Here is a 72089-nt window from a genome sequence, read left to right as displayed (position 1 = left end):
TTTATGTGTGCACCGCGTATGATCATGTTGCAATTCGCACATTTATATGTGCATTCTACACAAAATTCGTGAATTACATGACTTGGCCAACCATAGATCAATGGTTTAGTAAATGTGGTGACTGGGATAATCTGTATCCCACAGGTGGTGCAATAGATGGTGCATCGCACGAATTATTACGATCAATGGATAAGCTACAAGAACAATTCTATTCTTGATACTGTCACTCTTCCACGCTATCAACACACAAGTTTTTGTGAATTCAGATGGCGACCTTTATTTATATCTAACACTTGGGATTTCGTGCAATTCCCACTGAAGAGTTACTACGTATGACCACCTTTACGTTTAACCCTGCTTCCACACCATGTACCAACACTTAGTAGTATATCTTGAAAAAAAATCGCTTCTTGGTCGTTGGTTGAAAATTTAACACTACAATAAAGTATATAAATGAAGAAACTTGTTATTTTTTGTTCGTTTGTTTGTTTGTTTTTATTGGGTCTTTATATAAATTATGGTTACATTGTATCCATTTTTAATGTGTTGATGGTTGATAGAAATACTATCACTAGCATATACATGAACAAAAACCGATGTATTACAGTTTTATTGATCTTTTTATCATTTATGTTTTGAGAAAATCCCCAATTTATTCCGTATTACGAAGTCCGTTTACGAAGTCCGTTTAAGATAGAAATGTCTATTATGCTCTTTTCAAAGTTTTACTCTGTGTTCTCAGTGCTCTGTCTTGGACAGCTTATGTTTGTATACATTTCCACTTATTTTGGTGTTAATTTTATTCATTCATCCCTATTTTAATTGATAACATTTTTTATATGTTAAATGGAAAAAAATCGTACATTTGTGAAAAAGATTTAAAAGTTATTTGAGATTGAATATATATGTCTTTACTAAATATTTAATTATTTCAAATGACAAACACTTTAGAAACAAAATAAACAATCATTATATTTAATTATCTTCAAAACCTATTCATTTTTTGTTAAGGTGACAACAGACACTTTCCGTGGTACTCACATAAATGTCATTTAAACAAAGTTATTTTAGTAATAATTGTTATTCATTTAATCTTTGTGCATTAAATGTCGTTGATCATCATAAAAAATAACATATTTGAAAAAAATGCCTTTGTAAATGATTGATTTTGAATAAAAATCCTAAAATTTTAAATCGTCATATCAAAGTCATTTTTTATTTTTTTGTCATCAAACTTTTGGAAAATAACCATACTTATATTATCTGGGGAACAGTGTCTCAAATTTTTTCTATCTTTTCTCAAAAAAATATTACGTAACGTCAAACATTTTATGCGACTTTTTTCACCATACATATTACGTAATTAAAGATAATTAAGTCGCTGATTGAGCAAACAAAAATCCCTGACACGGTTCCCTTCGTAAATGAATTTCCTTTTATGTGCTTTAAACCGCATGTTAATTGCTTTATTATTAAAAAAGTTATGCCGATTCAAAGTTAGTCCGACCCGCATCAAACGAAGTGTCATAAATCGGCTGTTCTCTCTCGGACCCCTACGTTTCACGCTAAATAATTGCATAATACACAAATATCGCACCAGAGAGTGTCACAAGTTGCGGTAACATACCCTAACAACATTTTATGACCGAGTGACATCTGACCAATTAAAAAGCTGCTGATTAATATCAGTTTATAGCCGAAATTTCTTCAATTCTTAACGTGATTTACTGTCCGTCTGGTATCTGTCGCACATGTCACGTGACTATCGGTAAAATTTGAGGCACTCAGTGGGGGGAAATGGAACGCATTTGCGCACCGCTAGAGGGGTATTTAATTGTTTCCTTTTTGAAGTTTATTATTATTATCATCAGCATTATTATTGTATTATACCAGTGTCACTCTGCCTGTGTATTCGTGTATGAAATTCCGTTAAAATATAAAATAAAATAACAAAAAACTGAGCTTCTGACAGTCTTTTAAAGTCCATATGGTAGATGTACAAATAAGAACGGGATATTATATATTTTTTCCACCAAATTGATAATGCTTCACATATTTTTAATAGAAATAAAAGGTATTACTCGATCATTATGATCTGGCCTTCTTGACTTCTATTATGAATATCATCTATGCACGGCCACGGATTTATATTACATAATATAATGTAATATAAATCCGTGGCACGGCATAGAGATCCAGTTTCTACCTGGATAGACAATAAATTTCATACTTTGTCCCAGATTTATTAGTACTGTGTCCGATATACTGGCGAACAATTTATTTTCACTGAGAATATATTTTAAATATCTTCTTCTAAAAAACCCAAAGAGCTAGAGCTTAGATATTTGGCATGAAGCATCTTCTAGTGAGTGTCTACCAAGTTTGTTCAAATAAAAGCCCTGGGGTCAAAATTGGCCCCGCCCCAGGTGGTCATTGATTTTTCCTATATGCAAATAGTAAAAACTTAAAAAATCTTCTTTTAAAGAACCCAAAGAGCTAGAGCTAAGATATGTAGCATGAAACATCCTCTAATGGGTGTCTACTAAGTTTGTTCAAATAAAAGCCCTGGGGTCAAAATTTGCCTGCCCCAGGGGGTCATTGATTTTCCCTATATGCATATAGTAAAAACTTAAAAAAATCTTCTTTTAAAGAACCCAAAGAGCTAGAGCTAAGATATTTAGCATGAAACATGTTTTAATGGATGTCTACCAAGTTTGTTCAAATAAGAGCCCTGCGGTCAAAATTGGCCCCGCCCCGGGGGTCATTGATTTTCCTTATATGTGTATAGCAAAAAATCTTCTTTGAAAAAAACCAAATAGCTAGAGTTTAGATACTAAGCATGAAACATCTTCTAGTGAGCGCTACCAAGTTTGTTGTGATAAAAGCCCTGGGGTCAAAATTGGCCCCGCCCCGGGGGTCATTCATTTTCCTTATATGTGTATAACAAAAACTTAAAAAAATCTTCTATGAAAAAACTCAAATAGCTAGAGTTTAGATAGTAAGCACAAAGCATCTTCTAGTGAGTGTCTACAAAGTTTGTTCAAATAAAAGCCCTGGGGTCAAAATTGGCCACGCCCCGGGGGACATTGATTTTCCTTATATGTGTATAGCAAAAACTTAAAAATCTTCTTTGAAAAAACCCAAATAGCTAGAGTTTAGATATTAAGCATGAAACATTTTCTAGTAAGTGTCTAAAAAGATTGTTCAAATAAAAGCCCTTGCGTCAAAACTGGCCCTGACCCAGGTGTGTCATTGTTTTTAACTATATGTGTAAAGAAAAAACTTGACCAGCTGGACCTTAGATGTTTAGCATGAAACATCTTCTAATGGGTGTCTACCAAGTTTGTTCAAATAAAAGCCTTGGGGTTTAAACTGGCCCCGCTCCGGGGTCCTATATACAGGTGAGCGACTTCAGGGACATCATGGCCCTCTTGTTTTGAATTTGTACCCACTTTATATTACAAAAGCAGCGCAACATTTCACAATGGATCAGAACACATATTTTGCAAAAACACACACAATAAATGGTAGAAAATTATCTTTCAACTTGTTATATATGCAACATATTACATGTATATAATTTATATCTGACCAGTTGGTATTTCCAATATTATCATTGTTCTATTTTTAGAACATTAACTACATGTATGTACTAGAACTTTCTTAACTGTTGTAGAAAACTCATGCATTATATTTAGATAGAAACTTCTGGAATGTTCTTTATTGTTGAAGTTGCTAGATTATGATTACTTTAGAACATAATAGACTTTTCTGGAATTTTCTTAGTTAATATATATAAAGTGACATTTTTCATTACTTTTACCTTTTAAGTAAAAATCAGTTATCTTTTAAGTCATCAGTTACCTTTTAAGTCATCAATATATTTGGAGTATTATTCAACTTGGATATTAAGTGAATTATTGGAGCTTGGATTTTGAAATAAATTATTCTTGTGGATTTTATTGTGGGAATTTATTCTAAAGTGTTCTTGGATTTAACTTGGATTTAACTGTGCTATTCAAAAGGGATCATTCCAGGATCAGATAAGACATTTTAATTTTACATTTTTATTTGGATTTCAGGTATTTGTACACATAATTTGTTATTTTGATTTTCTTTATTAATTTTTCTGTAATAAATTTGTTATTGTTATAAGTTTGTTGCTGGCTTTTCTTTCTCGTTACGCCTGGCTCGTAACAAACTTTTTTTGCTTAAAGAATTCATACAAATTGTTCTTCTCAGTCATCCCTTATGATTTTTAGCTTTATGTTTAAATTGAAATTGAAGAAGTCTTAATAATACAACTGTTCAATTAATTGCTCATCCAATCATTCATTGGTGTATATACTGTAAATCTTGTTTTCTATTATAATTGTTATTTGTTCTAGTTTATATAGTTGTTTTTGCATTGTTTTATTTTTTCTATAGCATTCACTTTTCTGTGTTTAATTGCTCATGTTCATAGTTCACTGCTCATTGATTAATGTTATTATGCTTGTAAAATGCCAGATCTCTAAATTGTCGTCTTTCAATCATTATTTAACATTATCATACAGTCAGGTGTACCTTGTATGAATTCTTAATACTAAAAGGAGCTTGCAACTGTGACGTTTTAACCTATGCATAATATTAAAGTACTGTGATATTTGTAGGGACTTTTAAGTAAGTTTTCATATAGACAAGCAAAAGTAAAACTGATCAATAGAATTTCATTTAACTTTACATGATTTTATGATCTCAACCATTATGTTGTAGTCAGAGTTAAACTACCGTATGTTTTCCTGATGCTCTGTCTTTCACAGCTTTTGTTTGTATATTTTATCACCAATAAAACATGTTTATTTCCTTCATTTATCGTTTGGTTTCAGTACATTCCTAATTGCTGTAACATTTAATTGACCAATTCATGTATAATTCTAACACTCCTCACTATACAATGAGAAGAAATAACTGCCAATTAACACTGGTTACAGGCTTCATTAATATTGGGCTGTTATTTTTCTCTCCCTCATTAAGATAGTTTACAAAGCCTTATAAGACAATATCAACGCATTTTATTGACATACTCCATTTTTACTTTGATTTCGTTTTCATATGCTGCTAAAATAACATTCCTGAACACTATTAACACCCCTTGACCCATATCAATTTGTGATGTGTAAATATGAGAAATCAGCACCAATTCGTAGGAGGCGCAATAGTGTAATTCTAAGTATTCAACTCACAAAGGCCCCAGGATGATATATTTTAGAATGACATGGGTAAAGTCAGAATAATGATGAATCAAGCACACTGCTATCAAGTGAACACCTGGAAAACACTGTCAATTATGACATAAATCATTACATAACATGCAAGATATCAAGACTGATTGATTCATTAAATTGCAATTACTCAGCCGGTAATGCCAATATGTTCTTTTTCAATAGAAAATGGTTCTGTAAAAGTATAATAAAACAAAAAGGCATTGACTGTTATATCTTTTAGTTTTACCTCAATAGCCATAATGTCTCCCCAGTTGCATGTCCGTCGCATTCAGTGCTTTCAGCACTTTGATTCATACAGGAAGTATTAAAAAGACGGGTATTTCAATCGTTATCTTTAAAGTCTGGCCTATAATATGATAGATGATCATTTGGTTGTTCACAGCTGTACGCTAAGGAAGGTAACAGTTATAAGGTAATCGACTTTTTTACAACAGAAGTGTGCGGAAAACTCGAGAATTTCTAGAATCCGCGACATTTCATACAATTTCGACATAGAATCTCGCGGCTTTATAAGTTACCCGCGACATATATAATTTTATATTGTTCCATTCCACAAGTCGTCCACTGTAATTGTCTTATAAAGCTCATTACATTTTTATTACGTTATTTAAGTCGATCCTATTCAAAACAATAATAATCGTTTGTCATTTATTTCATAATCACCGCCACAATTGTTATATTTTGATTTCCCTTGCATCAGGCTTTGGTTTGGATAAATGAAAGTATGTTTCTTAATTGTATTTTTCATTGGTTTAAGGCTCGATCATTTGGTGCACTACGTACATTTTTGAAGCTAGGTTAACAGTCTGGATCTCGGTATGCAGTTATATTATATTTTGTCAAAGCACAACTGCCACGACGGAAATTGACTTATTAAACTGAAGGACACATGTTTTGAGGTTAATCCTTTAGCGCTCGTATGTTTTATTTGCAAAACCTTTGATTAAAACGGTTAATTGCTCGTCTTTCACCGTTCATTTATTCCGACTGCTGTCCACAAAGGTACATATTATTGACAAATCTTTCGATACGATTGCAATTGATTGATTGGGTCAATAACACCAGTAGCAGAAAAGGGAAATAGATAAATATTACCTGTAGTTAAGTATGCTACTTGGTACCAAGAAGATGTTGCTTTAACAACAATAGAGACTGAAAATAGCCAAAGTATTATGTTAGATAGTTTTGCAAGAGTAGGTTTTCCATTTCTTTGTTAGAGGTATTCAGTATACCTATCAACTCATGGAGGCAATGTGTTAACTTGTGTACCTTAAACGAGTATTTTTTCCCCTTCCAATCCAAAATGCAACGGTCTTTGCGAGAATATAAAGGGTATTTTAAAAAGCATGCTAATGAAAATGTGCCAAGGAAGACCAAAGATATATTTGGTTGATATTGATTGAGTTGTATTGTGTAATTTTGTCTTGTAAAGATTTTTTAGAAAATTTATTGTCTTGTTGGATCATAAGTTATGTAGAGCTCGGGATCTCCAGGTGTCTATTTTTTATTTCTTAAAAAAGACGTATACGTGAATAAGATATTTTGTATAAATGGTAAGCAAATGGTGTGGGTTTGTTTGGTGTGAATATATTGAACAGAGACAATTGTTGTTATGGTATATATATGGATTGGACAAAAAACACTAAAAAAAGATAATGTTAACTAGACTATTTCAGTTATTTAAGTCGGCCGATGCTGCTCTGCCTCCATATTTTGAGAATTGGTTATAGATTTATTACCAAACCCTTCCTTATATTATAAAACGCCTTGTGCCGTGTGGCGGCTGTAAAAAGTCTCCCCGTACATTTAATCAATGATGTTATATTTTCGATCCTTGAAGATTATTCAGCACGACATTATTGGTGTGTACATTTTAGATGGTATTTTTAGTTTCTTGTTTATGGCCTTTTTTAACTTGGGTGGTTCCAGTATTCCTACTTGATTACTGTATAATCACCCTTAGGATATGTTGCCTGCTTTTTAAATCTGTCTTTTGACGTCTTGTCTGTGATATGCAGGCTTCATAACCTCTGATCCCCTTTCAAAATTCCATTTTATTTAGTTCCGCCCATTGTTTTCTCGTTTAGGGCACACGTATTCTTTTACTTGGGGACCATACGCTGCTTTTTATGGAATGACACTACTGTGTCACATTGAAGGTTCCATGATAACCGCCGTATGAACACATCTGCGGATGTTTCTAAATTCAAAATTCAACATTCTTGTGTTTAAATGTTGAATTCTGCTTAAGCCGGTGCTAGGGGGCGTGGACGATAACTTGCACTTTCCAGTACCGTCCATGAACAGGCTCAATCAAACCGAGCCTGCAACATTTTACAATTTTGCCGTGTTGGGTTTTCTTTAGGGATTCTGTTTTCTCTATTTTATTGTCACATCTGTGTTATTTGTGCCGTGTGGCGGCTGTAAAAAGTCTCCCCGTACATTTAATCAATGATGTTATATTTTCGATCCTTGAAGATCATTCAGCACGACATTATTGGTGTGTACATTTTAGATGGTATTTTTAGTTTCTTGTTTATGGCCTTTTTTAACTTGGGTTGGTTCCAGTATTTCCTACTTGATTACTGTATAATCACCCTTAGGATATGTTGCCTGCTTTTTAAATCTGTCTTTTGACGTCTTGTCTGTGATATGCAGGCTTCATAACCTCTGATCCCCTTTCAAAATTCCATTTTATTTAGTTCCGCCCATTGTTTTTCTCGTTTAGGGCACACGTATTCTTTTACTTGGGGACCATACGCTGCTTTTTATGGAATGACACTACTGTGTCACATTGAAGGTTCCATGATAACCGCCGTATGAACACATCTGCGGATGTTTCTAAATTCAAAATTCACCATTCTTGTGTTTAAATGTTGAATTCTGCTTAAGCCGGTGCTAGGGGGCGTGGACGATAACTTGCACTTTCCAGTACCGTCCATGAACAGGCTCAATCAAACCGAGCCTGCAACATTTTACAAGTTTGCCGTGTTGGGTTTTCTTTAGGGATTCTGTTTTCTCTATTTTATTGTCACATCTGTGTTATTTGTGCCGTGTGGCGGCTTTAAAAAGTCTCCCCGTACATTTAATCAATGATGTTATATTTTCGATCCTTGAAGATCATTCAGCACGACATTATTGGTGTGTACATTTTAGATGGTATTTTTAGTTTCTTGTTTATGGCCTTTTTTAACTTGGGTGGTTCCAGTATTCCTACTTGATTACTGTATAATCACCCTTAGGATATGTTGCCTGCTTTTTAAATCTGTCTTTTGACGTCTTGTCTGTGATATGCAGGCTTCATAACCTCTGATCCCCTTTCAAAATTCCATTTTATTTAGTTCCGCCCATTGTTTTCTCGTTTAGGGCACACGTATTCTTTTACTTGGGGACCATACGCTGCTTTTTATGGAATGACACTACTGTGTCACATTGAAGGTTCCATGATAACCGCCGTATGAACACATCTGCGGATGTTTCTAAATTCAAAATTCAACATTCTTGTGTTTAAATGTTGAATTCTGCTTAAGCCGGTGCCACGGGGCGTGGACGATAACTTGCACTTTCCAGTACCGTCCATGAACAGGCTCAATCAAACCGAGCCTGCAACATTTTACAATTTTGCCGTGTTGGGTTTTCTTTAGGGATTCTGTTTTCTCTATTTTACAACACATTACAGCAAATTCAATTTTTCACATATAAGATGCTCTAAATTTATTATCAAAATATCATGTATATAAAATACATATCTGACCTTTCTTTAGAATTACAAAATTATTGTTTTCTGAGACATAATATGTCGTATTTGTTTTATTACCTAATTGATTCTATAAATTAACAACAGTTAAATTGAACTGCTGCGCCTGCGCAGTGATAAAAACTGTTGCCCGGGAACTTTTTTAACTGTTTTCTGCAACAGAAGGTAGTTACAAATTCAGAAAGATGTCATTTGGAGCAACATTTTATAATGGATCGTTTTAATAAACCTTTCATAATCAAGGGCTTGAAATTGTTTTAGATAACAACATATTTTCATTTAATTTTTTATTTTATAAACATGCTCAAGGTACAGCAATGGGTGCAAAAGTTGCACGAACATATGCTTCTTTAGAAATTGGCTATCTTGATAGAAACAATTAAAAATATTACAGTCCATAGTTTTGCTTACTATATAAGTGACTTTTGGGGAAGATACCTGGATGACTGCTTCATATTCTTGTTTAAATCTACTTAAGATATATATCTGTTTGAAATGACATTGAATTCGTTACATAAAGATATTAAATTTAAAATGCAAATTAGTAACACAGTACTCCCTTTCCTAGATACCATGCTAAGAAAGCAAAGCACATTCATCTCTACAGACACTGATTCTTTACAATATTTAGAGTATAAAATCCTAAGTCATCCTAAGCATATTTTCTGTAATACTGATGTATCAGCTAGGTTATCAAAAGAGCTTTATTTCATTGATAATGTAAATTAATATATCTTTCAGATTGGCATGACAATGGCAACAACAAAAACAACAACAACAACAACAACAACAAAACAAACACGTTTACGAATCGTCCAATGGAAAAATAAGCCCCTCAGCGAAGTCAGTGGAATTGGGGGAACATATGAGAAAACACTGAAAGATAAAGGCTTTACCGCTGTATGAACAATTAGTTATATATAATACATAGCATCAAATTTATATGTACACACATGTTTTCAGTAACGGTGACCGTGTCTTTGACTACAGGGGGTCTATAAGCAATAACATCCATGGTCTTGCCATTAGCTTTGTAAATACTAAATTTGATTGCAATATCTCATTCTAACTCTTTGTCCGGAAACCATTGTTCTATTGTCAGTAACGGTCGAAAGGCAATACCAACCGGGGTTTCCAACTTTCCACATAAGGTTGCTATACAGCATGATGGATTACAATAACTCATTCCAAATTCTAGTGACAGGCTGACTCCTATATACCACCTAACTTCGTTTGGAGGGAATAAAAAAGTTTTATGCTTAGTTTATTGAAAAGAATTTAGGTTTAAATGTCTGAATGTTTCAATGTCAGCTGCATTTAAATAGTCACCACCCATACTCCTTGTTCCATCTGACGTCACAATTGTCTACTTTGAAAAGTTGATGAAAATAGAATCAAAGTAAACGTGTCTAAAATCGACTGGTAAAAACTGTACTCATGAGATGAAAATTGCTCTGCAATATGTTTTATGAAACAAATACTGTAATTAACGGTATAAAATTAGAAAATTTTCTGTTCTTCAGGCTTCCCAACTGTATGTACATTTCCTTGACATGAAACGAAATGAGGATAAGTAATCGTATATTTTAAATTTATATATCAGGTTGACTTGACAACAAAAAAGGCACGATTGTTTATGAACGAGCCGATGGGAAATAAGCCCTTCACAGCGGTCGGTGGCATTGGACCTAATTCTGCGCGATGTCTTACCAATCAAGGCTTTACCAATGTAGGTACAATTGGTTATACCATATGAAATTATATATTTATAAAATACCATGTTACAAGTATATATATTTATTATATGTTAAACAAAATTTTGAAAAACCAAACCCTGATTTAATTATTAATTATTTTCCAACCCGGTTCCTTATTAATCAATGCAAAAATGATGTCGCATATAACGTCCGCGTTAGATTTTGTTAAAATTCTTGTGCAAAATAAAAATTTTTTTTCTGTTCTTTTATTTTTTAATAAACTTTTAAAACAATGTCCAAAATCAAACCCCATCGTATATGAAAAAGGTTTTAAATCTGATGTTATTGTAAGAATTTTCCTCCTTTTGAAAACTTCCTTTAAAAAGTTATTTCCAAAACCAACCCCTTTTTTATTTTTGGGATCCAATATGTTTTTTATAATTAATCAAAACAAAGTAATAAAGTTCTTAAACTCTTGCATCAATACTGCCAAAATTATCTCCCCTTGAATTTTCCTTAATAAATGTTTTTACGACAAAAATTTTTAGTAACCTTGACCTTGACCCCAGGGAGTCCAAAAGCATCAACAATTTGGGTTTTAACATGAGCTTCCTATATACGGTATACGCCTCTTCAAGTTTAAGTTCTGATATTTTTTTCGCCATTCCAGGTCTTAAAATATTCTGCCGATGCCATTTGCCAGCGACGAGTACGCTTCAATGGGAAGTGAGAAGCTGTTTAGTTTAGCCAATGTAGTTGTATTTACATGTATACGAGTATCAAATCAATCGAATCCAATTTATTTATATATAAACATATAACAAAAAACAAAACCTATGTATAGCTTTTGACCGACATACATTTCACATTATATTTAAGCACCCTACAGACGCATGGTAACCGCTTTTAGATCATTAGTGTTTATATTATTTATTTGAACACGGCAATCATATGAAATTACATTAAATAACAAATGTTTATCGAAAATATTAATTCCTTTTGCATTATTTTCATTTGACCGCATGTCTGTCAGATACTAAGCTTTTAACAACATATACAACACTATCAAAATGCATAAAACTTTATTTACCTGTCAATTATTGTTTGGTTTTATTAACCTGTGCTATGTTGTATATGATCTAAAAGTGGTTACTATGCGTCTGTAGGGTGCATATATATAATGTGAAATGTATGTCGGTCATAATTCACCGAAAATGATATACATGTAGTATATAACTCAAGAACAAAGAGAAAGAAATATGATTATATTCGAATAACCTGGCAACAAATGCAACCGAGAACTGAAATAGAGCAATGAATACATAGATGAACATCCAAATTGTATTTTCCCTTTTTACTATAATGACCGATTATAGGCTGAAATTATAAAGATCGCCTTTGTTCACCAGAAGCACAGCATATATATACACTTCAGATGCGCCTTGATTTAACATATCTTGTGTAGTATTTAAGTATGACCATGATGTCATTATCGTATTTCAGCAAATGCTGGTAAAATATTTGGCAAATTGGCAAAAAAGGAAAAGCAGAAAGAGAGATAACTGTCTTTCGTCATGATATGTGTAATCTTATTTGATTAAAATAAAGTCCACACAGGTATTTAATTACCTAATTTCAAAAGAAATATGAATGATAAAAAAGGAGATATAAAGTAATATGTGTATTGTAGATAATTCTATATGTAAATATCACTTTTATTATAATTATTTACGTATTTAAGCTTTGCTTACAGGTCTCATATAATTCTGTATAGAATGGCATATGTACTTTTACCAGTTTTATGCATTTTGATAGTGTTGTATATGTTGTTAAAAGCTTAGTATCTGACAGACATGCGGTCAAATGAAAATAATGCAAAAGGAATTAATATTTTCGATAAACATTTGTTATCTAATGTAATTTCATATGATTGCTATGTTCAAATAAATAATATAAATACTAATGATCTAAAAGTGGTTACCATGCGTCTGTAGGGTGCTTAAATATAATGTGAAATGTATGTCGGTCAAAAGCTATACATAGGTTATGTTTTTTGTGATATGTTTATATATAAATAAATTGGATTCGATTTGATTTGATATTCATATACATGTAAATACAACTACATTGGCTAAACTAAACAGCTTCTCACTTCCCATTGAAGCGTGCTCGTCGCTGGTAAATGGCATCGGCAGAATATTTTAAGACCTGGAATGGCGATAAAAAATATCAGAACTTAAACTTGAAGAGTCGTTTTTCATTTGTTTTCAAACTTTTACAACATTAAAATTTCAGGACGCTAGACCGCTGGGCCGCCAACTTCACAAAAATGATAGAATAAAAAAATCTCTCAAAGTGATTTTTTTCTTTTTATATGCCTTTAAATATCAAGAATAGTCTTAAGATCATCATTATGTCCCGTTTTTATCATATTTATAACATTTCTACAACTGTAAAATTTCGAACTGCCAGGTCGCTAGAGAAAAAAACAACCTTTCTAAATGTGATATTTTTTCTTTTATATAACTGTTAAATGGTAATATATGTCTTTAAAAGTTAATTAAGAGTCGTTTTTCAATTCTTCAAAACTTAGACAACATTAAAATTTTAGGCCGCTGGGCCGCCAGGCCGCCAACTTCACAAAAAATTATCAAATTCAAAGTGATTTTTTTCTTTTTATATATCCTTTAAGTAAAAAGAATTGTCTTAAGCACTTCAATAAATGCCGTTTTATTGTTGAAATAACATTTCTACAGCATTAAAAAAAATTTTGGCCGCCAGGCCGCCAACTTCACAAAAAATGATAGAATAAAAAAATCTCTCAAAGTGATTTTTTATTTGAATATACTTTTAAATATCAAGTATAATCTTAAGAACTTCATAAAGTCTCGTTTTTATCATATTTATAACATTTCAAACTGCCAGGTCGCCAGAGAGAAAAAAACTTTCTAAATGTGATGTTTTTCTTTTATATAACTGTTAAATGATAAGATATGTCTTTAAAAGTTAATTAAGAGTCGTTTTTCAATTCTTTTCCAAAACTTAGACAACATTAAAATTTTAGGCCGAAAGGCCGCTGGGCCACCAGCCCGCCAACTTCACAAAAATGATAGAATAAAAAAATCTCTCAAAGTGATTTTCTTTTTATATATCCTTTACATAACTTAAAATAACAAGGATTGTCCTTAGAACATCATTAATTGCCGTTTTTATTGTTTTTATAACATTACAACAGCCAACTTCACGCCGCCAGGCCGCTGGGCCGCTAACTTCACGCCGCAAGGCCGCTGGACCGCTAGACCGCCAACTTCACACATCTTACAATATGATTAAATGGTAATAGACCATACAAATATTAAGAGGATATTTTTTCGTTTGAGTGGAATATATTTTAACGAAACATGATAAAATGCCACATATTTTCACGAGCCGGGACGGCGAGTGAAAATATGTGGCATTTTATCATGTTTCGTGAAAATATATATACCATATTTCACGAAAAACGAAAAAATAACCTTTTTATTTAATTTCATTATCAAAGAAAAATGGTTACGAACCCCCTTGCTTGCTACGCAACTGCAATTGTACAGCGCGCAGTAATATAATCATTGTCTTGTTTTGCACGCGATATTTAGCGCTACATTGTGACGTCACGTAAACAACTCTAAAAACGTCTGTACAACGTTAATGACTGAATTAAAGATATTGGTGTTCGGATTAATTTTCTTAGTTAGACCATTTTCTATCATTCTAGATAGTTTTCAAAACAAATTTCAGCAAAAAGTTGTTTTGTATTTATCAGATTTTTAAAACAAAATGGCAAAAGAAGTCCCTTAAAATATATATGAGTTTTGACTCCGCCCACTTTCATATTTATATTTCATATTTATTTTTAAAAAATATGAAATATATTTGACTGATATAGCACCATATTTCATGGGTAAAATTAAATAATACAAACTATTAAATAAAAATCAAAGGTTAAACATTCAAATATATTGCAAACTGTTATATTATTTAGTGTCCAGCTTTATTTGTCATCCAATGAAAACGCTGTATTTCTTAAAAATTATGTGTGTTAATTTTCATAGAAGAAAAAAGTCGATACTATATTGAAATCCGTTCATAGTCGCCTTCTATTTTTCATAGTGCTTCATAGTACCGCGTAGTGACGTAATCAAGGGCCAAATAAAGCTTGACACTAAATATGTTAGTGTTCATCCTTAGCTGTTCTACAGAAATTAGAAACATTTTCCTGTCGCTATCGCTCCCGTCGAAGTTTCTTATTTCTGTAGAACAGCACGGATGAACACTAACATATACATAAAAATCAAAGGGTAAACATTCATTAATCTTAATTAACATTAATAATTCAGAGTGTCAACAATGTCACTTATTTTATTGTTAGTCAAAGTTAGTTCGACATTTTAGAAAAAAAAAGTGTGGGGTTATGTCCTTTCTATAAATTTGAAGGTGCTATTGAAGGGTTTTGTACACTCTATACAGTTTAGGTGTGGGGTTTTGACGTGTGGTGTTTTGTCCATCTTCCTTATTGATTTTTGTGGTATGCAGAGATTATGATGTGTATTGTCAAATTTAAATACAATAAACAATATGGTGTCAACACCATGTCTACGTCGATTACCTCAACGCATGTTTTTATCACATTTTCTCAATAGTCTGAAATATTTTTTACGAACATCCGGATCCGAAAATCGGCTCCGCACACCAAATCGTGATCCGAACGTTCGGATATCCGGACTCCGAATGGCATCCCTTTTTTAAGGTTTAAATGTCTGAAAATTATACCGCCTTTACATCTTGTTCCACCTGACGTCAAAATTGTCTACTATCAAAGTAAACGTGTCTAAAACTCGACTTATCGATCCCTGCCAAAAACTGTACTCATGACATGCAAAACGCACTGCAATATGTGTAATAAAACGAAATACTGTAATTTACGGTTAAAATTATGTTTCTAAAAAATTATGTTCTTCAGGCTGCCCAACTGTATGTGCATTTCTTAGACATGGAACGTGATAAGGAGAAGTTCAAGAACTGGTTCTTTCAAGTAACTGGAGCAAAAGCAAATTGGCAGGACCAATGTTATGATTCGTTGAATGGATATTACCAAAACTTTCATCAGTGACAAACAACATATTTTTTCAATTTTGATATAATTGCATATTTATAAGTTTTATGTAAGTCGGTTTTATATTACTATTTTCATTATATCCCTTTTGATGTAACGCAATAAAGATGTCACAAAAAGTCTAATATTACATTTTATTAAGTGCCATTTTGTCATCCTGCTACTGTCTTGTAGTAAAAAAAATTGAATGACGGTTTTTATTTGTTTGGGTCGTCAGACTCTTATGCTGTTAATTGCAAATGCCGAAAATAGTCCGCTTTTTTGAAGCGGTTACTTCCCTTTATATGTACACTAACGCCGAAAAATTCAGGGGAGATCACTGCGTAAAGATAGTCAAATGACAGGCGCATTAATTTTCAAACAAAATGATTCCCGAATGGTCGAAGATTTCTAATATTGTTTTATTCTTCATAGATATTCATGCTTATAGTAAGCTCAATGATTATTTACATCTGTGTTAAACAATAGTTAGCGTCGTTACAAACCCTTATTTAGAATAATATGGTTTTCTCCAGGCCGTTTACATATAACTTCACCGTGGCCGAGGGGTTTGCGCGCTTGCTTAGGAAGCGAGAGGTCTGGAGTTCAAAACACAGTTGAGGCAACTCTTTTTTTTCAAATTGTTTAAGTCAAATAAACATTGGATTGAATATCAGTGTTGCAATTAGTCTTATAGCCAATTTACTATTAAAACGCTGAAAAGCATTGGTGGCACTAAACAAAAACAAATTGGTTTATAATCTCACAACCTTCACCTTTCTGACATTCTGAGACTCAAACAAATTCAGCACCTGATGTGCTTTGATATGTTTTAGTAGTTGACATTTCATAAATGAAAATAATGCGTAGATCTAAGAGAATTAAAAAAAACGCATAAGAAAATATGGTTATCTGATTAAGAAAGAAAAGTTATTAAGCACAGAAATTGTTTGGTAAATACACAGGTAAATATGCACCACATGTTTGCTGTATGTTTGGTACCCCATATGTTTTCCATATGTAAAACATATGTGTTCCATGTGTTTTGAAAAACATGTGTTTAAGAACATGTGTTTTTTATATGTAGAATTAACATGTGTAAACAGGACCATATGAAAAACATGTGTCAACAAACATATGTTAAACTTATGGTTATCACATGTTTTTCATATGAATAAGTTTTCATATGTTAAATATATGTGAACTTTCATGTGTTTTTCATATGAAAAAATTATGATCATATATTCTGCAAGATTTACACTTTGAACAGTCTTAATTAGATTCTACATGATTGTACATAAATTCTTAAAAGATTCTTGGTTCATGCATCTATGTACAACTTGTAAATGTAGTAAATCTATGGGGAAAAAGTTGCCTTCACTTCCAATACTTCTTATCATGTTGAAAATAAAAAACCTTTATAAAAAAGATGAATAAATTATAAATTTCCTTTTTTGGGGGGTGGGGGGGTATAGCTGATTATATTTTGAATTAACGGAAGAACTGTAAGGGGAGAAACAGTTTATGGGTGAATAGTCAGGTTGATGAACTGGTTAGGGGGAGAAAGGTCTGCCATTCATTTTTATTCGTGATGTTTGTTCTCCCTTTGAATATGTTAGTGTTTTATTTAGTGAAATTTTAACAATCAAGAACCTAAAACGAAGTGACCGTAGGGAGTGACTTTGTTAAAATGTTCACTCAATAACTTCTAACTTATACTTAGTGTTTAAAGATCCTGTATGTTGAATACTTAACTGAAATTATATGTATGTATATAATTATGCTTATAAAACAATTTTCAAACATCAAAGATGTACTGCAAATATGTGTACATATATGTAATCATTAAAATATATGCATTCATTTCTTATTGAAAAATTTGACTTAGACTTTTTAGAAAATAAACTTTTTAATACCTCCCCTTATTTACATGAAATGTTAAATTCGGTAATATCTTTATAAATAATGCTTTTTGGAACTTACAAAATTGATAAATCTTAATTTGAGCATCATATTTATGATAGAAAACCAAAACAAATTGTGTTACAGGATCTTTATGATTAATCAATTTTGTTACTTCCAAAAAGCATTATTTTTAAAGAAAATATTACCGAATTTTACCTCATGTAAATAAAGGGAGGTAATAAAAAGTTTATTTTCTATAAAATCTAAGTCAAAATTTTCAATAAGAAATGAATGCACATATTTTAATGATTACATATAATATGTATAATGAGCATAATTATATACATATACATGTATATAATTTCACTTAAACGTGGTGTTAAACACTGAACACTTGTTTTAAATTCTTATGAATTATCAAGTTTAAACAAACCAAACTCTGGAACACAATTTAACATTTGTAATGAAAACCATAAGTCAATAGCATAAATGTAACATACAATGCCCTTTTCTTGAAAAAACACTGTTTTCTACCATATAAAGAACATATGTTATTCACGTGTACCCATACAAAAACATGTGTCTGCACCATATGTAAAACATACGGGGTACTTTTCTTGGAGAAACCATATGTTTCTACCATATGTAAAATGTGTGTCACATACGTTCAACATGTCGTGCATATTTACCTTTGTATAAAAGAAATATAACAGCAAAATTTTCTTAGTTTCTAGTATGTTTACCTTTCTATCCTGTTTGGGAAATGGAAAAAAATCATCTACCTATGATTAAATAACATTGTATAAATGTACATGTTTTGTATGAAAATAAAATGACAATGACCTGAAATTATGGAGGAAAGATTTCAATGGCATGCAGTTCCGTATTCATAAATCGGGCCTTGTGGAAATGTGAGTTTACCATAACCTTAACCGTATTAATTGATAAATATAGCTTTCATAGAAATCTACAAACTGGTGCTTCGTGCCAAATTTTTAAGCTTTTGGCTTTTCATTTTCAAACAATAAGTCTTAAATATGTTTTCCTATATAAGTTTTTATAAATTCAAGTGACCCCTGGGCGGGTGAATATTGACCCCAGGGGCATGATTAAGTTAGTTTTGTTAACACCTTTTATAGCCTTTGGTCTTTTTTATTTATTTTTTTTCCTTATGATTTTAATGCATAAAGTATTCATGACAAGAGGTTCAACAATTTATTGAACATCAACATCAATATTAAAATAAAGAAGCTGTTTCCCTGAGTTGATGACGATTTTGTCAAACTTGGTATCAATGTTATGTTTTCAATGTTATAATGAGATGTCTCCTTAATGATAAAGAAGTTCTACAAAAATGTTATGTAATAACTTCTGAAAAGGATTTTTTTCTAATGTTATATTAAAAAAGGTCTGGCTTAAAGCTACATGCCTCCAGATGAGTCAAATATTTCAATAAAATCAAACTTGAGGAAAATGTACTAACATGTAAGGAAAAGTAAAAAGTTTCAAGATTCAAGTAATATTTTACATATTATGTGCCGTTAGTGACTGATTTTTCAGTATGAACAACTATATTTCTACTGCGTTAGTAACGCAGCAAAGGCTATTTATGCATATTTTGACCACAGTTTGGATAATTTACGTGGCTTGAAAGTGCCATTGATAATGTGTAAATTGCTTCCTTTTGGTTACTGTACAATATTACACATTCAAATACATTTTCAAAATTTTCATGAAAATTACCTTGAATCTGGAGGCATGCTGCTTTAAATAACGTTTTATATTGTTGGTAAGATATTACTATTGAATTACTTTTTTTTAAATATTTGTAGAATCTTAATTCTTTTTAAATATGTATATCTCAGTATAGTGTATGTATATGCATAAATGTTTTGTATTATCAAAAAAATCTCAAAAATAAAAAAAGAATAAAAAAAATGTTTTGCAGTGTTCATATTCAAACAAGTCTATATAAAATATTATATAAATTTAGTGTCTCCCTGGACTGTCATTATATTGACCAAAGGGTCATGATTAAAATGCTTTATCAGTTTTGCGCAGGTCAATATGGTAATGTTTCATGCCAAATATGTAGGCTCATGGCATTGTAGTTTCACACAATAAGACTCAAATAAGTTTTCTTATAGAAGTCTATATAATATGTGACCCTCGGTGTTGGGCCAATTTTGATCTAACTGGGCATGATTTATATCATTTTTGTAGAGGTCAACAAGGCAAATATTTCAACTCTAGGCATTGAAGTTTTATCAAATAATTTGATATGTGTTCTCCATATAATAATAAATGTGTTCTTCTATATTCACTCAGTGGCCCCAGGGCCGGGTCAATATTGACCCAAGAGACATGATTAATACCAAACATTTTGTGGTCCACAAAGTGATGTTACATGTCCAATATCTAATCTCTGGCCATTGTATTTTCACACAATAAGTCTTAAACTTGTTTTCCTGCATAAGTCTATATAGGTAAAGTGACACCTGGGGCTATACCAATATTGAACCAAGATGCATGATTTTGTAAAGGTCAAGAAGCCAATGTTATGTGCTAAATATCTTAGCTCTAGACATTTTATTTTCACGCAACGAAGCTTAAATGTGTTTTCCTATGTAAGTCTATATAAATCAGGTTATTCCAAGGGTAGACCAATTTTGATCTCAGGAAGCCCAAACTTTTGTCCGGCATATCGTCTTATTACAAGTAATATTTCTGCCAAAAAAGTTTTAAATTTCTTTCTATCGGTTCAAAAGATACAGAGCGGACACGAAATTTCTTAATTCATAAAAAAATGACTAGGCATGACCTTGACATTGGGAAGAGTGAATATCGCATCATTATTGTAAACATTAGAATGCCAATACTTTTTAAACAACCATGCACAATAGAAACAGTCTGAGAGAGCTATAAAATGTTCTTATTATTGTACATAATATGTAATTTATAATAAATTATGACAATTGTGTTTACTTGATATACAACAGGTTGAAAAATGCAGATTTTAAAAAATACAATGATTATCATTAAAGCATTGACCGAACGGCAATTGATTCTGGCTCAGAAATCATGACATTTTACCATAAACATGCCAATTAAAACCAGAAAAAAAACCTAGACGTCAAGCCCCTTTCAACAGATCTAAATAGAAATAAAGTATACAAACACACGACGAAATGAGAATGAATTTCAGTGAATTATCGGATAAAAACAAGCATGATTATCGGATAATTAGAAACTGTGTTAATTAAGAGATAGGAAAATAAGATAGACTTTTTTTCGTGGGGGTGGGGTTCGTCGCTACAACACAGCACGTGTCATAGGGCGACTTTCCAGCTTAGCTGGTGTCGGAAAACCTCATGTGCCTTTCCGTGTATTATTTCAGGTTGACAAGGGCCTGCAACCACCGACGTTCCGTAAACTAGCTAAATAGTTTCCTCACATAACAGAATCCAATTTTCCTATCGGTTTTAGTACCTGTGGTGATGAGGAGCAATGGTTGACACGAACGCCCCCGGTTAAGAATATTTCATGGAACCAAAGGCAGGGATTTTGAAAACAAAATTAAGGTATGACCAACCTAACGGACATAATATAAGGAAATAAGAAACTGACAACATATGTGAGATAAATGCCTTAAAGGAGACCTTTAAGGACACCTGCATGCCAAGACATATCATCGTGATCTCGTTATCTGTAAAGATTATGTATTCACACTGTGCAGAGATCCCACTAATTAATTAGAACTTACCGTTATGACAATCTAAACTCTTTTCGCTTCATGGCGTCAAGGCCGTGGAACTCGCTACCAGAAAATTTTTTGTGCGCCAGGTAGGGAGTTTGCACTGTCTGAATGGCAAGTAGTATGTTATCCAATATATGTTTTAAATATCTGCCTCATTAATTACTAGAGTTTGTTCAAGTTAAATTTGTCGTGAGTCTGATGTGCTGTAAAACAAATATTTGTAACAAACCTTTGTTGTTCTATTTTAAGCATTGTACTTTTATTTCTACATACTTCATGAACCATATTTGCCATAACCTATAACCTGTGGTTATATTATAGCATAGCCATACTTTGCTAATTTACTTATAAATTTATTAGAAATGTTATTATTTTTTTGTGATTATTGTCCGTTCGTTGGTTCGCTCATTCTTTTATTCATTAATTCAGTTATTTCTTCATTGAGTCAGTCAATCCAATGAGAGATTGGGAAAGCATATCATATAACAAAACACCCCTTTACTTAAGCAGCTTTTAAGCTCGCTTCTTTCTTTTACATGCACCAGATATTTCTTAGTTAAATCATTTAATCATCTCAAATATTTCATTTGCAAATTTGTAACAACATCAAATTTATGTCACAGGGTGAGAAAAATGTGCAGCCTGATCGCGAGACGAACCCGGGACCCTCGGAATACCGTACCGCGGCTCTACCGACTGGGCTTTCCGGCCGCTTAGACATCCTTTCCCCTAAATAGTGAAAGGTTTTGAACATTGACATTATACGCTGTGAGAAAATTTGAAATGTAATGCAAATATCAATTAAATTGTTATATTATGTGATATGTGATATATATATCCACCACACTAATTTTTTTGCTCTTGTCCTACATATTTAAATGATTTGCTACTTAGGAAGAATGTCCAGTCTCATATTTGTCTGAAAAATACGTCTGTCATTTCTTATTGACTAACCTTCATTCACAATAGTTTCTGACCTATAAGGTTTATACAATTTTGCAATACCATACGAGTTTGTATAAGGCCGTCAACTGTAGGTATATTCAACTTATTTGCTACAGGCATAGTCGCATTTTTGTTTGATTTTATTTCCTGCAGCCTTTTACAGTAGCTGTGTAATTGAGGACGACGGAATCATCATACATTCCGGTTTTAATGCAATTTTGAGTCAGTAGTTGTCGAACTGTCAAATTTAGCACGTGACAAATAATCTGGAATGTACTCAACTTTCTAGCCAATTCCAGGCATAATATTTATTGAAAAAGAGACTCTTAACAGTCTCATTTTTAAACCTTTGCACCTTACATATAGTCACTAAAGTCTCTTTTGTCATTAACGATTAACATGACTTTAATAGTCAGTTTTGATATGCAAATATTTTCTAATGAAAAGATCATTATTCGTTCAGCCTCAGTAACTATAGACATTGTGCATCTTTTTCAAAAACTCTGTACCTAACCAATGGGGAAGTGAATGCCCTTGACGCAAATGATTCTCGCGGCTAAGAATGAAAGTCTCTATTGTCTTGTTTCTAAAGAACTACACTTCCGGTAGGATTTTTTTGGAAAAATCAGTCATGAGTTCAGTTTCCGACTTTGGATCAGAGTAAGCTATCACAGATTATTGGAAAATGTTAGTTTGATTGCTGTTGACTTGATTTTTCGTACTCAACATTCGAAACTTTTCCAAATTGACCGACCATTCCAATAAAACTACGTACCTCGTGTTTGTCTTTTGGGGGACATGAGTTTCTTATGGCATTGATCTTGCCAAGTTTTATCTAGATTTCATGTTATCCTACTCCGTACCCAACAAACTTGACCTCTTTCTGCTTAATGACACACTAATTTTATTTCAGTGGTCTAGTTTGTCCGAAACTGTCTAACGTCTGGTGTCATGTTTGGCCGCTGTCCGTCCGAATATCAGGACATTCTCTGTCTGACAAAGAACGCCATAAATGCCGCCAAAGTCAGAACAACTAATTAACCCCATTGCTAAGCAATTAAAAGCGTAACTACCAAAGGTGTGGATATTTGTAATTTTGTAATAAAGGGAAAGTGTTTCAAGGTAAGCAGAACATTTTAATGATGGCAGGCACGGGATATGGTAATGTAACCATTATCCGCAGGATACCGTATCAGAAAGGTATTCCGGGCAAGACGAAAAGGCCTCAGGCAACTACTTTTTTTAGAATAAGCTCTTTGGGGGTAGAGAACCTAACAATTAGCAATTTTGTAGTTCAGTGTGGCCAGAAACACAATTCAAAATATTTCATAATCTGTTAGACTGACAGATAACCAGTTGCATAGCATTATTCAAGGATATATGGCAAGCATTGGCAAAAATAAAAGTTTTCATGCAATGCCCTGAACAATAATGACTCATAACCCAACCCAATAAAAATCACACCTTTAATATACTTCATCTTCATGAAGGTGCAGTGTAGTCAAGAATTTGCTCGATTCCTTTAAAAATATCACTAACACACAGTGCAATCAATGGCATTTTCAAAACTGTCCTATGAACTGTCAGTCATACGTTAAGATTTTCCGCAAAATTTACCCACTTTCTTACTTGTTTGTTGCCAACTGTCAATGCCTGATTATTAACATTTTCACCTCAATTGGGTGAGTCACAAATACATACAAAGCTACCAAAATGTTACGGTTGGGGTAAGATTACAAACATACTGCTAATTTCCTACGCATAAACAAGAAAGAATTATAATGACAGAAAAATATCAAACGTTTGTAGTACCTTCAAAACACCATGTCTCTGTTATAAGTAAATTTGACAAGGGCCATAATTTGAATATGTCCCCTGTCCCTTTGTAAAACACCTAGCCGCCATCTTGTAGGAAGGTAATTTAGAAAGGCAAAATAAAATCCGAAGATTCTAAGAAATATAAGTTTAGTAGGTCATAAATTCCTTCTAGGAAAACACTAAATTTGTAAAAACGGTTATAAACAGGAGTACACGTTGAGAATCCGGAAGCAGATTTATTTTGATAAATATTTATTGATAATAGCTTAGAAAAATTCTTAAAAGAATAAAAGTTGCTCATGCATTTAGTCCAAGAAATCCGTGCATAAAATAGGGTGAATTGTGCACCTCTTGTGAAAAGCATGAAACTTGGCATGGTGGTAGGAAATAGTATTTCAATTAATTTTAGCCTGGGATCCACTTTTTAAAAATCCAATATGGCCGCCAAAATCCAAGATGGCCGCCATATATTAAAATTTTCAGAATATTTGGGTATTTCGGCTGCAGTCATAACTAGAATAGTATAAAAAAAGCATCAGTTCATTATATTACAGATTAATATGAAATTAGGCAAAGCCTATGAACGGGGAAGTCGTTAAAAAAATCCTTTCATTCTTTCCGTTTTAAAGGTGTCATTCGATATTACATACACCGCTTCCGTTTTCACTCGGAACACTCAACGATTATTACTAATCCGAAAAGTTGAGATTTGTTCCGTTATCGGAATACCCCGCCTATTATCATTGACATACATTGTAAATGGCGGCGCCCGACTAGAACTGACACTGAAAATTTCATTGATAGGTATAGAATTCTATATAATTTTTAATTGTTTTTTATTTGATTTTCTTTTAAATATTCACGTGTAGTCTATAGCCGGGCAAGCCAAAGCCCGGACCCGCTTCGCGGGCCCGGTCTTTGACTTCCCCGTAATATATATTCAGGCCTCTGATCCATGTTGTGCAAATCCAAAATGGCCGCCAAAATCCAAGATGGCCGCCATTTATTTTTATTTTTCAAAATATTAAAGTTTTTCAGCTGTATTCTTTACAGGTCAGTATGAAATAGCACCACTTTATTATATTACACATTTATATATATTCAAGCCTTGGATCCAGGTTGTGCAAATCCAAGATGGCTGCCAAAATCCAAGATGGCCGCCATATTAAATTTTCAGAATGTTATAGTTTTTAGCTGTTGTCGTCATTACAGAACAGTATAAAATAAGACCAATTTAAAATTATGGTATTGCATATTTATTTATATTCAAGCCTTGGATCTAGGTTTTGCATATCCAACATGCTTGCCGAGATCCAAGATGGCAACCATGTTGATTTTTTTCAGAATATGTTAGCTTACAAGCTGTAATCATTTTCAAATTAGTATACAGTAGCACTAATACATTATATTACATGTTTTTTACCCATACCATCATGAAGAAAATTTTTGGGAGACGTATTGTATTTGCCTTTGCCATCTGTCTGTCTGTCCGCATTAAGCTTGTCCACCCAGAGAAATGCAGTATAATCAGGGTCCACAGGAAGAGGAACCCCATCATATACCCGTACTCCTTGAAGGGCCACACACTCGAGATAGACTCGATAACCAAGTACCTCGGAGTCCATATGTCTGGAAACCTCTCCTGGAATCAACATGTTGACAAGATCGTAAAAAAGGGCAACAGCACACTCGGCTTCCTTCGACGCAACCTGCGCATCAGCAATGAACAGGTCAAGAGCGCAGCCTACATGTCACTCGTGCGACCAGGCCTTGAATATTGCTCCACCATCTGGAACCCTTATACCAAGGACCTTACACGCAAGCTCGAGATGGTCCAGAGGAGAGCTGCAAGATATGTGACGAACCGTTACCACAACACAAGCAGCGTATCCTCAATGATCCAACACTTGGAGTGGGAGACATTAGAGTCACGACGGACCAAAGCCCAGCTGACCATGATGTTCAAGATCACCAATGACCTTGTGGACATACCAGTCAGCGATTATCTCACCCCTGCCCCGAGCCGCACTAGAAGTGACCACTCCAAGAAGTTCCATCTACCATCAACATCTACATCGTACTACAAGAACTCCTTCTTCCCTCGTACAGCCACGATATGGAACAGCTTACCTGCCTCCGTTGCAGAGGCTCCTGACTTGGTATCCTTCAAGCAGGGGCTATCAGCCCTCACATTCTAAGTCGCCTTAGGGGCCCAGCTACAAGTACCCACTAGTGATATCAAAGGCTGTGCCGGCAGCGGCCACCATAACCGGAGAGGTTTGGGTTGAAGAGGCGAAATATAGCTGGCCATACTTTTTGTCTATATCTCTATCTTTGTACTATCCAACCTCTTCTTACTTTCTATCATTTCTTGTATATTTCTTTTTCTTGACCTAGCACCACCCGTCGCGTCATAATCAAGTGTGATTGCGCCGACGTACAATGTAGATGTAGATGTACATGTAGACATCCTTCACAGGTCAAACTACATGTGGGATTTCAAGTTAACTTTACAGGAGTAATCAGTACCTTTTTTTTTTTTGATGCGTTTATTTAAGGTCGCCGCCGGAAAGCCCTTATGGGCGACCGTACACTCAAGTCGGGCCATCCTAGAGCGTCCCGCCGAGATTTTTTGTCGATTTTTTTCCAGCTTAAATGGTGGAGGAAGCCGGGCATTATTTCAGGCACGAGCGGGCACCTGGGTAGAACCACCGACCTTCCGTAAGCCAGCTGGATGGCTTCCTCACATGAAACTGATTTCGACCCGAGTGAGGATCGAACCTACAGAGTCGGCGACTTTAACCACTCGGCCTTAGAGGCCCCCTGATCAGTACCATCCCAAGTTGTGGACATCACCGTCACATTCCGCTTCGCTGCACAAAATGGCCGCAAGAGCTAAACGCAGAAATATCTTGCCCGGCCTTCACTGGTTAAACTACTGGTTGAATATCAACCAAACTTTACAGGAGAGAGCAGAAATATCCCTAGTTGTGCACACACATCACCAGCACATTTCGCTTCGCTGCACAAAATGGTCGTCGGAGCTATAAATAAAAAAAATTGTCCGGCTTTCACAGGTCACGAAACTTCACATGAGTGACCATGCATAGTTTTAGGAGACATATGTTTTTGTGACAAAAACCAATTTAGTTATGAAACTGTTTTAAAGCATCCGATTCATATTGAATCATGCTCATAATTAAATTGCTCAGATTTATTTTTACTTGATTTACGAAAACTCAAAAGAAACAAAAGAATATTTAAAACAAAAAATGGAATCTAAACTATCTCGTAATTTCATTATCTGCCCGTGAATAAAAATCTCTTTGCTAATTTTAGGTAATTTCAAGTTCAAGCAACTTGCAATCAAACTAAGCTAAGCCTTGTTCCAATGATATAGTATGTAGCCGACCTCCTATTGGGTCATTGTGAAAGTGCTAAAGGAATGGTATAGAAATTTTTGTATATTTTTACCAACAGCTATGTAATTTTCCCTAAAAAGAAAACATTTCAGAGAATTCTAAGACTCTGTAATTTGTATTTTGATAAAAATAAAAAGTTAAACGTAACCAAAGACTACTTAAGTAGTAGTTTATGTTCAGAGTCAAAAGTGACCAGTTCTTAAAAAAATTGTGGATACTAGGCTCGTAAATTGCTGAAAATGTTAGAAATAATGATATTTCAACAGTTGTACATCAGGTTACTTTTATACTAACTTAAGCAAGGTAATGTTTAGTGTTATCAACTAATACTAATAAGTATAAACAAGAAAACTTTAGTCAATTATCTATATTTAACACCGATTGATCTCGTACTGAATGTGTGTCAAATTAAAGGTTAATTGTTCATTGTTATTGTGATTCTAGGAGTAAATAAAACAAAATAAAATAAAAGAAAGCTGAAGAAATGACAATCTCATGAATTAAGCTAAATGCGGCATGATTTCACTATTTCTTGTGTACAGTCCTTTTATGACAGTTGTGGAAACCAAACAGAAATTATCTAAACAATTTATAATTTGTTAAAGAGTTTCCATTGTTTTTGAAATACAAAAAAACAACAACAAACAAACAACTGAGATTATAAATCAACTATTATACTGTAATATCAGAAAATACATATGATTATGTAAGACTTTATCAGGCATTTCAACTGCTTTAAAATATAAAAGGAAAAATTAACAAGAAATTTTAGAGCGTTGCCCTGGAATGCTGCCCCGAAATTCGCAGTAAAGTAGTATCTCAATCTTACAATTGGAATCTCATATCAAAATTATCAAATAGAAAGAGCTGCAAAAGTCTAAACTTTATCTCATACAAAGTCACGAATTACTAATCTTAATAATGTCAAACACTTAAGTTTGATTACAGAAAACCCCAAGATATTTTTGTTCAATATCATACTGTTTTTCTTGTTTATTCACAAGACCATGGCAAAATAATTATATAATAAGAGTCTGATTCCGTTATCTATGACACAATGTATATGCTGCTTAAATTACTAATGAAAAAGAACTCACAGCTGCAGTAAGACGATCACAAGGATGATGCAAACTAAATTTATTAAAAAGAGTTGACAGGAATAGAAACCCTAACGTCTCCGACACTAACTAGTATATATTATACTGAACATTTGGTTCAAATAAGCTAAGGAAACATTTGGTTCAAATAAGCTAAGGAATTGTGTGCACTAATATATACAATACAATAGAGGATTAATTCACACTTTTCATGCATTAACGTCTACAGAAGCGTGAAGGGCTTCTATGGGCTCAGGTTTCAATTTCTTCAGATGTTGATGCACAAAATAATGTATTAGTCATTCTGTTTCGGTGATTCTACGATATGTTGTTTTTCGCATAAAGAAACTAGTTTTGTATTGATTTTAACTTTAATTTTTGTGTGTTATGTTTTGATGACAAGGTAACTGGGGATCATTATTAAAATCAGCGGCTTTGCATGGTATCATAATCATGCACATTGACAAAGAGCTATTGGTAGGACATCATAAAGTGTTAGACTGTTCTCGGGTGCTTTATAGCTAAACAAGAACCTAGATCATGAAGAATTCTCTATATTTAAAAGGGCATAATTCTGTCAAAATCCATGATAGAGTTATTGACCTTTAACGGTGACCTTCTATTTTGCTAAACAGTAAGTGTATTAGGTTTAACGTTTTCCACATGAATGTTTTACAAAACCAGCTTGCATGAAAAACTTTTATAGGTACGCCTTTAGTGTACAATATCACTTGCTCCCGATTTCTTTGAATGTGCTCGGCATGGGGTTTTATCGCATAAATGCAAGTTTTTTTTCTCTGTAATTGTACATCTGTTTATGCAGTTTTTATGGGGAATACCACTTTTTTTTTGTTTGTTACATGTATTAAAAAAGTGTTGATGATCAAATTACCTTTATAGAGTAATTTGTCAAAATGTCATCATTTAAAGGCGGCCATATTGGATTTTGGAGCCATATTGAATTTTCTACAATGCTAGTTAAGCATTTTTTCCAAGAATTACTATTTTTGACCTGTAATGTCAATTTATATCATTTTTTTAGTCATAAATAACTTCATTTTGACATGCCCTGTGTACATTTTACATTTTGGCAGCCATCTTGGATTTTGGCGGCCATCTTGGATTTTTAAAAAGTGGATCCCAGGCTGAAATAACTTGAAATACCATTCCTTGACATCATGCCAAGTTTCATGCTTTTCACAGAAGGTGCACAATTTTTTCACAAATTTCTTGGACTATATCGTATATCCATCTGTGTGAAATTGCGCTCAAAATTATTTAACAATGAAAACCCATGGTCGCTCACTAATACTTGCTTTCTTTTCATTTAAAAAAAAAACACTAAAACAGTACGGTAGTTGGTTTAACTTTGAAACGGGCAATAACTGACCGGACAATTCAATCTGTAAAATATACTACACATAGTCCGAGTTCCTTCCCCTTACACTACGTTGTAGATGAAGGCAGGGAACCAGACCAGATACTATAAAACATATGGACTAGTCCGATTTGACGGGGTGCATTTTGTAATAACAAAAAAAGAAACAAAACGAAAAAGTAATGAAAACAAGCAAATATGGCATTCATTATATAGATGGGATAAAATGAATTTGGAATAACATATTAAGCATTTTGTTACTGAAAATTTGCTTTGTTTATGCAATAATCACAAGTTACAAATTTTTGTCGTTTTTGCTACTGGTTTTCTTTGTTTACCTTTTAACTTGAGGTGAAAACTTTCCCAACATCATTCTAGGAAGCTTCATATCGTCAAGCAGTCAGTTCTCGTTAGAAGGAAGAATTTATCGTCATATGTAAAGGGAAAGTGTTTCAAGGTAAGCAGCTGACATTAGATACTTTTAAGAGTGTAAATCATTAAATATCAATATGTGCTTTTATCTACCTTAAAAATTTCACCTTCCTTTTTAGTGGTAGTGATAAAGAAGATTCTACAAAGACCTTTTGACTTCTATTGCTTAGATTACTTTTTATCCATTTCAACAAATTACCTTTAATACCATTTTTCTGAAGTTTCAGAAGTTAACCCTTGTGTCATACTCTATCAAAAGCTTTTAATATGTCACAACAAAAAATCACAAGTAAGAAAAAAACGTTGAATGAAGGAAACAAGTTTAAATAAAACATACACAAAAATAACATTTGATATGAGCAAAAGTGAGCATAGCTATTGAATACGGATTAAAGACACAAAATTGTATACGGCGATCGCGGCCATTTTAAACCCGTGAGAAAATATATCGTAAATGATATGTTTCCGGTTTGAAAAACGTGTCCGGTAAAAACTTTTCGCAGTAATTTTTCGCAAACACTGGGCCTCCAAATATCTTTCGAAAACTGTATAGGAACAGTTTCATATATTGACAGTCTAAGTATTGTAGACAAGCTACAAATTAATCATGAGAGCATCTAGAGATGAAAAAAAGACAATTTTAAAAAACTCAAGAAAAGGGAAGTAACTCCTCTCAAACTCAAAAACAAGCGAATTTGATGATGATGAGGTGATGTTGGATGAAATTTTATCATCTATATAGACTATAAATGATCAAAGACAATCCCCCAAGATGAAATTCATTGCTAGTGAACTTGCAACATCATTGTTGCCGGCAATAACATCTGTTCTCAACAATGTTATTGAAAATCATCTGTGCAAAAAGATCAGTTTGAATGAGCTAAGGCAAATATAAGAGTTATTAAGTATGAGAATGATAAACTTGAACAATATACTACAAGAGAGAATATAAGAATTTTCAATGATTTCAATGATACCATTCGCGTCAAATGATTGATTTGTCATATGTTTATTTTCATTATTTTTCAAAGAAAGGACGATACAAATTTAGTTGTATATTTTCAATTCATTAGTAAATGTTAATAAAGAAAACAGATTTATATTGTATTTATATATATCCTTTTCAGAATCATTCCCTTATTACACATACCACGGACTGTAAGACCGCGCACATACAAAATATACTTTCAAATTCTATGTGTTTTTGAAGATTGAGTGTTGCAATTATCATATGTATCCTGGTTAATGAAAGTTTAAAATTAAAGTGTTTTCAATTATCACTCGTTACGTTGGTAATTAACACTCCTTCAAAAGTAATAAAACTTCAAAGAAATTTAATTTTTTTTGTAAAAAATAATCAACAGTTACTTTTATTTCGCGTAATACTGACTCAAATTGTAAAGATTTTTATTGTTTTTTTAGGGTTAAATTAAAAAAATATCAGAATATATTCAAGTAAAAGAATAATTAAAATATACGAGTGACATTAAAATGGCCAGATTGAGAAGCTACACGAGAATAATTTACTGTTACGATGATTGTGTCTACTTCACTGCCACCGACATTTGGAAAAAGATTTACAAATAAATAATAATGGTAATGATAATAGTAATAATAATAATTAAGGATCTAAATGATGAATGAAATTTAAATATTCTATGAATATATCAATATTGACAATCTCAGCAATATTTTGTACTAAAAATTGAATGAATTTACTTCACGCGTTAAGCGAATGGTAAAGGCCGTTATATTACCCGTAAAACAACTGTGCGTCAATAAATTATACTAAATAACTCAATAAATCTTAAATATTGCATCTTTGATCATCTGTGAATAAGTTACATCGACATCTTTTTGATTTTGAAATTGAACTTATGATGTTACCATAATAATAAATTTCAAGGACCTGCTTTTTATATAAAAATGTAAATTTACCGCGGATTGCGTCAAGTTAATTTTTTTAATTGCCGTTGAGGACAAATAGTCTGTATCTTTAAAAAAGAAATTAGATATTTGTATTCAAGAAGTGTTTTTCTTCATTTCCAAAATCGGATAATAAGTGGAAAAGCTATTTGTATTTAGTAAAGTAGGTATCAGTTACGAACGGGCATTTACGCTTAGCGCCGGTAAAATTACCTTTACCGGGTGCGCGACAAGATATTTAATCATTTAATATAGGGTTTACTTAACTGGGAGTGTACTATCCCTGTAATTTAAATCCGTGACAAAAATTGATGCGCATATGGGCCTAGTTGAGAATAAAACTTGAAACTTGTCTTATCATAAAAATGTCCTGCGCACATTTCAAGCCCACAAGATAGTTGGTCAAATACGTACAAAAAAAAGTCGCGGGGAACGTTTAAACCTCGATATATAACAAATGTTAGAAACGCCAAGGAACATTTTAACTTCCGCGGCAGGTAAAGTCTATGGTTTGACTCTACATGTTTATCCCCACGTTTGTCTATAAAAAAAATGTCGAAAAACAGAAAGAATCGCGACATTTTATTCAAGTGTTGTAGAAATTCTATAAAACTCTATACGAAAAATTATAGGCCGCGACTTTTTGTTCCTCAAAAACGGTCTCAATAATTATCGCGGCGAGTTATAGCAATTATCAGCCGTGATTTTTTGCGCAGAGACATTTCACGGTATAAAACCTCAAAGTCGACTTTTTACAAGGTATGCATTAAAATAAAATACCGCCATAATCGGCTACATAAAGCAGGCATATGTTTGCGTGGCTTAGTCTACTTTGTTGACTGAGAAAATAGTAACATACTTATCTACGAGGGGTGATCCAAAAATTCGTGGACAATGTGTGTATCTCCATAACGTGACGTCCTACCGAGGTGAACTCTTTCGATATTATTACTCAATGCCTTTTTAATAAATTGACCAAATTTTAAAACACCAATTGCATTTTTTATCTATATATGACAACATCAAAACTTTAAGTATCAAAATCGCGGCGCAGCTTACTTTTTCTCTGTGATGTAAACGTTTTCATCTCATTTAAACACATGTAAAACCTGTGCAAACAAAGAAAATTGCGGGAAACGTTATAATAACGTTGTTTTCATGTGTATGACGTCATTCCGTCAGTATCAGAAGACATTTTGAAGTTGCGGTTATTTTACACTCATGCTTTAAAGAACAGGTGCTAAAAACAGCTTAACCAAAAATGAACGTCACGGATCCAGCAAAACTTCAGACAGTTATACAGTTCTGTGTAAATCTTGGGAAGACGCCTGGCGAGACAATGTACCTGCTCACCGTGCCCGGGACACACAACTGACCATTTAAATCCAGCTTGGAGCAGAAGTACTCAGTCAGCCACCATATTCGCCTGATCTTTCCCCGTGTGACTTCGCCTTGTTTCCCAGGTTAAAGAAAGAGTTGATTGGGAGACAATCAGTTTTGACAATCTGGGCGAGTTGAGAGGAGCCACCCAATGCATACTGTCATCATTCAGCCAGGAATGGTATGCGAGTACTTTTAGAGACTGGGTCATATTAAGTACATATTAAGTACAAAAAAATCATATTTTGCATAATTGTAACCATTTTTAAGCAGATACATGTATATAGAGCAGGAAGTATAAACAAACTTTAAATAACAAGTGTGATGTAGACGGGTATTTCAATCGTTACCTTTATAGCCCAGCAAGTGTTATGTAGTTATAGTATATGAAACGAGTCAGTTACGAGGATATAACACTGGCTGGGGCGACATCAAGGGATGTAATGATGTCGTAAGCTACCTTGCAGCTATATATAATATTGAAAACTTAGACGAATTGTAAACGAGAAAGTTATTCGGATTCAAGATTTAAGGGTTTTTTCCAGTGGCAATAATTCATTTAGCGGATTTCAGCAGTTGCATAATTATACAAGAATAAATTCATTTCATTTATTTTGGGTTAACGCACGTTTTTTCGTGTTATAACGTCTGCGGAGTCCCAAGAAACGGTTGGTGCCCGAGCCCGGTAGGGACTCTGCAGACTTTATAACACGAAATAAACGTGCGTTGACTCTATTATCGCATAAAATTTCAAAAAAAATTCATGATGTATATTTAATACAAAACATTATTTAAACATTAAAGAATAAATTTTCAAAACCTTTTAATTTTTGCTTGGTAAAGGGTGACTCTTGGCCCTTTCTGTCAACGTGCAATAGTTCATTGTAGGTTGAACATCACAAAATAGATTTATGCTAAAGAGGCACATTTATAGAAATAAATAGTGGTAATCGTCGTCTGCGTTATATTCCGTAGATTTCCGTCGCGCAGGTTACCAAAACGGTATGACGGAAGGGATCCGGAATCGTATTAGATACATAGAGAAAACTAATAAAAATATCTTTTTGTTGATATTTTATCGGACTGAAAGGCAATTAAATGTTAACTATATCGTATGTAACGACAGGAACATTGATTTCAACTAAATTATACATTTTTTCGATAGCGCATAAGAATGAATTTTTTATGCAGATACCACTTTTACGGCTGGATTGCATTGCGTATGCAATAATCAAAACATATATATTTTCAGAGTAACTTCGCAAATATTCGATGACCGTTAATTATTTGGCGGTAGTTATCGGATTCTGAAGATAACGGTATATGTATAAGGTATAATTACATGTAGAATTACAAGCATATTATGGCCTTACAAAATTAATTAAAATTATGAAATAAAAAAAATGCTAGAAATGAAACACACGATTTATCAAGTTATGTTTCATATAGTTAAAAGAAATGATAAAAAAAAGATTTTGATGAAAACTACAAAAAGGACTTTCAAGCCTACTAGGTCACAACTTCGTCATACTTACCACTAGGCCATCGAGCAACATTATAATTGATTTAATATCGAGATCTATACTATCAATAACACCTTAAACATTTATCATTATAAGTTACATAAACTAACGATGAAACACCTCCCGAAAATCAATGAGTCTCAGGTCAATATTGCCAAATTAAAATAACAGCAGTTCCTTGACAATATCGCTAAGCAAGTGTGCTTCAAATATGTGTGAGTTTTCATTGTAATTTAACAGTCACTCAACATATTGTTTCTCTTTCTTTATACCTGAACCATTAATTAAACTGATATTTTCTTATATTTATGATAAAACAAACATTTTTCTATCCGGCGACTTGATGCTTTAGTATCAAAACCTCCAATTGTTTCCTATATAAATCAATGAAAAAACTGTACTGCTGTATATCAAAACAGTTTTCAAATGCTCATTGAAAGTGTACTGAGTATAATTGGTTGTGTAAGAACAAAGAAAAAGTTCCAAACCACGCGATTATTTATCATTTGGGTTGTTCAGTTATAAGGTAAGAGTATAAAAATTTTGTAAAATCGAGTTTTTACAGCAGAAGTGTGCGGGAAAATTCTATATCGGAATTTCTGGAAGCCGTGACATTTTATTCATTTAAGACATAGAATCTCGCGGATTTAACGTTACCCACAACATTTATAAACTGACATGGCTTTAAAAAGGACACTACCGGCCACTATATATTCTACATTGGCATCTTTGATTACAGTTTTCAAATGCTCATTGAACGTGTACTGTGTATAATGGATTAGTAAGAACAAAGAAAAAAGTTCCAAAACATGCAAATAACCCATTATACTCAGTACACTGTCATGAGGATTTAAAAAACTGTATTGATATATAACAGTGTAGTTTTTTTCATTGATTCATATAGGGAAAAAACTCAACTGCTATATAGCAGTGTAATTTGTTTTCGCACCTTGTATATAAAGTGTAGTTTTTACACTGAGGCTCCAATGGGGCAGGGTAAAAGAACAATCCCAGTAGCAAAATCAATAAAATAGAATAAAATAAAAATAAAATTAAATTGAATAAATAAAATAAGTAATATAAATAATTAATAATAAATTTATGAAATTTTATAACCTTATATACAACTGCTAAAAATAAATATGTACATCCGTTGAATGAATTAATTCAACTGGAAAAAAAACACCTTAATATTGAATCAAACATTACTTTCTCCACAAGGAAAAGTTAACAATCCGTCTCTAACATTCGACGTCTTAAACTTACGGTTTTATATCTTTTTTTATTCTTTTTCTTTTGTGTTTAGTTTTTGTTTGTTTTTGTTGTTTTATGTTGTTGTTTTGAGTTTTTTTGTTGTTTTTTTGTTGTTACTTTTTTGGCAGCAGCGAAAACAGCTTCAAGGCAACAGTTATTAACTTATTTATCCCCTTCCGTATAGCGGAAAAGGGTAATGGAATGGCCCCTTCTGTCAATCCGTCTGTCCTTTGTCCGTTCGTTCCGTCCGTATTTCCGTCCTTAACACTTTCGTGTCCGCATCATCATACTAAACCGCTGTTTTTTTTTTTTAATAACTTAAAACAAGTAATCACATAAAGAGACCGAGTGCAGAGCTAAAAAATTTAGTTGGCTACCCCCAAGGTCAAGTCACACTTTAAAAGGTCAAAATAATGTTAAAATATCTTCATTTCATAATAAAAGTCTTTTGGTGTCCGCTCCATAACTTTTAAACTGCTGATTTTTTTTAAATATCTTGGCGCACGTAATCACCATGACCAGACGATGTGCAGAGCGCAATAATTGGGTTGCTACCCCCAGGTCAATGTCACACTTAAATGTCAAATGTTAAAAAGTCTTTGTTTCATAATAAAAAGTCTACATTTCTTGTCCGCTCCATAACTTTGAAACCGCTGAAAAAAATTTGAAATAACAAGTGATCACACTAATGAGACGATGTGCAGAGCACAATATTTGGGTTGCCACCCAAAGATCAAGGTCACACTTTAAGGTCAAATGTTAAAAAGTCTTCATTTCATATTGAAAGTCCTCATTTCGTGACAGTTATATAACTTTTTAACCGCTGAAAAAATGTAAAAAAAAAGTAAAGGTCACAATGAATAATGTTAAAAAGTTTACATTTCGTGCCCACTACATATCTTTTTAACCGCTGAAGTTTTTAAAAAAATAACTTTGCAAAATTGATCACCATTATAAGAAAATGTGCAGACCACAATAGTTGGGTTGCCAACACCAAGGTCAATGTCACCCTTAAAGGTCAAATGAATAAAGGTTACATTTCTTGACCTCTCCATAACTATTAAACCGCTGTTTTTTAATAGCTTGGCACAAGTGATCCCATTATGAGACAATGTGCAGCGCGCAAAAAATTGGGTTGCTATCCCCAATGTAAAGGTCACACTTAAAGGTCAAGTGTTAAAAGTTTAACAATTCATGTCCGCTCCATAACTTTTAAACCGCTGAAACGTTGTTTTTTTTTAATAACTTGGCACGAGTGATCACCATTATGAGACGATGTGCAGAGCGTAATAATTGAATTGCTACACCCAAGATCAAGGTCACACCTTACAGGTCAAATGTTAGAAAGTCTACATTTCGTGTCTGTCCATAACATTTAAACCGCTGAAATGTTTTTAAGATTATTGGTACAAATGATCAACATTATGACACCATTGGCAGAGCACAATTATGAAGTCACAACCCTGAAGGTCAGGGTCGCATTTATTTAAATGTCCAATTTAATAAAAAAACAACTATTTTTCATGTCCGCTCTATAACTTATTGACAATTCAAAAGTTCTAAAACTACTTGGCACAAATGATCACTACCATGACACAATCTGTAGAATTCAACATCCAGGCTGCTATCCCAAGGTCAAGGTTATATGTTTCTCCATAACTTTTCTTTTCTTATGAAAGATTTTAAATAACATTGCAGAAATGATCACCATCAATGACTATGCGCTTATGATATGCATGACATAACATCAAGGTCGTGGCTGGTAAAAAGTCAAGAAGAACACATTCATGTTCACTGCGGAAGGGGATTTAGCTGTCTTCAGACAGCCTTGTTATGAATAGCTCTAAGGTAGCTTACGACATTAGCTAGTATTAATTCATTTAACCCATGAGCATTTTGTGAAAATTTGCTGTTTTCAGTTACAAGTTCAAATTGCTATAAAACTTTAAAATCTGCTTCAGTACTAATCAAACTTGGCACAAATGTTGACTGGACGATTGTCTTTGTAACAACATGCATGCTCAGTCTTAAATTTCCTGTTACAATGGCAACGAGGGGACGTCTCAAAATTGCCAAAATTCACTATTTTTCGTTGTTTTTCCCATCAAAATTTATTTCAAAATGCTTCAACTTCTTAAGGGATTGAGATAGACTCAAAGGCTTTTCAGCGTTGGTTACACGTAACCTTATGATCGACCTGGGGTCATTTTTAGCCTCTCACAAGTACAAAATTTTCTTGGCGATCAAACCCCTCAAACAGAAGGGGGCACATCCCCCTTCTGGCAACAACCTGATGTATCTTTTGGATAGGGGGCCGCGCCGGAAAAGTGGTCACTTTTTAAACAATATTTCTCAAACAAAAACAAGTGTTGGGGGCCTAAATAAGGCATTTTGTCACCATTTGAGACAACAAAAAAAGGGGGTGAAAAGGGCATTAAAAGGCGTGTATATCGAGTAATGGGTTAATCAGGGCTTTCCATTTGAAACAAAAGTGAAAGGCACAAGAGAGAGAAGTGCATATTTTTTTTTAATTTTATTATTTTTTTTATATTTTTTTGCGGATTTCTGGTACAAAAAAGTATGACAGCGCGATAAAACAGTTATAATAAGTGAAACTCTTAAGCTACTGGGATATAACACTTACTGGGGCGACATATCGTGATGTTTCTGCAAAAAATCGTCTCAGCCTAAAGGCCTCGACATGTTTTAACGACGTCGCCCCAGTCAGTGTTATATCCTTGTAACAAACTCGTTTCATATATTATAACTATTACGTTAACCGCATGAGAAGATTATGCAAGCAATAAAAACAGCAAAATATCAACATATACAGATGGAAAGCTACGTTTCAAATTTCAAACACGCATCACTTACTTCACCTTAATTTAACGCATAATACCTACTGCGGAATACATTTAAATGGAGATGAAAGTCATCTTGCACACATTCATAAACGTCATGAACTTCATAAAAATTAATGTGTACGCCTAGGCCTCTTATCTTTTACATCGCACAATTTGCAAATAAGTTGCTCTTAAACTGTTAGACTTTCCTGTTGATTAGATCAATATGCTTTCAAAATGGTTTACCGATCATAAATTGTATAAATGTTTTTACTAACTAGCTACAGACTAATATTTTTTGTCCCAGTCAGCTATAAGCACGCAAACAACTAGAACATGTAAAAAGTAAAGAAGATAAATGAATATACGGTTATAGTTACTGTAATTAAGCTGGAGAAACGTACTCGTATGTACGTGTATTCTATTTTAATGTAGTGTTACACCCGTGTTATATTACGATTACTTAAATTATACAGTATAGCAATAAAAGTAAACATTTTGACATAAGTATAATAATTTACACAAAAATATTTCTTCTTTTTTATGTCAGTGTCAGCTGACCTTCAAATAATAACAATTTCAGGATGACCACCAATGAAGGCATTATTAAGGGTACGTACATTTTACCAAAAAGCATTACATCGACGGACTGTAATATGTTTTCTTTCTAGATGTTTAAACCATAGATTTTCCTCTTCAAAACTCCATTCATTTTAAGAATTTGTACACAATACTTTCCCGGCCATATCTCCTACCACTGTAGTTACACATCAGTCAGAGCAGAAACATTAAACAGGCCGAATCGGAGGTACTTTGTGCAATAGACTTATACCACTTGTATTTGGCCTTACGCACAATGGGAAACCTGTATATTTTATATAGTTTGTAAGAAAGACAACATAAAAGCCTTAATATGAAAAAAAGTGAAAAAAAGGAAAATATTCTGTCACGCTCGAACTTGTGACAATGAGGTTGCTAATTTGAAATCCAGACGACATTACAAAGTCCACCATTCAGACATTTAACATTTTTGTGCTAATTTACTGGTATATTCGATTTGACCTTTTTAACCGACTGTTTAGATTTTTTGTGTACACATAAAAAGAAACGTAACTCTCACATTATCTTAGACAAACAGTAAAATGTTAATGTTGTATACCTACTCCGTAAATCACACTTTAATGATGTCCAGATCAATTTTGGGTGTGATCGGATACTAATGTTCGAAGGACGCATTGCCAAATAAAACTTAAGCGTTTTAAACAAAACATTATTATTAACAAATCAAAAGGTTTTCGTGACTCTACAATAACTCGCGCATTAATAAAAGAAGAACTATTTTCGTGACTCATACCGCGGGTTTAGCTGAATATTCAGCAGTTATTAATAAATTAGATACAGTACAATGGTTAGTTTAAATATCTATTTTTGAAAATGCATGTAACAAGAGGGTTTTTCAACACTTTACCACCATGTAGTCTTTCATGAAGGAAGTTATAATATCAGTTCTACTTCCGATTCTTGTGGTTTGATTACATATTTTTCTAGGTCACGATATGAGTTAACCTTCGCTATTCTAAAAATAGATTCTGCTGCACCTGTGCTGATTTTCGGACAGGCGATTAGTGCATGTAATAAACCAGCGGATACTTACTTTGTTTACATGCAATACTTTTAGAAATTCTATACAATTGTAAGAAGCAAACAAGTTGAAAATGGAATTTAGTGTGAAAATGAAAAGACAACTAAACACCGTAGTGCTTAAGTAACATTTAAATTAAAATAAAAACGATGTGCTCTAGCTGGCTCTTGTAAATAAAAAAATCTTAAAAAATACCAAAAATATTTTAATGAGACATATCCAAGAGAAATAAAAATACAAATGACTTATATTTTATTGTCTATATGCCCACTATGTTATAACACGAAGCAATTTCAAATAACATTCTCACATGTATAATATATTATGCTTGAAGTTTATTTGCATGGTTTTATTTTAGAAATATTTCGTTGACAGTTTTTTTCTATTTACATATCATTTCTTGGAATAAATCGATAAGAACACTGATTTACAAGTTTGACCAGAGTTTTTAGGCATAAATTTCATTCTGTATTTAAATGCTGGAAAGTAGAAAGTCTGAATTATATCAGATTGGGACACAAAATATATTTCTCTAAAAATCTCTGTTATATATTTTGTGTTTTATTTTTGTTTGTTTTTTTTTTCTAAAAAAAAAAGCCTTAATGTCTCTCCGGTTGCATGTCCGTCGCATTCAGTGCTGCAGCACTTTGATTTTCTATTTTACGGTAATTTTTGACTTGTCGTTGCCATTTTGGATTCTGATACCTGTGTGTTATACGCGATCTGATTGGACGTCCAATTTGGTTCGTCCAATCAGATCGCGTATTTCAAACCAGGTATCAGACTGCAAAATGGCTTACGACAATTTAAAAAATACCGTGAATCAGAAAAAATCGGAATGATAGTGATATTCGTTGGACTTGAATTAGATAAGCTGTGGAATTCTAGTTCTTTTTATTGATGTTAATGAATGATGCTGCTACCTGTGTCTATAGTCTAATGACGGTAACCAAATAAAGAGGTATCACTTAAATACGCAACGGAGATTATTTTAGCGCTACAGACGCAGCGGAAATATTTTTGCAAAACAGGCAAAACGTGTGCGACATGTAATTCATTAAAATAATTATTATTTAAGTTATAAAACAATGAGTTAAAAAGTACGTTTATTTTAAAAGTATCACAAATATTTGCAATAGGTTATTTTGAAGGATTCTGTGACCGACGATTGTTCTCTTTTGCCTAGATTTTTATTACATTTTGTTGTTCCATACCTAGATTCTATGCGAATATGCAATCTTTTGTTTATTCAAGTAGTTTTATCTTTTGAAAATTAGTTAACAATAGGTTACAAAGAATTGATTATATCTATATATCAATTTATTCATAACTATCATTTGATATTACAGACATATTTTCGCTATTTGTAAAATAACAGACAGTTCGTGCTCAAAATCATTCGAACATTATGCAGTTCGCACCAATATTGAAATGGACATATTCTCGGCACATATTGTCTTGAAATTATTTAAAATTTACCAATCATTACACTTTTTATCCAATTTATTTTGCTTCGACCAGACGTTTCAATCCTTGTGACAACAGACAAACATTTCAGAATTTCAGACACATACCAAGAACATGGGGAAAAATTAATTAGTGCTTCGGCTATTCAACTGTAATAGAGAACGATTTTAAATTCTGATTTTGTACATTACCTGTGACTGTTAACATCATTTGGCGGCGTCTTTAATGTGCAGCATCAACATTTAACTTGTAACAAAAATAACATCAGTTGCCATTAGCGGCCATGGTTTGACTCTAATTGTTATCCCACATTTGTAACAGAAAGAAATCCGCGACATTTTTTTTCAAGTGACATGTCGAGATGAAAAATTATAGGCAGCGTCTTTTTGGTCTCATAAAGTATCGCGGCGTGTTATAGAAATCATCAGCAGCGACTTTTTTTCGCAAAGACATTTCCCGGCATAAAAAGCTCAAACTCTGTTTGCGTGGTTAAGTCTCTATGTAGACAGAAAATCTTGCGGTTTTCTTCTCAAAACCTGACGTATAATTATAAAGAGGTTTTAGTTTTACATCAATGAGTATTGCAAACATTGTTACGTTCTTATTTACATATTAATTACAAAAAAAGATTCATATTTTTCCTTTTTGTAACCGGGTATATAGAGCAGGAAGTATAAACAAATATCAAATCACAAGTGTGATGGAGACGGGTATTTCAGTAGTAATCTTTAGAGCCCGGCAAGTGTTATTTTATCATTTGGATTGTTCACGTCTGTATGATGGAATGTTACAGTTATAAGGTAAGATTATTAAAATTTTGTAAAATCGATTTTTACAGCAGTGTGCGGAAAAACTCTCTATCTGGATTTCTAGAAGCCGCGACATTTCATACACTTTAGACATAGAATATCGCGGATTTAACGTTACCCACGACATTTTATAAACTGACGGTAAAATTTCTCATGGCTTTAAAATGGACGCTACCTGCCACTATATATTCTACATTGGCATCTTTGATTACAGTTTTCAAATGCTCATTGAAAGTGTACTGTGTGTAATGAATTAGTAAGAACAAAGAAAAAGTTCCAAACCATGCGATAATTAATAGCTATATAGTATTTGAAACGAGGTATTTACGAGGATTTAACACTGGCTGGGGCGACATCAAGGGATGTTTCTGCAGGCCGTTAGGCCGAGACAATTTTTTGCAGAAACATTACTGAGGCTCCAATGGGGCAGGGAAAACGAACAATCCCAGTAGCAAAAAGAAAAATAAAATGAAATAAAAATAAAATAATAAAAATTGAATAAATAAAATAAGTACAATGTAATATGAATAAATATGGATTTCTTACCTTATATACAACTGCTAAAACAAATATGTACATCCGTTGAATGAATTCCACTAAAAAAAACACACCCTTTAATGTTGAATCAACATTACTTTCTCCACAAGGTAAAAAATTAAATTACAATCCGTCTTTAACATTTGACGTCTTAAACTTAAGGTGTGTTAATCTTGTTTTATTTCTTTCTTGTGTGTTTTTGTTGTTGTTGTTTTTGTTGTTTTTTGTTTTGTTTTTGGGGGTCTTTTGGCAGCAGAGAAAACAACTTCAAGCAACAGTATTAACTTATTAATCCCCTTCCGCATAGCGGAATAATGTTAAAAAGTCATCATTTTGTGTCCACTCCATAACTTTTTAACGCTGTAGTTTTTAAAAAAAAATAACTTTGCAAAATTGATCACCATTATAAGAACATGTGCAGAGCACAATAGTTGGATTGCCAACACCAAGGTCAATGTCACACTTAAAGGTCAAATGTATAAAGGTCTACATTTCTTGACCCCTCCATAACTTTTAAACATCTGTTTTTTAATAGCTTGGCACAAGTGATCACCATTATTAGACAATGTGCAGCGCGCAATAATTGGGTTGCTATCCCCAAGGTCAAGGTCACACTTAAAGGTCAAGTGTTATAAGGTAAACAATTCGAGTTCTCTCCATAACTTTTTAACGCTGTAGTTTTAAAAAAAATAACTTTGCAAAATTGATCACCATTATAAGAACATGTGCAGAGCACAATAGTTGGATTGCCAACACCAATGTCAATGTCACACCTTAAAGGTCAAATGTTATAAAGGTCTACATTTCTTGACCCCTCCATAACTTTTAAACGTCTGTTTTTTAATAGCTTGGCACAAGTGATCACCATTATGAGACAATGTGCAGCGCGCAATAATTGGGTTGCTATCCCCAAGGTCAAGGTCACACTTAAAGGTCAAGTGTTATAAGGTAAACAATTCGAGTTCTCTCCATAACTTTTAAACCGCTGAAACGATTTTTTAAAAATTTATTGGCACGAGTGATCACCATTATGAGACGATGTGCAGAGCGCCATAATTGAATTGCTACACCAAAGATCAAGGTCACACTTTATAAAGGTCAAATGTTAGAAAGTCTTCATTACATTTGAACTGCTGAAATGTTTTTAAGATTACTTGGCACAAATGATCACCATTATGACACCATTGGCAGAGTACAATAATGAAGTCACAACCCTGAAGGTCAGGGTCGCATTTAAATGTCAACTGTACAAAAAAACATCTATTTTTCATGTCCGCTCTATAACTTATCGACAATTCAAAAGTTCTAAAATTACTTGGCACAAATGATCACTACCATGACACAATCTGCAGAGTTTAATATTCAGGCTGCTATCCCAAGGTCAAGGTTATATGTTCTCCATAACTTTTCTTTTCTTTATGGAAGGTTTTAAATAACATTGCAGAAATAATCACCATCAATGACTATGCGCTTATGATATGCATGTCATAACATCAAGGTCGTGGCTGGTAAAAACTCAAGAAGTACACATTCATGTTCACTGCGGAAGGGGATTTAGCTGTCCTTCAGACTGCCTTGTTATAAATATTTTTAAGGTAGCTTACAACATTAGCTAGTATTGATTCATTTAACCCATTACTGCATGAGCATTTTGTAAAAAATGGCTGTTTTCATTGAAAAGTCTCCCGTTACAAGTTCAAATTGCTATAAAACTATAAAATCTGCTTCAGTACTAATCAAACTTGGCACAAATGTTGACTGGACGATTGCCTTTGTAACAACATGCTCAGTCCTTAATTTCATGTTACCATGGCAATGAGGGGACATCTCAAAACTGCCAAAAATCACTATTTTTCGTTGTTGTTTTTTTTTTCATCAAAATTGATTTCAAAGTGCTGCAACTTCTCAATGGATTGAGATAGACTCAAAGGCTTTTCAGCGTTGGTTACACGTTACCATATGATTGACCTGGGGTCGTTTTTAGCCTCTCACAAGTACAAAAATTTCTTGGCGATCAAACCCCCAAACAGAATGGGGCACATCCCCCTTCTGGCAATCACCAGATGTATCTTTTGGATAGGGGTCCGCGCCAAAAAAAGTTGTCACTTTTTAAACAACATTTCTGAAACAAAAACAAGTGTTTGTGGGCCTAAATAAGACATTTTCACCATTTTAGACAACAAAAAGGGGAGAAAGGGCGTTAATCAGGGCTTTCAATTTGAAACAAAAGTGAAAGGGCACAAGAGAGAGAAGTGCAATATTTTTTTCCGGATTTCTGGTACAAAAAATTATGACAGTGCGATAAAACAGTTATAATATGAGAAACTCGTTAGTTACGGGGATATAACACTAACTGGGGCGACATCTCTTGATGTTTCTGAAAAAAATAATATCGGGCTAACGGCCTTGACATGTTTAAGCAGAAAGTCCCTATCGACGTCGCCCCAGTCAGTGTTATATATCCTTGTAACAAACTCGTTTCATATACTATCACTATTACGTAAACCGCATGAGAAGATTATGCAAAAAATAAAACCAGGAAAATATCAACATATACAGAATGAAGCTACGTTTCACATTTCAAACACGCATGACTTACTTCACCGTAATTTAAAGCAGAATGCCTACTGCGGAATACCTTTAACTGGAGGTGAAAGTCATCATGCATGAATATAGCATTTACATGAACTTCATTGACAATATATCATGTGCTTAATAATAAGTTAACATTGTGTATGCATGTTGTTATCATTCTATATAATGTATATCTATATTTAATGTATGACATTGTGTATGACATGTTTTTTCTTGTATATAATCAGTAATCGTATGTAATTGCTATATCAGTCACTGAACAGTGGAATAAAAGATTATATAAGATCCGAATGCTTTCAAAATAGTTTACCGATCATAAATTGTATAAATTTCACGAACTAGATATACGGACTAATATTTTTGTCCCAGCCAGTTATAAGCACGTAAACAACCAGAACATGTTAAAAGTAAAGAAGATAAATGAATATAAGGCTACTGTAATTAAGCTGGAGAAACGTACTCGTTTATACATGTATTCTATTTTAATGCAGTGTTACACACGTGTTATATTACTATTACTTAAGCAATAAAAGTAAACATTTTGACATAAGTATAACAATTTACACAAATATATTTCTTCTTTTTTATGTCAGTGTCAGCTGACCTTCAAATAATAACAATTTCAGGATGACAACCAATGAAGTCATTATTAAGGCTACATGCCTCCAGATGAATAAATCAAACTTGAGAAAAATATACTAAGATGTATGGAAATGTAAAAAGTTTTAAGATTCAAGTAATATTTTACATATTATGTACGATTAATGACTGATTTTTCAGTATTTACAACTACATGTATACTTCTACTGCGTTACTAACGCAGTAAAGGCTATATATGCATATACATGTATTGTACATTTTCCGGTCATTTACGTGGTTTGTAAGTGCCATTGGCAATGTGTAATTTGCCTTCTTTTGGTTAATTCATAATATTACATGTTCAAATACATTTTAAAAATGTTCATGAAAATTAGCATGAATCTGGAGGTGTGCTGCTTTCAGGGTTTTTTATCGGCCCACTGAAATTAAGCGGCAAATAACAGTGACGTACATTCTACCGAACGAGCATTACATCGACGGACTGTAATATGTTTTTTTTTTCTAGATTCATGTTTAAACCATTTATTTTTCTTTTCAAAACTCCATTCATTTTAAGAATGTGTACACAGTACTTTCCCATATCTCCTACCACTATAGTTACACATCAGTCAAAGCAGAAACATTAAACAGGCCGAATCGGAGGTACTTTGTGCAATAGACTTATACCACTTGTATTTGGCCTTACACACAATGGGAAACCTGTATATTTTATATACATTGTAGTTTGTAAGAAAGACAACATAAAAGCCTTAATATGAAAAAAAGTGAAAAAAGGTGAATATTCTGTCACGCTCGAACTTGTGACAATTTGAAATCCAGACGACATTACAAAGTCCACCATTTAGACATTTAACATTTTTGTGCTAATTTACTGGTATATTCGATTTGACATCTTTAACCGACTGTTTAGATTTTTTGTGTACACATAATAAGAAACGTAACTCTCACATTATCTTAGACAAAAAGTAAAATGTAAATGTTGTATACCTACTCCGTAAATCACACTTTAATGGTGTCCAGATCAATTTTGGGTGTGATCGGATACCAATGTTCGAAGGACGCATTATAAAACTTAAGCGTTTTTTAGAGAGAAAAAAAACGGGCAACGGCGTACCTACCGATACGCCAATACGAATGGGTGTGTGAAAAGAAAAGTTTCAAAAAAAAATAGAATTTCAAAAATGAAATCATTAATTTGGGCGTAGATCGATTAACATATTCGTAGCCGCTAATTCTACAGTATGCTCAGAATGTTACCTTATTCAAATATTCGTAACCTTTTTATGCACAATCAAAACTTTAATTTTGAAGAATGGGAGTAAAAATATGATATAAACAATTTCTTTGGAATTTTCTCTTTTTAGCTTGAGTTAAGCGTGATTATACAAATAAATTCGTCAAAATCCAAGTTAGGATAAGAAATGTCCAATATATTGCCATCATTTTTTTTCATAAGAATCAAATCAGTGAAAAGTTAACATTTATTTCATTTTTTACATCTAGATCTATATGCAAAATAAAGATCTTGTTTGCAACATGGCGTTTGCAGCACAATGAAAGGGAGTGAGTAAGCTGTATGGAATGTCTTTTTTATGTTTTACATTGTAACTATAAATCAGTGTATTATTTTTAAGAAATATATATTCATTCAACGTATATTCATTTCAAATTATTGTGACACTATGAATCAGATCTTTGCAGTGAACCATTGCCAACATCCATATATATATATAGTCTCATCTATACATATTTAAACATAGACAGATATACAACGAGAACAATGTATAATTTTATTTTCGCCGACTTTAGGTAACAAATCGGCGGGTCTGTTTATACTAACTTGTTGCGTGAGGTATTTTACTTCGTAATGATATAACTTAAATATTTCGAATGGAAATTGAAATACTAGAGTTCAGAACAAAAATGTTAAAGGCAATATTTTATTGTCTACAACATTGACATAATACGCATCAAAAAATATTTTAAGGAAGCTAAATGATCGTGCGATAAGTACTACATTTTAGCTGTGAATACGACAACTTCGTTACACTAAACATTTTAGCTATTGTGTTTGTATTAAAGTCAGTCAGATCATTTAAAGCATATTTTCCTTGATTAAATCTCACGTTAAATTATGGTGAAACAAAAGAAAAAAAAATATATAAACTTGTTACAAAAGGAAATAAAACCCATCTTTTTTACAAGAGAGATACCTGGCTTTGTTTTGCTTTTCTAAAAGCAAATAACTTTTGAACTATTTAAAACAGTGTACACGTTAGACTTCGTGCTATTTCTCTGACATTCAATACTTGATGTCATTTTCATAACTATAAATAACGACAATGGACGTACAATTAGCTTAAATATCCCCTAAAGCCTTAATTATAGCACATAGCTATATTTGATAAATAAGTCTCTGGCGGTCCGGCACTCGGCGTACGTACACTCATAATAAGCCGAGGGACGCCCCTGATGGGTGTTGTACGGGAACTACTTGCATGCTAGTATAGTATACTGTAACACGATCAATACAAAGTCTAGAACATTGGTTCATAAGTAAGTCATTTGAACCGTGAAATAATCAATATATAAAAATACTTGGTTTCCATATATTAGTATGAAAGAGATTTCACTTTGAACAATATTCAAGAAAATATAGATTAATATAGATAAAACTTTCTGAAACAATGCATTTTAAGATGAGACCAACTAGATATTTGGAAAGTGAATAAGAGATGTATTTTTATACCTGTGCCACTTTTCTAGGTTGTCAAGAAACAAACAATAAATTTCATCTTTAACATCCTTTGCAACCATTAGATTAAAACTGTGAAAAAGAATCCATTTTGATATGGATTAAACAATACGTGTTGAAATTTTAGTGTGGATACGAAAGTGGGAATTGACCTTAAGTGATGTATAAGACATTAAAAACGAATTTTCGGAAATTTGAAGTCAAATAATCGATTTTATACGAAATATTCAAGAACATGAACTTACCGCTAAGTTTGAAATAACCAAACTACCCTAATCTTACGGGTGGCCTGTGGGATCCTTCCCCCTGGGAAAAATTAAATATGCATGTTAAAATTATGGCTTATGGTTACATTTTAGGTTCACATTTAAAATTCAAGTGTCAAATTTCAGATTTAAGAACATGCAAGCAAGTGTTGTTAATTCTAGCCGATCGCTGAAAATATCTGCAAAGTAAACGGAAGTTTGTGTTGCACTTCACGTATACAATATAAAAATCACGTTTCTACAAGTTTCTTAAACAGCTGCAATAACGTTAAATGCATGTCTTTCTATGAATTCTAAATGATAGCTTCTGTTGCATTTCCGGGTGCACAATTTATAATACACGTAAACATTGAGACACACAACCGTGTTATAACAAACTTTCACTTCATACTATTAAGTATATAAATAGTGCTGCATTCACTTCATACTATTTAGTATATGAATAGTGCTGCATAATCCTGACTTCTTTCACAGATAGGGAAGGATCTTTCCCTTGAATTTAAAGAAAAATAACATGTTATTTTCAATTACTCATATATTTTTAGGAGGGGTGGGGGTTGTTGGTTTTTTATTCAAACTTTAAAATTATCTTAGTAAAACGATATTATTTAAAGTGTAATAAAACATTATGTGCAAAAAGGCACTTGTCATAGTGCAAACAAAAACTAGTAAAATTCAGTTTTGCAGGTGTAAAACGAGAATAGTTACACTATGCTGGAAAGTATGCATTTCAAAATTTATGATGTACAGTATTACCATGTAGAGGTATTCAACTGCGACCGTAAGTCAGAAAAAAATGTATTATTTAAAAGAAAACGAAATGCATTTACTAGCGGATCTTCCCTTCTATAAATTTGGCCATTGGATTGGTTTTCTTGTAATCCTATGATTTAAATTTATATATCATTTAGGTTTACATGACAACAGCAAAAGCACAATCGTTTATGAGCGAGCCGATGGGAAATAAGCCTCTCACAGCGGTCGGTGGCATTGGAACAATTTTTGCGCAAAGACTTGCCGATAAAGGCTTTATCTGTGTATGTACAATTAGATATACATTTTGTATTAAGGTGTCGCTATCAACTACATGCGGGATAGGGTTGTTATAATCTTTTGCCAAGTATTCTACATAATACTCCGTTTACAAGTTCGTTTTATATTAGAGAGACCGGTGTGACATCTTATTTAAAGAATAAAAAAAACACATCTTCATCTCGCATATACGTAAATCATTAATGTTTGCTGTCTTAGCTGAAAAGAACAAATGGACAAATAGTTCATAGCCATTTCAGAATGAATGTGGAATTCAATTACTTTATATATAGAAAAGTTGTTTTATCAAAATGTATAAAAAATAATGATTTTATATAATAATTTAAGTTAAAGGTATCACAATGTATGAAAATGTAAAAATATGGATGATGCAACAACCTTTGAGAACTTTCATTTCCTGTTTAACAACATGATATAAGAGTAAGAAAATAAAAGCTGCTTTGAAATATGCAGTATATAATACTTGATAATATTTATCACATATTATTAAAGTACCTTACTTAAGTTGTAACATGATTTATGATATCATCTTACTGTAACAAGTATCAAATTTGGCATCACTTTTCAAGATTTAATTCTTTACATTAGTAGTGATAAAAAAATTAACGCTTAAATTACTATTTTCAAGAAACGATTTGGAATTATGAAATAGTTTTTTTTAGTTGGGACGTAGTCATAGTCCCAACTAGTGTACTTACAAACCAGAAATTTCCAGCCATACAGGGTAACGCCCACTGCAGTGACGTTTCATCACAACTATATATGCTATATTGTATTCCCTCATTTTTCAAGGAAGTTGAATTCATAGTGATCATCCGACCATGACCAACGCATGACCGACGCGAGTGAAAAATAGTACTCTGTATTTCTAAAAACTTTGATTTATTGCGAACAGAAGAGAAGATAAGAAATTTATTTTTTGAAAACCATGTGCAAAATAGCATGAATGTAGCTAGCATTAGAAATGAAGCGGATGTAATTTGAAAGTTCGAGTAATTCTATGAATAGAGACAAGCGATTGGTGGCTCGCAATGTTCAACTTACGCAGCAGTACCTTATCATCACATTTTTCGTATGATATTCCAGAAATATTTGAAAAAGACAATTTTTATCGAAAAAATTTTGTAGTTTCTAACTGCAAAGTGAATATTGAAATAGAAATAGCCAGAGATGTCGATAATCTATGTCTCTGAAATAGCCTATAATAAGATGAATCCGACAACTTCCGGTTTACTTTATGACCTACTTGGCAAGCATATCAGCCTGTTTAGCCCATTAGGTAAGTTTTAAAGCAATATATGTTATGAATTTGATGAATAATGATAAGTTTATTTATTTATGTCAATTCCTTCCTGAGGACTTAAACTTTCGTTAATAATTTCAAGTAATTTGAGAGATCTTGAGCCACTTCGTCCCCAAGACATTTCGACCCTGGCCTAGTGTCAATTAAACCGAACGATTTTACAAATTGATATTACACAGATGTCTGCCTTTACAGGGAAAACCGGCAAATAGACATTTCTATCTTAAACGGACTTCGTAAACGTACTTCTTAATACGGAATAATTTGGGGGGGGGGGGGTCTCAAAACATAAATGCGGGGAAATAAGATAAAATGAGCAGTACGCTAAAACTGGGATGGAACGATTTCAACATATCAACCTATTAAAGATTGAGACAATATAACCATAGTAGTTTTGGTGTTTTTTCGGAAGGGGGGGATTTCCTATAGAGAGTCTGATTTTCTCATATTTGATTTACAAGAGAGAGCCTATTACTCCCACGATGAGCCGATCGATTAAGTTGACCTACTGCAACCTTCGAAACAGCCGGCAATTGGTGCTTAATTTGGTCTTAAACTGCTCTCACATGTTATTGTTGTCAACCTGTAATTCTCTCTGACGTAGACCATCTGCAAGCTGTGGAGCTCTATTACCCCCACATTCAAAACATCATCGTCGTATTAATATTGGTATAAATATCTCTGTTACTAAAGTATATATAAAATGTAGAAACACTTCAGTGTGAAATTGCACGAACCGTTAGAATTATACATATATATGTACACAAATTTCTATAATCTAACTTGTCAAGCATCAGACACATTAATATATATGTTACATATCATAAACTTAAATATTACAGTTTCCAGTAAATATAATTTCATTGTTTGTGATATGGATACTTGTTACCCAAACCTTAATTGTATCACTTGCTACCTTATTCAATGTTTTCTTCGCGTATATACAAGTTGAAACTCGCACATCTATACGTGCATTCTACATAACATTTGAGAATTACATCACTTGGCCTACCATACTTCAATGGTTTAGTAAACGTGTCGGCTGGGATAATCGGTCCCGCAGTTGGTGCAATAGCTGGAACATTACACGAAATATTACGACCAATGGGTAATATGGGGAATCTGAAATTATATTCTTGATACTGTCACTTCCACACTATCAACACATATGTTATTGGAATGCAGATGGCTACCTGTGTATAATTCATTTTTTTTATTCTTACACTCGAGATTTCGTGCGATGCCCACTGAAGCGTTAATTCATATTACACATATGATGACATGTTTCAACACCATGTACCAACACATACAAGTTTATCTTGAAAACATCGCTTCTTGGTCATTGGTTGAAAAAATATCACTACAATAGAGTATGAAAATGAATGTTCGTTTGTTTGTTTTTATTTATTGGTCTTTATATAAATCATGGTTATATTGTCTCCATCTAAATATGTTTATGGTTGATAGAAATACAATAACTAGCATATACATGACTGTAAAAAACCGATGTATTACAATTTTATTGATTTTTTATCATATATGTTTTGAGAAAATCCCCCAGTTTATTCAGTATTACGAAGTCCGTTTACGAAGTCCGTTTAAGATAGAAAGGTCTGATACGCCTTCAATTTGTTGGGCTTGTCACGACCGTAAAGTCTCTGCCAAATAAAATTGTTAATTTTTTCAGAACAATTTTAATTTTATTTTTATCTTACATGTTTATACATTAAATAATTCAATAAATGAAGGGATTCTATGAAAGATTAAAGTGATTTAACGCTCAATATCAGCTGTTTAGCTATTAAGTTTAGCCCCTGCATATACTGAAGGTCTTGTATAATTCAGACATTAGAGGACAAGCTAGAAGCACTGTTCTGTTATTTCTGACTAAACTCTTATTGATTGCTAGTTGATTCTTCATACCCACAAATGACAAGTGAACATCATTGTCATTTTTTATTTTACCCTCACCACCCAGTGATTTTTTCTCTGTATTTTACAGTCGAATAAAGGCTGTTTCCCCTAGCCAAGAGATACATTTTCCCCTAAAAATGCTAATATTTTCCCTTAAAGCCCCAGTGCACATTCTTCACCAGAATGATGACTTAACATCAGCTGACTTATATCATCTAGAAGAGAGAAAGCTGTCCCTATAGATAGCTTCTGCTAGTACCATGTATATTAAATTTAATTAAAATTGATTTTTTTAAATGTATGGGTAAATTCCATTCTCAGTGGTTGGAATTTGATTTGCCCCTTTTCTGATTTATCACGCTATATTTTCCCCATTCAGAAAGCCACAGGTTGTTTTGAAAATTGAAGAAAAATCTTAGCCACCGTGATCATTGTTAACCTGAAAAATCTTCATGCACTGAAAGGGATTTGAACTTCAGACCCCTTGATTACAAGGCAGACACACAACCATTTGGCGAAGAGGTCAACACAACAGCACAGCACATTTTATGTTGTTACATGCTGTTCACAATCATATTATGGTGTACACATATATACATGTATATAAATACACACAATAAGAGTAGTATTAGATAATTTTGAAGATGAAATGAGCCGTGTCATGACAAAACCAACAAAGTGGGTTTGCGACCAGCATGGATCCATGCTGTTCGCTTACAAACCCTATTACAAGTACAGAAACTGATAGCGAACAGCATGGCTCCTGATCAGACTGCGCGGATGCGCAGGCTGGTCTGGATCCATCTGGTCGCAAACGCATTATGTTGGTTTTGTCGTGACACGGCTCAAATCTCTTTATTGATATTTACACGAAAATAAAAGATCATTTACTCCAATATTCACTTGGAAAGGCTGGTACAGTGTAGCTAGAAAAAAGTACAAGATTAAAGAGAGACAAGAAGATTATCACACACAACAGGTTCTTGTATAATATTTGATGTATATTTCACAAACCAAACTGTTCTCCAAAAAGTATTCATGAAAACACATGCCTTTTACCAGTGTCACCACTGCCCAGATTACCAGACCCATTCCCAGTTGCAAATATGCTTATTTTTGTCCGAGCTTTAGAAAAAATCATAATCGAGTCCAATTCCCGTTATCAAAGCTGACAATTTCTCTTCATTCCATTCCAATTCAATATGGTACCAGACAGATGATGTTCAAAACACATTTAATTGTCAAATTTTTTATGTTTTTTTATGTTTTGAATGATATACAATTTGTTAGATTAACAACTTTGTACAATTCAAAATACTCTGCTGGTACCGAATATTTTTCCCATTAAAGATGCAAAATTTCCCAAACTGTGCTAGGTAACTTTTCCAAAATGTCTTCGAAAAGGTTTGAAACTGTTTTGTTTGCATTTCAAATCTACATACTGAAATAGTCCAAGACTTGTTCATATATAGTACAGCCTTAAATAAGTGCATGCTCACAGTTTTTTATAGTGTTAGTTAAGAACATACTTCAAATATTTCTGTCAATGGCATTAAGATACTGCCTATGACAGTCTATTTTTCCTCAGCTGGGGTCTACGTATACGCTTGCTTAGTTTGATCACAATACCTCATTCCTTACAACAGTTGTTGTCCGGAAACAATTTATTATTTTTAGTAACGATGACCTTGGCCATTGCTACAGGGGGTCCAAAAGAAATACTATCCGGACTCGTACCATTAGTTTGGTTAATACCAAGTTTGATTATAATATGTCATTCCTTACGTTTTTTATTGTCTGGTAACCATTTTTCTGATTTTAATTAACGGTGACCTTGACTCCAGGGGGTCCTAAAATAATCCAAGCCAGTCTTTTTTTCCTTTGCTTACATGAAATATCATAGTATGGTGTTTTAAGGTTGTACAAATCAATCCTACAGGGCATTACAAGGAACTGGAAATTTTACAATATAGTTGTGTTGCCTTGAACAAGACCTCAATATGTATGCAAAATTTACAATACAGTTCATCCTTATGAACATTGTTTACATTTTGATTATTCAAGATTGAAACAAATTCAATAGCAAAGCACATATGTGAAGTGATAGTTTCTTCACGAAATGATTTAATTATGTTTCTTCACCAAATGATTTAAATATGTATAAACATGTTTCCCTACCCTTTGATTGACCATTTTTCTGCTTAGTGTGCCTCAATTGCTAAGATCTGTTTCATTGACAGGCTGTTTTTAAATTTTGAAGGGATAATCTTTTAAAAATTCAATCATTATTTACAATTCATTGTTTACAAGAATTATTGTAGCCAATAAATAATTATACCTTTAAATTGTATGCGGTCTAAACAGATAAATTGTATACTGTCTGAACCTATGAGACAGAAAAAATATCACAAAGAAGTAATTTAGTATTACTATGAGTATTTATTAAAGAAATTGTATTTGGAATATATTTAAATAGTGTTATTGAAAGTTATTTTGTATGACAGACACTCAAACCTAGTGCTCTGCATTATAAATGTAAGAAGAGGAGACAAATAAGATAAGCATTTTTTTGCAAATTATTGAAATTCATATAATTGTTAATGCATTTCAGGTGGTCATGCGTCATCGTAAAGCAAATGAAGATTAGCATCAAAGTATGTGGGAATCACCAGTTTCCAGATGTAGTACAGTACAGTGTGATCATAACTGTGTAGGCTAAATAACTGTTCAACCATGAACACTTGGGACTTGTCGGACTATTTTAGAGGGGTATTCTGAGTAAGCACTTCAGTTGAATCCCCTGTCAATAGTAAAGGGCCAGTCAAGAACATTGTGTTGAAGGAAAATTTTAAATATAGCTGTTTTGGCTTCAAACAAAACCACCACACTAACCCAGCAGTGATAAATTAAATCAATGGTGATATTTTGACTTATTTCCCAAAATGCTTCCATGAATTGAAGGTCTTGGGACTTGTTTTACATATGACATTCTAATGTATTAAGATATTGTGTAATATTTAGCAATGACATACATTCAGAGAACTAGCATACTTAATAAGTTATTACATGTATCTTAGCTTTCCTGGTTTAATGAAAAGTAATAAACCTGAGAATTGAAACTACGAGAATAAATTGTTGTCATTAGTCCCCGTCTGTTTTTATCAAGAGGGGACTAAAGGCTGACCCCTTTCTCTATGTCAATGAAATTTGAATTCTGGTATTACTCAAAAGGTACAAAAGCAAGGTTCATCATATTGGTATCTGGTATAGAACCATATGAAGATTTATCATGTTATTATAATTTATGCTCCCAAAAGGGAAAGAATACAGTTGCTGCCTTTACTATATGTCTGTTTAGACTCAAGTAATATTATGGTTAAATTTCAGTGTTCATTCTGTACAGACTTGTACTTGTGGGGTAAAAGGTTGCTCATGGGAGGAAAATATGTTTGTGATGGTGTTTTTGAGATTTTAAATAATTAAAGAAAAAAACCCACATTGGGAACTTAGGAAGACGTCCGTCCCGGAATATGAATAAAACTAGATACGTATTGAAGGGATTTTAGTTAAACTTCACAAAATGATAGAGACTTTTGAGAGGAAGTGAAATGTTTTCAAGAAACATAACTTTACCTTGCTAAATGTTTTAATTATCTCCCTTAAGTTTAAAAATTTTATTTGGAGTTTTACTTCCAAACTATCACTGAAACTACACACAGTTGTACAGACTCGAATTTGTCAAAGTGTCAAAGAACCATAACTACATTCCGTAGTTTTTAAATTATCTCCCTTTATAATACATGTACTTAATAATGCTTGTCCAGAGAAATACTTGAAAAGAGTTGATGGAATTTGATTAAAATTTTACACAGCCAAAACATTCAAGTGAAAGGAAGTGTAGTGTCAAAGAACCGTATTTTTTACTAGCTTAATTTTCCAATGATCATCTCTTATAATACACCAACATTTAAAATATCTTTTCAAAGATACATGTATCTCACTCAAACTAAACGCAGTTGTAGAGGGTAGTGAGCAGAAGTGCTGTGTCAAATAACCAAAATTCTACATTTCTTAGTTTTATGATTATCTCCGTTTAAATTATTTCATGATACTTGTATAGAGAGAAGGATAAAATATTTAAGAAAAAGAGAGAGGATAAAAATATTGAAGGAATTTGATTGAAACTTCACACAGTGAAAGAAATAAGCATGAGAAGAGCAGTGTATAAAAGCCATCATTAGTTTTAATGACATGGCCACAAAATTATATATAATGTGATGCAAAGATATTGACCATTTGTTGTTTTTTTTTTCATAGTTTTGTCTCCCTTTATTATGTCATATGTTAAAAATAGTCCAGCTAGCAGTTTCCTCTGGCAGCTCTTATTTCACTTGTTGCTCTTGTCAAAAAGGGCCAATAACAGTTTGTGATGGACTTAAATGTACATGTAACCTGAATATTATATTTGAACATGTATGTCATAGAATAATTGTATCAACTACTGTTATTTTACTGAATTGTGAACTTTATATTTATCAACCGGCAACACCCTTCACTCATTGAATTATCTTCCCTCGAAATAGTAAAAATGGTAATTTTGATCCCAAATTTAGTGCTTTCAGCACTTTGATTCTATTTTCGCTAATTTTCAGAAATAACACATAAACTTACTAGTATGAACATCTATACATAGTGAAAATACGCCGCTTTTTGCTCTTTTTAAACTGCACTTGTGTTTGGCTTCTGTGGGGGGACTAAGTCCCAAGACCCCTTTTTATGGGCCGCCTACAAGTTGAAAAAGGCTGGCTATGCCACTGGCGGTTATCATGGAATCTTCAAGCTGAAACTTTCGTTCCATTGGAAAAAAAAGAGAAAAACGAGCGTTCCTTAGTATTTTAAAGAAAAATTATCAAAGCAATAACTTTAAATTATGATTTTGATTAGTTGTAAACTACTGCGGACGGTAATCATTCATAAGCCTAAACCACATTTGATTCGACCATACGGCTTGAACCCACTACCACCCCGTCCCGCCTGTTTACATTGCATTTTTGGGTCTTTTGATAATGTCAATTTCTTGACCAACTTGTAGGCCCGGGTCGGCATAGCCTAAAGTAGCTATGCCACTGACCGCCGTATGAACACATCTGCGGATGTTACTCTGATACAAAATTACACCATTCCCATGTTAAATGTCGAATTTACAATATCTCATTTCTAACTGTAGTTATTGTCCTGAAACCATAACCATTTTTTATATTTAAGTAATTGTAACCTTGTTGACCCCAGCGGATACAAAGGCAATCTCAGCTGGGGTCTTCGTATACGCTTGCTTAGTTTGATCACAATACCTCATTCCTTACAACAGTTGTTGTCCGGAAACAATTTATTATTTTTAGTAACGATGACATTGGCCATGACTACAGGGGGTCCAAAAGAAATACTATCCGGACTCGTTCCATTAGTTTTGTTAATACCAAGTTTGATTATAATATGTCATTCCTTACGTTTTTTATTGTCTGGTAACCATTTTTCTGATTTTAATTAACGGTGACCTTGACTCCAGGGGGTCCTAAAATAATCCAAACCAGGTTTCATATAAGCTTGATTTAAACTAAGTTTGATTACAAAATCTCATTACTATCTCTAGTTATTGTCCGGAAACCATTCTTCTAATTTAAGTAGCAGTGACCTTGACCTATCCCCAAGGGGGTCAAAAAGTAATACCAACCGGGGTTTCCACATAAGGTTGCTATACATCAAGTTGGATTACAATAACTCCTTCCAAACTGTAGTCATTTAGGAGACCAACCGACTGACAGCCTGACTCCTATCTACCCCTAAAAACTTCGTTGGGGGTATTAAAATGTTTTATGCTGAAGTCGATTTAGAAGAAGTTTTTTATAATTGAATTTCTGAACGTTTCAATGTCAGCACGATTTATATATTCATCACCCTCACCCATTGTTTCACCTGACACCACAATTGTCTACTTTGAAAATAGTAATGCACTGCAATGTGTGTTATATAACGGAATACTGTAAATATAAGGTTTAGAACTAAGTATTTAAAATTTTCTATTCTTCAGGCTGCCCAACTGTATGTTCATTTCTTAGACATGAAAAGAAATGAGGTGCACTTCAAGAACTGGTTTTATCAAGTAACTGCAGCAGACCCACACTTTCAGAACTTGTGTTATTATTCGATGAATGGATATTACCTAAACTTCCATCAGTGACAATCAAACAACAATGTTTCAATATTGATATAATTGTATATTGATTAGTTTTATGTGTGTCGGTTTTATATCTTTAATTTTCTATTCTCACCCTTATATCACAAAAGTTTAATATTACATTTAATTGCGTGCCATTTTGTCACCTTGCACTATCTGATAGTAAAATAGCATTATTGAATGAAAGTTTTATATTTCAGTAGTTGACATTTTATAAATGAAAATAATGCGTAGATCTAGGAGAATAAAAAAAACGCATAATATGCTTATCTGATTCAAACAGAAAACTTATGTAGCACAGACATTGGTTGGTAAATATAAAAAAAATAAAACTGTAAAATTTTCTAAGATTAAATAACATTGTATAAATGAATGTGTATGAAAATAAGAAGCTATGAAGGAAAAATTTCAATGGCATGAAGTTTTATATTCATGAATTGGGACTTGTGGAAATGTGAGTTAATAATACCATATTAATAAATAATATAACTTTCGTTGAAATCTACAAAATGATGCTACATGCCATATGTCTAAGCTTTTGGCTTTTCATTTTCAAACAATAAGTCTTAAATGTGTTTTCCTATATTAGTCTTTATACATTCAAGACCAAGTAACCCCTGGTCGAGCGGATATTGTCCCCAGGGGCATGATTATTATCAGTTTTGTACACCTTTTGTGATTTTAGTGGATTTCTTTAGCTCATCTCACCACGAACTGGTCAAGGTTAGGTCTAGGGGTGGGGGCTATGTCCGTCGTCGTGCATTGTGCGTCGTCCACAATTGGGTTGTTAACACTCTAGCAGTCACAGTTTTAATTGGATCACCATCAAACTTTGTCAGAATGTTTTCCTCAATGAAATACAGGTCAAGTTCAAATATCGGTTATCTCCAGTCAAAAACTAGGTCGCAGGAGCTAAAAATAGAAAACGCTCATAAACACTCTAGTGGCTGCAGTTTTGATCCAAATATATCTGAATATTGGTCAGGAAGGTTGTTTTGATGATTTCTAGGTCAAGTTTGAAGATGGGTCATATCAGGTCAAAAACTAGGTCACATGAGCTAAAGATAGAAAAATCTCGTAAACATTCTAGTTGCTGCAGTTTTGAACAAACTATCCTGAATATTTGTCAGGCGGGTTGTTTTGATGATTTCTAGGTCTCATTTTAATATATGGATCATCTCCATCAAAAACTAGATCACAGGAGCTAAAAATAGAAAAATCTTGTAAACACTCTAGTAGCCGCAGTTTTGATCCAAATATTCTGGAAATTTGTCAGGAAGGTTGTTTTGATAATTTCTAGGTCAAGTTTTAATATGGGTCATCTCCGGTCAAAATTATGTCCCAGGAGCTAAAAATAGAAAAATATTGTTAACACTCTAGTGGCTACAGATTTGATTCAAATATTCTTTAAATTTTTCAGGAAGGTTGTTTTGATAATTTCTAAGTTAAGTTTGAATATGGGTTGTCTCCGGTCAAAATCTAGGTCAAAAGGGGCTAAAAATAGAAAAATCTTGTTATCTCTCTTATGGTCACATTTTGACTCAATTGTCATCAAACTTTCTGAGGATGCTTGTCTAGTTTATTGTTCGAATGAGTTCAAACATGGGTCATTTCTGATCACACGAGCAAAAAATAGAAAAATCTTGTTAATTCTAGTGGCTACTGTTGTTATCCAAAAATCTTGGAAATTGGTCTGCAAGTTTGTTTTGATGATGTCTAGGTTACGTCCGAATATGGGTCACCTGGGATCAAAAACTAAGTCAAACTGCCCAAATATGGAAAAACCTTGTTAAGAGTCTAGTGGTCACAAATTTGACTCAATTGTCATCAAACTTATTTAGATGGTTGCCAAAGTAATTGCTCTGATGAGTTTTATAAGTCAGGTGAGCGATCTTGTTTAATTTCCTCCTTATGATATTATTGCATAAAGTATTTATGACAAGAGGTGCAATAATTATTTGAACATCAACATCGATATTAAAATAATAGAAGTTGTTTCCAATGAGTTCATGACAATTTTGTCAAAATAAGTATCAATGTTTTCAATGCTATAATGAAATTTCTCCTTTATGTTAAAGAAGTTCTACAAAAGTGTTATATAATAACTTCTGAAAAGAATTATTTTCTAATGTTACATTAAAAATAGGTCAGCCTTAAATAACGTTTTACATTCTTGGTAAGATTATACTATTGAAATACTTTCTTTAAAATATTTGTAGAATCTTTATTCTCTTTAAATATGTATATTTCAGTACAGTGTATGTATATGCAAGAATGTTTTGTATTATCAGAATAATAACTCAAAAATAAAAAAATAAATAAAAAAAAAGTTTAGCAGTGTTAATACTTGTATTCAAACAAGTCTATATAAAATATTATATAAATCTAGTGTCTCCGAGGACTGTCATTATATTGACAAAATGTTCATGATTAAAATGTTTTATCGGTTTTGCGGAGGTCAATATAGTAATGTTTTATGCCAAATATGTAGGCTTTTTGTATTGTAGTTTCACACAATAAGACTCAAATACGTTTTCGTATAGAAGTCTATTAAAATGTGACCCCTGGTGTTGGGTCAATTTTGATCTAAATGGGCATGATTGATATCATTTTGTAGAGGTCAACAAGGCAATACTATACATGGCAAATATTTCAACTCTAGGCATTGAAGTTTTACTAAATAATTTGAAATGTGTTCTCCATATAATAATACGAGGGCTGTCCGGAAAGTTCGTAGACAAGGCTATAAAATTATTATTAACAGTCATATCAATATGATGATTGAATATATTGCTAAAGTATTTATCTGCTACATATTTCTAAATTAAAAAACATGATAAAGGAAATATTCGTAATGCGCCGATCACCATGGCAACATGATCAACGAATCACGGAGCACTTTTATTTCATGACGATAGCTACTCGAATAATAAGTTGCTGAAAGTTGTAATTTTAACGCCAACTCTCGTTTTAATTTTGTGACATCATGAGATACTATTATATGTTATTTAGTGAAAATTATGATGTCATACGCAAGTAAATAGCTTGTTAACAACTGTTATAGGCAATGAAGGTGCATAAATTGTGTGTTGCAAAAATGACGTCAAATTCACGGACGGAGCAACGTAATGATATTTAACTTCATAGCAACGCTTATATGACACGAACTGAGATTTTAATCTTTACTGTAAAAACAAAATCAACCATAAAATGTTTAAGGCAACTTGTGTTAAAATGTCAAACAAGATTAAGAAGCGGCGATGACAGTATATCGTATAAGAAACGCTACAGACGACCAAAGGAAGCATGGGCAAAATATCGTATATTGCGTTACAACAACCTTTGAAAAAGACAGACATCTCACACACTGTATGAGAACCAGTGACATTTTTGTTTTTAAATAATAATTTTAAATATGGAATTCATAAAGTAAAAGCAACATAACATGTATTAAGTATACGCCAGACAGGTACAATGGCTGTTGAAATCGGAAGAAATTGAATAGCGGGTAAACATGAAGTTAATTTGACGCCGTTGACGTTGTCAAAATGCTCCATGATGAGGTATATATGTTGTATGTAATTACTGTTAAAATAAAAATGTAAGTCACAGTTCAGTAATTTTTGATAAATGTGTTCGCTAGATATGTATATTTTTGCTGACAAAATTTGTACAACATATGTATTGGTATACAATAAAAAATGAAGGAGTATATGAACTTTCCGGACATCCCTCGTAAATGTGTTCTTCTATATTAACTCAGTGGCCCCAGGGCGGGGTCAATATTGACCCAAGTGACATGATTAATACCAAATATTTGGTGGTCCACAAAGTGATGTTACATGTCGAATATCTAATCTCTGGCCATTGTTTTTTCACACAATAAGTCTAAAATTTGTTTTCCTGCATACGTCTATATAAGTAAAGTGACAACTGGGGCTATACCAATATTGAACCAAGATGCATGATTTTGTAAAGGTCAAGAAGCCAATATTACGTGCTAAATATCTTAGCTCTAGACATTATAGTTTCACGCAACGAAGCTTAAATGTGTTTTCCTATGTAAGTCTATATATATCAGGTTATTCCAAGGGTTGAACAATTTTGATCTCAGGAAGCCCAAACTTTTGTTCGGCATATCGTCTTATTACAAGTAATATTTCTGCCAAAAAAGTTTTAAATTTCTTTCTATCGGTTCAAAAGATACAGAGCGGACACGAAATTTCTTAATTCATAAAAAATGACTTAGTATGACCTTGACATTGGGAAGAGTGAATATCGCCTCATTATTGTAAACATAAGAATGTCAATACTTTATAGACAAACATGTACAATAGAAACTATCTGAGAGTGCTATAAAATGTTATTATTATTGTACATAATATGTAATTTATAATAAATTATGACAATTGTGTTTGCTTGATATACAACAGGTTGAAAAATGGAATGCAGATTTTTTTTTAAATTACAATGCTTATCACAAAAGCATTGACCGAACGGCAATTGATTATGGCTCAGAAATCATGACATTTTACCATGAAAATGCCAATTAAAATCAGAAAAAACCTAGACGTCAAGCCCCTTTCAACAGATCTAAATAGAAATAAAGTATACAAACACACGACGAAATGAGAATGAACTTCAGTGAATTATCGGATAAAAACAAGCATGATTATCGGATAATTAGAAAATGTGTTAATTAAGAGAGAGGAAAACAAGATAGACTTTTTTCGTGGGGTGTGGTTCAACACATCACGTGTCATAGGGCGACTTTCCAGCTTAGCTGGTGTGGGAAAACCTCAGGTGCCTTTCCGTGTATTATTTCAGGTTGACACGGGCCTGCAACAACCGACGTTCCGTAAACTAGCTAAATAGTTTTCTCACATGACAGAATCCAATTTCCCTATCGGGTTTAGTACCTGTGGTGATGAGGAGCAATGGTTGACACGAACGCCCCCGGTTAAGAATATTTCATGGAACCAAAGGCAGGGATTTTGAAAAAACAATTAAGGTATGACCAACCTAACGGACATAATATAAGGAACTAAAAAACTGACAACATATGTGAGATAAATGCCTGCAAGGAGACCTTTAAGAAAAACCTGCATGCCAAGACATATCTTCGTGATCTCGTTATCTGTAAAGATTATGTATACATTGTGCAGAGATCCCACGAATTAGAACTTACCGTTATGACAATCTAAACTCTTTTTGCTACACGGCGTCAAGGCCGTGGAACTCGCTACCAGACAAATTCTTTGTGCGCCAAGTAGGGAGTTTGCACTGTCTGAATGGCGAGTAGTATGTTATCCAATATATGTTTTAAATATCTGCCTCATTAAAAACTAGAGTTTGTTCAAGTTAAATTTGTCGTGAGTCTGATGTGCTGTAAAACAAATATTTGTTACAAACCTTTGTTGTTCTATTTTGTGCATTGCACTTTTATTTCTATATACTTCATGAACCATATTTGCCATAACCTATAACCTTTGGTTGTATTATAGCATTGCCATACTTTGCTTATTTATTTATAAATTTGTTTGAAATGTTATTATTTTTTGTGATGTTTGTCCGTTCGTTGGTTCGCTCATTCATTTATTCATTAATTCAGTTATTTATTCATTTCATTTAGTCAGTCAATCAAATGAGAGATTGGGAGAGCATATCATATTACAAAACACCCCTTTACTAAAGCAGCTTTTAAGCTCGCTTCTTTTTTACATGCAACGGATATTTCTTAGTTAAATGATTTAATCATCTCAAATATTTCATTTGCAAATTTGTAACAACATCAAATTTATGTCACAGGGTGAGAAAAATGTGCAGCCTGACCGCGACACGAACCCGGGACCCTCGGAATACCGTACCGCGGCTCAACCGACTGGGCTATCCGGCAGCTTAGACATCATTTCCCCTAAATAGTGAAAAGTTCTGAACATTGACATTATACTCTGTGAAAAAAATTGAAATCTAATGCAAATATCAATTAAATCGTTATATTATGTGATATGTATATCCACCACACTAATTCCTACATCTTTAAATGATTTGCTACTAAGGAAGAATGTCCAGTCTCATATTTGTCTGAAAAATACGTCTGTCATTTCTTATTGACTAACCTTCATTCACAATAGTTTCTGACCTATAAGGTTTATACAATTTTGCAATACCATACGAGTTTGTATAAAGCCGTCCACTGTAGGTATATTCAACTTATTTGCTACAGACATAGTCGCCTTTTTGTTTGATTTTATTTCCTGCAGCCTTTTTACAGTAGCTGTGTAATTGAGGACGACGGAATCATCATACATTCCGGTTTTAATACAATTTTAAGTCAGTAGTTGTCGAAGTGTCAAATTTAGCACGTGACAAATATTCTGGAATGTACAAAACATTCCAGCCAATTCCAGGCATAATATTTATTGAATAAGAGAATCTTATCAGTCTCATTTTTAAACCTTTGCACCTTACATATAGTCACTAAAGTCTTTTTTGTCATTAAAGAGTAACATGACTTTAATAGTCAGTTTTGATATGCAAATATTTTCTAATCAAAAGATCACTATGTCGTTCAGCCCCAGTAACTATAGACATTGTGAATCTTTTTCAAAAACTCTGTACCTAACGAATGGGGAAGTGAATGCCCTTGACGCAAATGATTCTCGCGTCTAAGAATGAAAGTCTTTATTATCTTCTTACTAAAGGACTACACTTCCGGTAGGATTTTTGGAAAAATCAGTCATGAGTTCAGTTTCCGACTTTGGATCAGAGTTAGCTATCGCAGATTATTGGACAATGTTAGTTTGATTTTATCAAAAGCTTGCTGTTGACTTGATTTTTCGTACTCAACATTCGAAACTTTTCCAAATTGACCGACCATTCCAATAAAACTACGTACCTAGTGTTTGTCTTTTGGGGGACATAAGTTTCTTATGGAATTGATCTTGCCAGGTTCTATCTAGATTTCATGTTATCATACTCCGTACCAAACAAATTTGACCTTTTTCTGCTTAATGACACACTTATTTTATTTCAGTGGTCTAGTTTGTCCGAAACTGTCTAACGTCTGGTGTCATGTTCGGCCTCTGTAAGTCCGAATATCGGGACATCCTCTGTCTGACAATGAACGCCTTAAATGCCCTCAATGTCAGAACAACTATATAACCCCATTGCTTAGCAATTAAAAGCGTGTCTACCAAAGGTGTGAATATTTGTAATAAAGGGAAAGTGTTTCAAGGTAAGCAGAACACTTTAATGATGGCAGGCACGGGATATGGTAATGTAACCATTATTCGCAGCATACCGTATCCGAAAGGTATTCCGGGCAAGACGAAAAGGCCTCAGGCAACTACTTTTTTTAGTATAAGCTCTTTGGGGGTAGATAACCTAACAATTAGCAATTTTGTAGTTCAGTGTGGCCAGAAACACAATTCAAAATATTTCATAATCTGTTAGACTGACAGATAACCAGTTGCATAGCATTATTCAAGGATATATGACAAGCATTGGCAAAAATAAAAGTTTTCATGCAATGCCCTGAACAATAATGACTCATAACCCAACCCAATAAAAATCACACCTTTAATATACTTCATCTTCATGAAGGTGCAGTGTAGTCAAGAATTTGCTCGATTCCTTTAAAAATATCACTAACACACAGTGCAATCAATGGCATTTTCAAAACTGTCCTATGAACTGTCAGTCATACGTTAAGATTTTCCGCAAAATTTACCCACTTTCTTACTTGTTTGTTGCCAACTGTCAATGCCTGATTATTAACATTTTCACCTCAATTGGGAGAGTCACAAATACATACAAAGCTACCAAAATGTTAAGGTTGGGGTAAAATCACAAACATACTGCTAATTTCCTACGCATAAACAAGAAAGAATTATAATGACAGAGAAATATCAAACGTTTGTAGTACCTTCAAAACACCATGTCTCTGTTATAAGTAAATTTGACAAGGGCCATCATTTGAATATGTCCCCTGTCCCTTTGTAAAACACCTAGCCGCCATCTTGTAGGAATTAAGGTAATTTAGAATGGCAAAATAAAATCCGAAGATTCTAAGAAATATAAGTTTAGTAGGTCATAAATTCCTTCTAGGAAAATACTAAATTTGTAAAAACGGTTATAAACAGGAGTACACGTTGAGAATCCGGAAGCAGATTTATTTTGATAAATATTTATTGATAATAGCTTAGAAAAATTCTTAAAAGAATAAAAGTTGCTCATGCATACCGTATATCCATCTGTGTGAAATTGCGCTCAAAATTATTTAACAATGAAAACCCATGGTCGCTCACTAATACTTGCTTTCTTTTCATTTAAAAAAAAACACTAAAACAGTACGGTAGTTGGTTTAACTTTGAAACGGGCAATAACTGACTGTAAAATATACTACACATAGTCCGAGTTCCTTCCCCTTACACTACGTTGTAGATGAAGGCAGGGAACCAGACCAGATACTATAAAACATATGGACTGGTCCGATTTGACGGGGGTGCATTTTGTAATTACAAAAAAACAAACAAAACGAAAAAGTAATGAAAACAAGCAAATATGGCATTCATTATATAGATGGGATAAAATGAATTTTGAATAACATATTAAGCAATTTGTTACTGAACATTTGCTTTGTTTATGCAATAATCACAAGTTACAATTTTTTGTCGATTGCTACTGGTTTCTTTGTTTACCTCTTAACTTCAGGTGAAACTTCCCAACATCATTCTAGAAGCTTCATATCGTCAAGCAGTCAGTTCTCGTTAGAAGGAATAATTTATCGTCATATGTAAAGGGAAAGTGTTTCAAGGTAACCAGCTGACATTAGATACCTTTAAGAGTGTAAATCATTAAATATAAATCTGTGCTTTTATCTACCTTAACAATTTCACCTTCCTTTTTAGTGGTAGTGATAAAGAAGACCCTACAAAGACCTTTTGACTTCTATTGCTTAGATTACTTTTTATCCATTTCAACAAATTACCTTTAATACCATTTTTCTGAAGTTTCAGAAGTTAACCCTTGTGTCATACTCTATCAAATGCTTTTAATATGTCACAAAAAAATTCACAAGTAAATGTGTACAAGTAAGAAAAAAACGTTGAATGAAGGAAACAAGTTTAAATAAAACATACACAAAAAATAACATTTGATATGAGCAAAAGTGAGCATAGCTATTGAATACGGATTAAAGACACAAAATTGTATACGGCGGTCGCGGCCATTTTAAACCCGTGAGAAAGTATATCGTAAATGATATGTTTCCGGTTTGAAAAACGTGTCCGGTAAAAACTTTTCGCAGTAATTTTTCGCAAACACTGGGCCTCCAAATAACTTTCGAAAACTGTATAGAAGCAGTTTCATATATTGACAGTCTAAGTATTGTAGACAAGCTACAAATTAATCATGAGAGCATCTAGAGATGAAAAAAAAGACAAAAAAAAACTCAAGAAAAGGGAAGTTACTCCTCTCACACTCAAAAACAAGCGAATCAAGCTGTCGAATTTGATGATGATGAGGTTATGTTGGATGAAATTTTATAATCTATATAGACTATAAATGATCAAAGTCAATCCCCCAAGATGAAATTCATTGCTAGTGAATTGCAACATTATTGTTGCCGGCAATAACATTTGTTCTCACCAATGTAATAGAGAAATCATATGTGCAAAAAGATCAGTTTGAAAGAGCTAAGGCAAATATAAGAGTTTTTAAGTATGAGAATGATAAACTTGAACAATATACTACAAGAGAGAATATAAGAATTTTCAATGATTTCAATGATACCATTCGCGTCAAATGATTGATTTGTCATATGTTTATTTTCAGGACGATACAAATTTAGTTGTATATTTTCAATTCATTAATAAATGTTAATAAATGTTAATAAAGAAAATAGATTTATATTGTATTTATATATATCCTTTTCAGAATCATTCCCTTATTACACATACCACGGACTGTAAGACCGCGCACATACAAAATATACTTTCAAATTCTATGTGTTTTTGAAGATTGAGTGTTGCAATTATCATATGTATCCTGGTAATGAAAGTTTAAAATTAAAGTGTTTCAATTATCACTCGTTACGTGGTAATTAACACTCCTTCAAAAGTAATAAAACTTCAAAGAAATTTAATTTTTTTTGTAAAAAATAATCAACAGTTACTTTTATTTCGCGTAATACTGACTCAAATTGTAAAGATTTTTATTGTTTTTTTAGGGTTAAATTAAAAAATATCAGAAATATATTCAAGTAAAAAGAATAATTAAAATATACGAGTGACATTAAAATGGCCAGATTGAGAAGCTACACGAGAATAATTTACTGTTACGATGATTGTGTCTACTTCACTGCACCGACATTTGGAAAAAGATTTACAAATAATAATAATGGTAATGATAATAGTAATAATAATAATAAAGGATCTAAATGATGAATGAAATTTAAATATTCTATGAATATATCAATATTGACAATCTCAGCAATATTTTGTACTAAAAAATTGAATGAATTTACTTCACGCGTTGAGCGAATGGTAAAGGCCGTTATATTACCCATAAAACAACTGTGCGTCAATAAATTATACTAAATAACTCACTAAATCTTAAATATTGCATCTTTGATCATCTGTGAATAAGTTACATCGACATCTTTTTGATTTTGAAATTGAACTTATGATGTTACCATAATAATAAATTTCAAGGACCTGCTTCTTATATAAAAATGTAAATTTACCGCGGATTGCGTCAAGTTAATTTTTTTAATTGCCGTTGAGGACAAATAGTCTGTATCTTTAAAAAAGAAATTAGATATTTGTATTCAAGAAGTGTTTTTCTTCATTTCCAAAATCGGATAATAAGTGGAAAAGCTATTTGGTATTTAGTAAAGTAGGTATCCGTTACGAACGGGCATTTACGCTTAGCGCCGGTAAAATTACCTTTACCGGGTGCGCGACAAGATATTTAATCATTTATATAGGGTTTACTTAACTGGGAGTGTACTATCCCTGTAATATAAATCCGTGACAAAACTGATGCGCATATGGGCCTAGTTGAGAATAAAAACTTGAAACTTGTCTTATCATAAAATGTCCTGCGCACATTTCAAGCCCACAAGATAGTTGGTCAAATACGTACAAAAAGTCGCGGGGAACGTTTAAACCTCGATATATAACAAATGTTAGAAACGCCAAGGAACATTTTAACTTCCGCGGCAGGTAAAGTCTATGGTTTGACTCTACATGTTATCCCACGTTTGTCTATAAAAAAAATGTCGAGAAACAGAAAGAAATCCGCGACATTTTATTCAAGTGTTGTAGAAATTCTATAAAACTCTATACGAAAAATTATAGGCCGCGACTTTTTGTTCC

General features: G+C 33.1%; 1 protein-coding gene across 2 annotated transcripts; it reads left to right on the top strand.

Annotated features, from left to right (window-relative positions):
- Positions 1 to 30534: 30534 nt before the first annotated feature.
- LOC132740215 (barrier-to-autointegration factor-like) lies at positions 30535 to 63037 on the top strand. 2 transcript variants are annotated; one of them, XR_009627122.1, is made up of 3 exons: positions 30535 to 30631; positions 51115 to 51240; positions 60562 to 63037. XR_009627122.1 is itself a non-coding variant. In XM_060728076.1 (3 exons), exons 1-3 carry the CDS (start codon positions 43418 to 43420, stop codon positions 60709 to 60711), a joined length of 300 nt encoding a protein of 99 aa, XP_060584059.1. In that variant the 5' UTR covers positions 43313 to 43417; the 3' UTR covers positions 60712 to 63037. The 2 variants fall into 2 exon arrangements, 1 of the variants encoding a protein (XP_060584059.1); XM_060728076.1 differs by lacking the exon at positions 30535 to 30631 and adding an exon at positions 43313 to 43441.
- Positions 63038 to 72089: the final 9052 nt, after the last annotated feature.

This window comes from Ruditapes philippinarum, unplaced genomic scaffold (genome assembly GCF_026571515.1).
Source record: "Ruditapes philippinarum isolate M1 unplaced genomic scaffold, ASM2657151v2 ctg290_1_1_1_1, whole genome shotgun sequence".
Taxonomy (NCBI): Eukaryota; Metazoa; Mollusca; class Bivalvia; order Venerida; family Veneridae; genus Ruditapes; species Ruditapes philippinarum.
This window is presented reverse-complemented; position numbering and strand designations above follow the sequence as displayed.

Excerpts from the sequence above, each read along its gene's own strand:
- LOC132740215 (XM_060728076.1), top strand. The coding sequence starts at position 43,418 with ATGATGGAATGTTACAGTTATAAG. Across the intron at positions 43,442-51,114 it reads TGGAATGTTACAGTTATAAG|GTTTACATGACAACAGCAAA; the intron begins GTAAGATTATTA and ends TATATCATTTAG. Across the intron at positions 51,241-60,561 it reads CCGATAAAGGCTTTATCTGT|GCTGCCCAACTGTATGTTCA; the intron begins GTATGTACAATT and ends TCTATTCTTCAG.